This window comes from Diadema antillarum, unplaced genomic scaffold, assembly GCF_040938485.1.
Source record: "Diadema antillarum isolate AM-2024a unplaced genomic scaffold, OU_Dant_1.0 seq00000592_RagTag, whole genome shotgun sequence".
In the NCBI taxonomy this organism is placed as follows: Eukaryota; Metazoa; Echinodermata; class Echinoidea; order Diadematoida; family Diadematidae; genus Diadema; species Diadema antillarum.
Window position 1 is genome coordinate 1,076 of NW_027271523.1, and position 72,089 is coordinate 73,164.

Consider the following 72,089-nt stretch of genomic DNA (forward strand, 5'->3'; position numbering starts at 1 on the left):
TTAATTGAAATATCTGCTTTGGAAAAATTTCACCGAGACCCTTTTATACTACGGAAATCATATATATATGCCTCTGAAACAAATTTACAGTCTCCGGGAAACTCTCAAGTAGCAGATTCTTTACGCACGTGGTATACCTACAGAGAATATGCTACAATAGATTTATTTAATTGTAAATTTTCGGAGATGGGCGCTTGTCAGTCACTCTGGTTTAATAGATTTATCCGATCAAAATCTAAAAAGTATTTTTATTATGATACTTGGTTTGATAAGAATGTTTTGACAATCTCTGATTCATTGAACCCTCCCCTTCCTGGCCATAAATTGTTTGAAGAATTGATTCTGGATTTTAATATCCCTCGATCGGATAGGAAAAAATTCAATTTTTTAATGAAACAAAACCCAGGGGAATGGTTAAGTGATACATATTTACATAAAGTGGATGTTCAAGATATTTTAATCACAAAGTTGATTGCTACAAGAAAAGTACCGTCTCACGCTTATAAATTAATGAATGTTCAAAATCATCCTGATTAAAGATATGATTATTGGAAAAACAAAATAACAGTCCCTGTGGACAACATATGGGAAGATATACACAAGAATGATTTTATTTGTACAATTGACACTACGCTACGTTCGTTTTATTTTAAAATATTTCATAAATCCATAGCTTTGAATTGATTTTTGCATAAAATCAATCGGAAAGATTCAGAAAACTGTGTTTTTTTTGTGATAGAGAAGAAGAAATCATGGTCCACCTATTTTGTGAGTGTGACAAGGTCTCTTCCATTTGGAAAGCCTTGTTAGATTTATTATTGCAACGTTATGATGCCAGTTTCATTTTCACAAATTAAAAAAAAAAACTCTTTGGCGTTCCTAAAGACAAATTTGTAACATATCTTATTTCATTGGTGAAATATTTCATATATCTTTGCAAATCTAAAAATGAGTTACCTAATGTGACTGCCTTTAAATCATTTGTTAACAAACAAAAGGAAATAGAATATTACTTGGCTAAGAAGAACAATAAGCTCCCTAAGCATTTTAGAAACTTGATATTCAGTTTATGATTATGTAGAAGCTAGTTTGTCTTCCTCTCAGTATGTTTTTTTTTTTTTGTATTGCCTTAAAAAGTTTAATTGATATATTATGTACAGTGCATCGTATGAAATACAGATTATACATGTACGGTACCATGCCACCGTGATTTTCCAGTGGGAGTAACATTATAGTTTTGGCATTGACAAGGTCTACATTAGATACAAATTCTGGGCCCATAAATTATGTTTTCTTTCCCCCTTGGGTCACTGGGGTCAGGACGCTCTCTACAATTTAATGTTTGTTTCTGTTTAAACAGATGAGTTCAGAGTTCGAGAAATAGGGTTGGTTTTAACGTGTGATATTAGTACATGATGTGTTTAAGCACGTGTAGTGTGTCCTGTTTTCATTGACCCTTGATGGATTGATTTTTTTTCCCTTCTATTTCTAGATAAGGGCTGCAAGTACAGTGTCAGTTTGAAGAACCCCTTTTTGTGATGACATATTTGTTTAAGTTTATGTATGTAGTCTATTTATTGCGTCGGTGGCTTGGTACACGTGCATTACTTACTCGATATTTTAGGTTATTTTCAACGTCTTGTCACCTTTTTTTCTTTTTTTGTGTGTGTTTTATTCACACTTTTTCTAATCATTTGTAAATGATTTGATTATGTTTGTGTTATGATTTTACAAAACATACAACTAAAAAAAAAGTTCAGTGCTAGTGCTAGTGCTAGCCCCAAGACCTCCAACACCGACGGTCAGATTAACGAGGCGATACCGATAAGAATTATCGATCACCAGCACTACATAATATGTAGGTGTTGGATCACAGCACCGCGAGCTCCGCGGGAATTGCGCGAAGAAAAAAGTGGTGGCGCATAGTTAAAGTCTTTTTATGGTGGCGCATAGTTAAAGTCAAATATAAAAAGATTTAGCCAAAACTGCTTAGTTTTAGACACGTAACGAGGGAGACTGATTAAAATACCACAAATTTTGTCACTTCTTTAAAACGCAATTATCTTTATTTTGCTCCCAGGCTCAGATTTCTACGGCCATGACTGGTGTGTTCGTGTTCTTTACGTGGGCGACCATTACATTAGCATAGACTTTGCGCGTAAAACGTGCATCTCTTATGGAAGTGAATACGGGTATCGCACGGCAACGCTAACACCAGCACCGAACTTGAAATGAGGAAAATGATAATCCCTAGGGGCTGGTGTTAGTCAATAGGGAAAAAGCACGTAAATCGCTATCAAACACAGACGGCGGAGCTCGGTTCAGCAGACGACATTCAACACCTAGCCCAGCACCAGCAACCGGAAATACGTCATAATATTTGTAGAGCCCACCGGAGGTGACGGGAGACTAATGTAGGGATCGCCTCTGGCGTCCGTCCGTCGTCTGTCCGTAACGCTATAATAACTTGAATAACTCTGTACTCTAGGTTTCAATTTGAATCAAACTTGGAGGAAAGAGTGGTCATACAAGGTTTTACCTTTTGCCAAGTATGAAGGTCACCTCAAAGTTAAAGGTCACAGGCAGGGGTCAATGAACCCTTAGGGCCCAATGTAAGTTTTTAGGGCGCGTTTTGATTATGGGCCATGACTTTTGATCCGTGAGTGTATTTGTGACCAAACTTGGATGGTAGATGTACCTTGGGGAGTTGGTGGTCACCACAAGGTTAAAGATCACAGGCAGGGGTCAATGAACTTTTAGGGCCTAATGTTAAGTTTTTAGGGCGCGTTTCGATTGATCCCTAAGTCTATTTGTGACCAACCTTGGTTGGTAGATGTACCTTTATAGGGAGTTGATGGTCACCACAAGGTCAAAGGTCACAGACCGGGGTTAATGATCTTTTAGGGACCAATGTTAAGTTTTTAGGGCGCGTTTTGATTATGGGTCATAACTTTTCATCCATAAGTCAATTTGCGACCAAACTTGGATGGTAGATGTACCTTGGGGAGTTGGTGGTCACCACAAGGTTAAAGATCACAGGCAGGGGTCAATGAACTTTTAGGGCCCAATGTTAAGATTTTAGGGCGCGTTTCGATTATGGGTCATAACTTTTGAATAGGTTTGTGACTAAACTTGGGTGGTAGATGGCCCTTGAGGAGTTGATAGTCACCACAAGGTCAAAGGTCACAGGCACGGGTCAATGAACTTTTAGGGCCCAATGTTAAGTTTTTAGGGCGCATTTCGATTATGGACCACAACTTTTGATCCGTAACTCTATTTGTGACCAAACTTGGATGGTAGATGTACCTTTTGGGAGTTTGGTCACCATAAGGTCAAAGGTCACAGACCGGGGTCAATGAACTTTTAGGGTCCAATATTAAAGGACAAGTTCACCATAATAAACATAAGGTTTGAGAGAAAGTAGCAATATTAGTAGAACACATCATTGAAAGTTTGAGGAAAATCAGACAATCCGTTCAAAAGTTATGAATTTTTGAAGTTTTTGTGCAGTAACCGCTGGATGAGAAGACTACTACAGTGTACGATGTCACATGCGTACAACAATATAAGGAAAATATAAAGAGAATTTCACAAAATTCCATCTTTTGAAAAAAGTACACATTCCCCTGACTCGTTACCGACAAATGTTATGGGTAATATTATTCCCCCTGCCTTTAGAAAGAGGCAAGTCAAGTGCTCTTTTATTATGCGAAAAAAGTGAAAATATGTTGAATTTTCTTATACATTTTCTTTATACTGTTGTACGCAAATGACTCACAAGGTGTAGTAGTCTCCTCATCCAGCGGTTCCAACACAAAAATTTTAAAAATTCATAACTTTTGCATCGATTGTCCAATTTTCCTCAAACTTTCACTGATGTGTTCTACTAATATTGTTGCATTCTCTCAACCCTTATGTTTATGAAGGTGAACTTGTCCTTTAAGTTTTTAGGGCACATTTCGATTATGGGTCATAACTTTTGATCCACAAGTCCGTGTGTGACTAAACTTGGGTGGTAGATGTCCCTCGGGGAGTTGATGGTCACCACAAGGTCAAAGTTCACAGACAGGGGTCAATGAACTTTTAGGGCCTAATGTTAAGTTTTTAGGGCGCGTTTCGATTATGGACCATAACTTTTGATCCGTAAGTCTATTTGTGACCAACCTTGGTTGGTAGATGTACCTTTATAGGGAGTTGATGGTCACCACAAGGTCAAAGGTCACAGACCGGGGTTAATGATCTTTTAGGGACCAATGTTAAGTTTTTAGGGCGCGTTTTGATTATGGGTCATAACTTTTCATCCATAAGTCAATTTGCGACCAAACTTGGATGGTAGATGTACCTTTTGGGAGTTTGGTCACCATAAGGTAAAAGGTCACAGACCGGGGTCAATGAACTTTTAGGGTCTAATATTAAGTTTTTAGGGCACATTTCGATTATGGGTCATAACTTTTGATCCACAAGTCCGTGTGTGACTAAACTTGGGTGGTAGATGTCCCTCGGGGAGTTGATGGTCACCACAAGGTCAAAGTTCACAGACAGGGGTCAATGAACTTTTTGGGGCCCAATGTTAAGTTTTTTAGGGCGCGTTTCAATTATGGACCATAACTTTTGATCCGTAAGTCTATTTGTGACCAACCTTGGCTGGTAGATGTACCCTTATAGGGAGTTGATGGTCACCAAAAGGTCAAAGGTCACAGACCGGGGTTAATGATCTTTTAGGGACCAATGTTAAGTTTTTAGGGCGCGTTTTGATTATGGGTCATAACTTTTCATCCATAAGTATATTTGTGACCAAACTTGGATGGTAGCTGTACCTTGGGGAGTTGATGGTCACCACAAGGTAAAAGGTCACAGACAGGGGTCAATGAACTTTTAGGGCCCAATGTTAAGTTTTTTGGGCGCGTTTTGATTATGGGTCATAACTTCATCCATAAGTATATTTGTGACCAAACTTGGATGGTAGCTGTACCTTGGGGAGTTGATGGTCACCACAAGGTCAAAGATCACTGTGCATTTGATTATGACTCCTAACCTTTGATCCATAGGTCCATTTGTGAACACACAAAAAAGGTGTACGTTTGTGGGCGGTACACATTACGGCACTTGCCATGTTGAGGTTAACTCTCAACACCGACGTGATTTCAAGTTCGGTTTTATCGCCGGTGCTAGTGCTGAGTTGAGCACTAGCACCGAACTTGAAATCACCCATTGATACCCTGATTCAAGCTGCTACAAACAACACAATTGTGGTGAATGGCAAAGATATGAAAAGGGATAAAGCTGTGTATGCATGGTGCTGATGAAATGGATGTTTTGATTTAGTTTTTTAAAATAGAAATGAAAAGTGTGTTTAACATATAAAAATATGGTGATGTATTCTGTTACTTGTAATGAAAATGTATGTTGTTCCTTAATTTTGAGCTTGTTGTTTAAGGAGATAGCCATTTTAAACTTGTGTAGTAATGGATGAGTTCATTACTTCATGGAATGATTTTGTTTTGTTTTTAATACAAAAGAGAAATCACACTTTTTGTTCAAAGGCTGTACAGTAGGCCTACTGGTTGAGGTGGGGATTCATGTTTTTTTTACATTCTTAAGTGAGTTAAAATGGTTATCAATTCTCTTTGGCACCTATTTTTTCCCAACACACATCATAATTCTAAAAGTATGAATTAACTGTCTGAGGAATATACTTTGTTATCCTTCATCAGTGGTGGATCCAGGGGGGGGGGGCGCAACGGGCGCATGCCCCCTCTTTAAGTTTGGTTAAAACCAAAGAAATAACAATAAAAAAATGTGTGGGGGAGGGCTGAGTGCACCCCCTTTAATTTTGCAAAGGCGCCTCCCCTTTACAGAATTTCTGGATCCGCCCCTGTAGGCCTACATGTCACACATAATGGCTCGGAATTTGACATTCTTCCCCATGATATTCAATCTGTGTCACTCTAAAGGTTTTTTACACTTGTGTTTCTTAACCCTGGACTTTCTCTGACCCAGGACTATCGTTGGTCCCGTACCAATTTTTTCAGCTTTTTACACTCGCCAATTAGTCCCGCACTATTTCTTGTCCGGGGCTAAGGAGAAAACTGACCTTTTTACACTCGTATTTATTAGCCCCGGACTTTCCAAACCACATGAATATTCATAATTACGCTGTGTACTGTACATGTACACGCACGCACCGGCAGCACTTGTTTACCTCGTTTCTGATTGGTCAGTGAGGGTCGGACTTCGTCTCCGTCGCTTAGCCCAGGATTATTTTTTCGTTCTGTTCAATCTCACTTGCTTGGCACCGCAATTGCGGTGCTAACCCTGCTATTTTGCAGGGCCAGATAGTACCGAACTATCGGTGGGGCTAGCCCACTTTGGCAAAAACGAGTGTAAACAGAAAGTGGCCTAAGGATAGTCCCGTACCAACGGTGGGGCTAAGTCCCCCCCCCCCCCCATTAGCCCCACCGTTGGTACGGGACTAAGTAAAAATTTACAAGTGTAAAAAGCCCTTTATAGGTGATGCATGTTAACAAGTGCCAGTAGTACAGTTTGGTGCATTTTAAATGACACAATCTGTCATAGTTTGGTCCTACATTCAGATACAATAATCCAATAGGAGGGTCCCAATTGAGTCCAGGATTGCATCTCGATCTGACACGGCAATTATCATGATCAGAATCCCTGAATTGAAACTGTTTGGCACATGAGTTTGGGCTAAATATTTGTACAAAGTGAAAAGGTTATAAAATAAAGATTAGGATTAGCGTTAGGTTTAGGGTCTAGAGTTTGGGTTAGGGTTAGGGTAAGGTTCAAGGGTTAGGGTTAGGGTCAGGGGGAGGGTTGGGGTAATTGCCCATTGGGTAATTGCCCATTGGGTAATTGCCCTAGACCTCCATGAATTTATAAAATGCTCTGTTTGGAAAGGTCCATTTTTTCTGTCACAATTAAAATCAAGAGCAAAAGACAATAAGCATTTATCACAGAGGGTGAGAAACACACACACACACACACACACACACACACACACAAAACCTGTAGCCATGCTCAATTGCACTCATTGGTATCTTTACGTGATTTCCATTACTTTCATCGCTAACTGAAACACCAGAATACCAATTTGTCATTAACTTGGCAATTACAGTGTAGGTCGTATAGTGAGAGCTTATGTGTAAGACTTTCCCAATAGAATTTTTGTTGTCGTGGTTCGTGATTATTAAACCTGCTTAATTGAGCTCTCAGAAAAGCAATTCACTAATGAAGTGCTGATTTAAAGCTAATGAGCCGTCTGAATATGCCATTCTTTCCTGCAATCATGTCATTTAGCTTTTGGAAATGATGATTAAAAAATGTTGAAGACCGCCATCAAAACAGTTGCTTGATTTTGATAATGGCCTTATTAAAACAAAATCTACTCCTGTCTTTGAGTAAATAAGGTTAGATACAGGGGTGGATCCATGAATTCCATAAAAGGGGGGGGGGTGCACAAAATATTTTTGGTGCCACTTCGGGTTTCATCAGTTGACACTTTCTTTTCATCTCTTTTGTTTTACCAAAAAATAAAGGGGGGCACACACCCAGTGCGCCCCCTCTGGATTCGCCACTGTAAATGTGCTATTAAAAAAAATACATATTTAGCATGGATGGTATAATTTTTGTCGAGATGGGTATTCAGATTTTTTTTCAGACTTTTTGTGAGATAATTAGAAACCACTTTTAAACATCATAATATGAAATATTGAGCATACAATTTCATGAGGAATCAAAAGTTTTATTTCATTAAAATCAATTTTGAAATGGCCAAGATATAGACATAAGTAATGTTCAACAAAGTGGTCCTAATAAAAGGTGGGACCCACCTTTTATTACCACCAATTTTTTCTAAATAAACTGAAATATTAGGGAAAGAATTATTATTTATGTTATACAATTTTCAATTATATCATACAGTGTGATGTATGTGCGGTATTTAATATCATTGGGGCTGGTGCAGGGTTAACAAAATTATTAAGACAAAGTTTGCACCAACTGCAAAGTTCTTCTATACTTGTATGGTTGATGTAAAGCTGAAATGGTTGTCCGATTACTTGTTTGCATTGCTTAATGACAACAGGCCTCATCCTTCCTGTCGTATGTCATGTTTCAGTTTCCGAAGCTTAAGAACAAGCCTCAGTCACCACCATGGAAGTGGGTGCATCCGAGCCAGGAGTGCTAACGTGGCCCTGGAAGACCGACGCAAAGACGGTCTCTGAGGTGGTCGATGAAGTCTGGCGCGAGATCGACGACCAGTGTCGACTCTTCAAGTTGTCAAAGTCGAAGACCCCGCTGGCCCTGACGGGATGGAAGGTCGTCCGGCTTTTTGTGTCATCGACTTTCAATGACTTCCAGAACGAGAGAGAGATCTTGGTGAAGAAGGTATAACATCATGGCTTAACCCTTTGGGTGCTCTGGGTGCAGACTGGTGAAGAATACTGCGTAGATTGTCTACACTGTGGAAAGCCCATAGCGCAGAAATGGTTTATGCCGAATTCTCTGTGTTCGATCCGTTAGCTCTCCTTCTAACTCTGTGAAGGCAGATTTTTGTAATGTCAACTTTATAGGGCACATGCGATTTGTTTGTTTGTTTGTTTGTTTGTTTGTTTGTTTATTTGTGTGATTACTTGTTGACAAGACTGATTGAAATGCCAGTTAAATAGCTTCTCATGAAGACAAAATGAGAATAAGAAGTAGATAGATCAAAATAAATGAGCAAATAAGGCATTGTCAATGTGGAATGTTTTACAGTATACAAGCTTTCCGTCATTTCTCATTGCGTGATACAATTCTGAAAGAAAAATGTGCAAACTTTGTTTACTTTCCAGAGGAAGCTGTGCTATGATGTGATAATTATACTGTATGCTAATTGCCAGCAAAATGAATGATCAATGGAATACAAAACAATGCAAGAACACAATACAATGACTGTTCAATACACTCTTTCCATGAGGCTGAGAGCACTTATAAAATTACAAAAATGGTATAGTATTTATAAGCAGAATTCAGAATGATAAATAAATACCATTCTACCAACCTTCAGTCCACCACTGGATGAGCTACACAACGGGTCCACATCAAGGCAATCAATACAGTGTACATATACAAGGTGTTATCTGATAACTGCTTGGTACATACATGTATTATAATGTGTATACTCATAGTCTGTATCCAGTGGTATGCATATGGACTGTATAATATATGTATGCGCGTGTGTAATATACTTCTATAGACAAGCAGCAAAAACATCTCGAGACTGAATCAAAACCACAGAGTAGTGGTCAAAAGTCAACTTTTGGATGAACAAAGACATTTCATGTTGACTTCTTGAACAAATACGATTATAATGTACTTTGTGAGGTTTCAAGAAGTTGTGTGCTCTTGAAAGATTTGATACTTAAATGGCCATGCTAATGATGTATGGTTTCTATTCCATTATTTTTGCTCAGTCGCTTGGCCCAGTAAAGTTTCTATTTCTTTTCGGGATGAACAGTTTAGTTTCTGTTCTGCCACATTAACCCATGAAAGACTACAGTCTCAAGCAGTTGGGTACATTATAGATGTCTATACATGTAGGATATATGTGTTATAGCAAAATCATCTTGTCTTCAAAGGATTCACATCTACCACATGACACAATGATTCTTTCAAAGCCACTTTTTGTTCAACTAATCATTCTTGTACCATTTTTTTTTTTGGGGGGGGGTCATTTCTTATTGCAACTGATGACAAATTGCTCAAAATCAAGGTAAATGAGCACCGATTGTTCAGTATTTGAGTAGCAGCCATAAATTGTTTTTTTTTTTTCATTTTCCACCTTTGGTTGTTGGCCTAATTACAAATAGTTGGGTGTTTGTGTGTTTTTATGCGTGTGTGTGCACTTTCACTTCATTCATTGCCTTCCGTTATCCAAGCACAGCACAAGCTTCAGTCACGGGACCGTTCTTCCCCAGGTCCGTGCGGATAAAATACAACAGAAATGTAACAGAAATGGAAACAAAACTCATATATAAAAACAACGCCTTTGGTTGTTTGTGTGTTTATATGTGTGTGTGTGTGTGTGCACTTTCATTTCATTCATTTCCTTCCGTTATCCAAGCACGGCACAAGCTTCAGTCACGGGACCGTTCTTCCCCAGGTCCGTGCAGATAAGATACAACAGAAATGTAGCAGAAATGAAAAACAAAAACAACAACAACAAAAAAAAAAAACCCAAACAAACAGAATCAAAGCAAACAAAGTATCAGTGTGGTATGTCTATATGAGTGTGTGATTTTGTGTGAATTTTATACAGGTGTCTCTGTTTGTCGATGAGATGATTTGAACTCTGCTCATAAAGTTTTTGTAGTTACATGATGTAGAATGAGAAGCGTTTATGCATACTTTAGTTTATCACTTTTTATCTATTTAACAATATAGGAATGGCACCATTCTAGTCCTAACCTCAGATTTTTTTTTTGTTTTATCTTTGATCCTAATTTTGCCTTGCTGATCAGTGATCCAGGTGATCTAACTTTGTGCAAACCTTTAGCGAAAGCAGACAGACCTCTCCCTTCCTTTTTCCTTTCTTCTATCCTATCTCCATGCAAGTCATCCCTCCATCCTATTTTTCCCATTTATATTACTTACTAGGGCTGCATGCAAATCAAGTTATATAAGCTGTAGCCCTTTTGTATTATCTATAGTATTGCTGACACGTTTTGCTGTACATTGTAAAGGCAATGTAGAAAAATACTTTGCAATCAAATATGCTTTAATATGAATATCTATGTTACTAACAGTGTATGTATACAGTATGTCCAAAAACAAATTATTACGGAACCCTCCGCAATGATATCTTTAAAAATAGTGAATCAATGTAAATACAAATCCAGGGTATGAAACTATAACTCATTGCCCACATCTTACAGAAAACCCCATTCGATTTGCTTCAGTGGTCAAGGAGAAATGAGGAATTTTAGGGGCGTTCTACAAAATAAAGCTAAGATGTTATATTTTAAGACCCTGAAGTAGCACTTAGACAGGTCGATCATATTGGGTGTTATCAATTCGAAAATCTGATTGTGTCTTCTTCTTTTTTTTGGGGGGGGGGGATATACTGCAGTATGTGCCAAAAAATGCAATCAGATTTTTGCATTGATAACACCCAATATGATTACTTTCATTAAATGCTACTTAGGGTCTTCAAATATAACATTTTAGCTCTGTTTTGCAGAAATCCCCATTCAATTTGGTTAAGCGGTCACAGAGAAATGTGGATTGTTGTAAAGCATGAAATGAGTCTGATTCTTCCAAGTTAGCACATTGATGATCTTGCGTGTGAATACAAGAGACAGAACTTGGAGGGAAGAGATTCCCGACATCCTCTACAAAATTCTGTATTTCGCTTTGACCACTGAAGCAAATCGAATGGGGTTTTCTGTAAGATGTGGGCAATGAGTTATAGTTTAATACCCTGAATTTGTATTTAGATTGATTCAATATTTGTAAAGATATCATCGCGGAGAGTCCCGTTGTAATTTTTTGGGGGACATACGGTACATGTATGTGCATGTACAGTGGTATTACAGGAACCAATAAATCAAATCAAATCAAATCAAACTAGGAAAGCACACCTTTGCACGGCACCTTGCCCAAGCAGAGCACATGATTTAGTGAGTGTATTAAACCTCCAGGTTAATTCGTTTACCTTATATGCCAAAAGATGAAAAATCCTTCAAAAATCCATAAATGTTCCAGGATCACTACCACAATTGAATGAGGTGTTCCTTGTGTCAATATCAGCTTTTTATGCAAGTTTCATTTTTGATAATCTGTACTCAACTTTTTGAGTTATTTTGCAAACACCCAAATCAACGCCGATGATCACTTAAACCTCATCCTTCCTTGGTAGAGGTAATTAATTGTTGTTGCTGATGTATCTGACAGGTGTTACCAGAGCTGAAGGAGTGGTGTGAGAAGAGGAGTATCCATCTGATAGAGTGTGATCTCCGCTGGGGCGTGCCTCGGGACTCCACCACCCGAACGGTCCTCTGCACATGTATGGAGGAGATTGACCGGTGTCATGAAGACACGGAGGGCGAGGCGTTCTTCCTGAACATGCTGGGAGAGAGGTTGGTCAAGAAACAGTCTCTATTTACACCAGTTATAATCATTACATTGTATTTGTAACAATATACCAATATTCAGGTGTGAGTTTCTTCAATTTGTCTTCCTCTACAAATAAGCCAGTTCGGAGATCATGGGTACAAATGACCTTTCATTTTTCTCAGTCGGTTAGACACTTCACTCAATTCAAAGCGACATAATGAAGCACCTTGCCCAACATAGCAATTTATGGAACTCGTATTCTAACAAAGAATGAACCTGTGTAGATGAAGTGACCAGAATAGTTCGTCAATCAACACTTTGGGAAGCATCCATGTCATTGTGCTGTCTTGAATACATTAACAAACTTTTTCTGTTAACATTGCCAAATACCAGGCTTGCTGTCAGGTGGATGTACTGGCAGGCACCATTTATAAGGATATCATGAATAATCTAAAACCCCAGTCACACAGCGCTTTACGGCTTAATCACGGCCAAAACACGTCAAAAGTGGTCTCCCGTGAAGCAGACGATGTTGTTCGCGTTGATGTCGAGCTTAAGACGAGCTACGGTCGATTTATAGACGTGGCAGAACGCGGAGAAAATTGGAACGGCGTCGGACGCGGTAAAAAGTTTTGAACTGCTCAAAATTTATTCCGCGGACAACCACGGGCGGCACACGTGGTAAAGACGTGCAACACACGTGAAACACACGTGATAATCCGTGTTCCGGCAGTGATTAAAACTGGGGGAGACGCGGTAAGACGCGAAAGTTTAGCCGTCTGTCACGGGCAGAGCACCGTCATCTGACGCGTGTTACGCGTTGATATCACGGAAAATAGCGTGTGTTTAGCGGCTTATCACTGACAAATGGATTTTCCGCGTACACACACGTGGCTGGACGTGGTTAGCCGTGCTTAGGCAGTGCTTAAGCAGTGGAACAGCCGCCAACTGCCATACCCCGTACAAATCACGGCCCAACCAAAATTAACCAAAAAATTGCCACTTACGACCACGTCCACCAGATTTTCATGATTTTTTGTACGTGATTTAGACGTGGAGTGCTTTGTGACCGGGGCTTACGACCCCGTTTGTGCAGGGCTGGGCCGTGGTCGGGCCACGGCCGAGCCATCCTTCATTTCACTGTAAACGCCCAAAAAGCCAAATGCGCGGGGCCAAAATTGGCCGCGCATTTGGCCACGCTCTGGAGGTGCGGCCGAGCCCGGCCTTTTCTCAGTGCAAATGCAAACTGGGCCAAATGCGGGGCCAATTTTAGTCTGGCTTCCAGACCCTCTTCCTGTACTATTTCGCTATTCAGGATATTAACCCCCTCAACGTCGAAAACTATATAGTTTGAGGTGGTTTTGTCCTGCAAAGAATTTTTCGTTCGGCAAAGGCCCTTAGGAATTGCCCGAACGGCGACATCGTCGCCACGGAATCCAGTTGGCAAAGGGTCTGAAAACCAGACTATACCAAATTGCGTTTGTTTACAAGCAGAACGCCACTACGACAAAATATTGAAAGGTTTGACTTAAAAGCCCGGGCGGAGCCCGGCAGTATAAACGTACAAAATTGCGGGGCTCGGCCCCGCAATTGAGGCCGGGCTCGGCCGCGGCTCGGCCCAGCCCCGCACTGTAAACGGGGTCATAGTATTACAGATGCTTATCTCAGTGAATTTAAAAACCAACTTGTCTCTCGGTACAAATGACCTTTTTCTGCACATGCTCAATCTGGAACCCAGAACTGGCTTATTGAATTTGTTAAGATCGCAACTGCTGATCTGTAAATTAACAAACTGAACCTTCACTCCTCTGAATAATATCTTTCTTTCAATATATTGTTGCACAGCTTGAGGTAACCTGCCATGCACAAACTTCCCTATGATTTTAAAGACAGACAAACTTCCACAGAAAGGTCCTCTTTGTACTCTGGTGATAGGAGAGATTATGTAATCCCAATTCATTTGCAGCTAGTTTCAACACTTTTGGGAGAATTAGCTTATAAAGCATACTACACGAAGTCACAAATAGAATTCATAAATTCCATACAGGGCGTATAAAAAAAAGTTACACTTTTGAAAAAAATTGTCTAAATTACATTTCAAAATATATAGAAGATTTTTCTAAATATTTATGGATGCCCCAAAGTCTCATTTATTAAGTGTAGTCAACAAAACAAATTTTTGTTCACGCTTGGCTGAACACTGACGCTCTTTGTCCAGAGTGTGAAAAATGACTTGCGCTAAAATGAAAGAAGATGGAAATTCAGCCAGCAGTCCAAATAAGTGCTCCCATTCAAACAAATTGCTCTTTTGCTTAAGGCTTTGATTATGTTATGATAGTGTGAGATTTTTTTGTCAGCTTTATCGTAGTTTTAATGATTCAATTTCTAAATTAATAGGTGAGAATTAGAGTATGTAATTATTTCAAGCTCTTTAAAGCACAGTTTCAACAAAACACGGACACCACATGCCAGTTATTCATTAATATGGTGGTGGTACAAAATTAATCAACATTCAAATAATTCATCCCATTAATCAATCAATTGATTGACCAATTGATCAGTCAATCAGTTAATCAATCAATCCACCCATCAATAAATGAGTAAAGGGGCTGGTGGTGGAAACAAAAAAGGGAAGAGAGGAGTGGCCATTTTGGATGAACAAAATACCAAAAACCTAAACAAAAAAACAAAAAAACCCGAGCCTTTAAGCCACGGGGGGGGGGGGGGGGGGGGGGGTGATATGCCCGATGTAGATCTGCCAATTTAAACATGCATACAATTGCAAGTGACTGATTTATTGATATATTGATTGATCAAATGAATGATTCATTGATTGATTGCTTGCTTGCTTGCTTGGTTGATTGCTTGCTTGCTTGCTTGATTGATTGATTGATTGATTGATTGATTGATTGATTGATTGATTGATTGATTGATTGATTGATTAGATTAATTGGATTGATTGATTGATTGATTGATTGATTGATTGACTGACTGATTGATTGTTGATTGATTGATTGATTGACTGAAGGATCTGAGGATGCATTGATTTTGTACTTTTTTTCTTGACTGAGTGACTGGCATGTGGGTTCGATAGAATGTGTGTGCATAATTTGTGATAACTGTGCTTAAAAGATCTTGATGTTGTTATTTAACCTCCCATAACAGAATGGAATCATTTAAAACGTGACAGAAAATTGCCAGAGAATTCCTAAACTATCATAACATAATCAAAACTGTGAGCAAAAGAGCAATTTGTTTGAATGAGAACACTTATTTGGACTACTGGCTGAATTTTACATCTTCTTTCAATTTGGCACAAGCCATTTTTCATACTCTGGACAAAGAGCGTCAGTGTTCAGCCAAGCGTGAACAAAAATGTGTTTTGTTGATTGCACTTGATAGATGAGACTATTGGGTATCCATAAATATGAAAAAAATCTTCCAAATATTTTGAAATGTAATTTAGACCATTTTGTTTTGATACACCCTGTATAGGGAAGCCGAAGTCATGTCCAATTTTCAAATTTTCATATTCTTCGATAACATATGGTTTTATTTTGATATCAAACTTGGCAACTATAGCTAGAATGACAGTTTATTTGTATGAATGGGCACCGTTCTGATATTCTTTCTTTTTTTGGTATGAATTAATGCATGGTCAAATTCTATGGTATCACCAACAGTGTGATGGTGGATTATACAAAGCCACCGAAGGCCCCCCCCCCCCCCCAAAAAAAAAAGTTTCTTCTTGGGTATGGTCTGCAAGAATATGTAAAAGGTGAACTTTTCAATACTGCTGGACTCCATGGGTCTCTTGTTATTTTTGAGCTGGTTTCTTTGGAGTGCAATATTCATGAAAATTGTTCTGGAATGTCTGTTGCCAGAAACTTATTGTCAGTGAATACATCACCTTACTCCCTAATCTGTGTGTCACAATGGCCTTTCTGTTGGACTGTGGCACATTGCTATTCCTAAATTGACTAACTAGGCCTTATCTTCAACTAGATCAAGTTTGCACGGATTAGTTTACTTTTAAGTGAAGAGTCTGGCACATCAAGGAAGAATTAATGTGTGCTGTGAGTCGTTATCGTGCTGCACTGTGACATTGAGACCAGCTAGTCTGCATATATCACTCTTGGCAATCTGACCAGGGCTGCACATTAAGCCATTTTCCCTACTGGTCCAAAAATTACATTTAGATGTGTTGGTCCTGTGCTTTTATTTCCAACTGGCCAGGAATATATTATTTTTGGTATTTCACCTGTCATGTCGGTCCAGTACATTCAGCAATTCCTGAAAAGCTGCTGGTCCGACAGTGATCTTTACTGGTATGGGACCATCTGACCAGTGCCAGTGTTCTGCATTGTGATATCTTACCCCACTCAGGTACGGCTGGATTCCTAGTGAGGATGATGTACCGGAGGACATCGCCCGGAAGTATGACTGGGTGGGGAACTCCTCCATCACCCACATGGAGATCCTCCACGGGGCCTACCGCTTCTGCAACCGCAACGCCGCCTTCTTCCTCAGAAAGGTGAAGGGCATGCCGGAAGATGTCAGGTTAAAGTTTGCTGACCCCACGGAACTTGGCCGAGCCCAGATAAAGGTAAGTTATCAGGTACTACAACTGGATGTGGACCCCCCCCCCCCCCCCCCCCCCCATATCATGTCTATTACACACATCAGTGTGATGCAGGTGCTGTTTATGGTCCATGCCCTTGGAGATAGAACATTGTCTGGCCTGTGTACTGTAAATCAGTTAGGAAAGATTGTAGTGTGTTGTGCAAATTTGATGTAGCCAAAGTCAAGATAGTGTTGACTCCATAGCTGTTGTATTCCTTATATTTATATTTGTATTTTTCTCTGCCACTGATATAATTTGGTCTTTTACTTTTCAAGAATCTATTTGTGCTCTCATTTTGCAATTTGCAGTCTTGTGTGTAAGAGACATAGAGTCGTTTCCAACACTTTAACACATGTCAATCCAAGGCTTGCTTCCGTGGATAGGATGTGCAATTCCTGTTTATTCTTGCTGATATGGGAAATGAAAAGAAAAAAAAAGAAAGAAAAAAATCTAATTTTTATTCCTATTTGTAAAAGAAGAACAACATATATGGTTTCCCACGTAGACAACAAATGATTTTCCACTCATAATACCTTATGAAGCCATTCCAAACATCTGACAATCACATCGTCTCCAAGTTTTATTTTGATGACTCAAGCTTTGTAAATTGGATATTGAAATCAGTTGTTTTCTCATCATTTTTCTGCAACAGCATGTCTGTTCAAACAACACAGCAAGATTTTGTTTGGAATAGGAGCAACCCAGGAGCACTATATTAAAGTATCAACTAACCCCTTGAGGATGGGCTGATTTTGCTACAACACGCATTTCCCATAGACACTTGCCCGAGTATACTCGGGACTCATCCTCAACGGGTTGATAGAAGACTGACATACACTGAACGATTATTGTTTACCTACAGTATACACACAAGCACAGTTACATTGTAGGGATAGATCTCAGATTGATATTAAAGCCATAAGTTACCATTTGCAGATGAAACAAAAACCCAACATTAGTGCTTTAGAATAGTTCCAAAATGTGAGTTTGGAATATAACAACTACAGTAAAAAATTGAATCCATGTAATCAATGTTAAAGGGGATGGCTAGTAACTGATCAGTGGGAACCAGTGAGAATGCTGGGGATGATTGTTCCAATTCTTGTGGGATTCATTTAAGAGTACATTATATATCCAATGTTGTGTGAAAATCATCTTCAGAACGGTCTTATATTCAAGTAATGTGCAGTTTAATGCCCCGTCACTGTACAGGTATGCTAACCTGGAAACATTAACTTAACTGACATTACTTGAATATGAGACCATTCTTAAAGGGTGTGTACAGTTCTGGTCGAGGTGAGGATTTAGCTTTTAACGTTTTGCGAGATATTCAGAAACCACTCTATGAGATGTCAAAGAGCATGCAATTCTAAAGGGTATGAAAAGTTTATTTGATGAAAATCGGTTTTGAAATGGCTGAGATATCCAAACACATGTCAAGGTGAAACAAAGAGATCCTAAGAAAGTTGTGGCCTGTCGCCTTTTATTATTATCACTTTTTTGGATATCTACGCCATTTCAAAACCAATTTTCATCAAATAAACATTGAATCCTTCTTAAGATTACATGCTCTTTCATATTTCATAAGAGGTTTCTCATTACCTCACTTAGGAATGTTCAAACATGAATCCCCACCTCAACCAGTACTGTACAACCCCTTTAAGGAAACAATTTTCACACAACAATAGATACATGTAGATGTACTCTTAAATGAATCCCACAAGAATTGGAACAATCACCCCCAGCATTCCCACTGATTCCCTCTGATCAGTTACTAGCCATCCCCTTTAAGTATTGTTAAATAGACAAAATGTAAACTATAGTTATAATGAAAATGTTGCTATGCTAAACCGTCTACGACTATGGTCTAATGAGAAAAATAGTGATACTTGTATTTCCTTATATTTCAGGCTTTATTGCAATAGATTTATATGGGAGGATGTTTTTTGATACACCAGACCTACGCATATGCATCAAATGTGATATCTTACGTTTCTTTAAATCACTGCTCCCAAAGGTCAATAGGACCTTCAAATACATTCTCACAAAAGTGATGGAAAATGCCACTTACAGTCGTTGATCTGTATAGATAGAATCCTCAGCACTCTTCTGTCATTCTTTGTCTTTTTTAGTTCATTCATCAACCAGTATTCTCATCTAATGAGAAGAATTACCCCCTCAGCAATACACTGTAGCTTGAGCCGATCCTCAAAGTGGTTCTTTATTGGACATCAAGTGTAAGGTTGACCTCTCTTCATTGGTATGATCCTATTTTTGTCGCTTTGTGCAGAAACTGAGGTCTAAGATTCAGAGCCGGTTTCCAGACCAAGCCCACGTCTACTCCTGTCAGTACGACCCTTCAGACACAAGCTCAGTGAGTTTTACCCAGTTTAAATCAAGTAGTCATGGTAATAACAGCATACTTCTGTATATCTGACTTACTTTTAAGGGACAACATTTGAAGAGTTTGTTCGCAAAAACCGATAAGTCCATTTTTGAAGATTTTGAAGTACGGTCTATGTCATAAAGTACAAAATAATACCTTTTGAATGATATATTGGTCACTACATATAAAGGTACATTTTTGAAGTTATGGTCAAAAGAAGCAAAAATTTTCTTATTATTCTCTTTATTTTTCCTGACCTTTAATCTCAAATATCTCCATATGGCAAAGATGGACTTATCGGTTTTTGCGAACAAACTCTTCATTTTTACAGCGTCTGTTTCTAACAGTGGTTAAAAGTTAGGATTTTTAGATGAATGAGAACAAGTGGGACTTGAGTGGGAAAAGGCAGAAAATCACAATTGCTGAGATTCCTTTATTCCTTAGTCAAATTTAGTTCTAGATATTGTAAAAGGTGTTATTTTTTTGCATACAGTTATTTTTGTGGATGAAGATGTCACAGACATTTTTTTTTTGTGAGACGTGGTTTTCATGATTTCATGCCGAGGCTATCGTAAGTTCACACCACTTTACAGTACATAGTGATGTTTCTGCGTGTTACTGTAATTAAATTTGCAGCCCTACAGTGCTTCAGGAAATTAAAAAAGAAATAAACCCTCGCAAAAATAACAGCTTTTACAGGAAGTGTCAATTTACAGCTGCACTTTTCCTGTTTAAATTTTGGAGACCAAGGGAGAAGATGAGATGATTAGATTGAGAAGGAAAGAAGCTGTGCTAAGATGAACCATTTTGAAAATGATGTCGCTGACATTCAACCTTTGTACATGTATCTCTTTTGTAGAAAATGATCTTAAGGATATTTGTGATAAAGTGAATATTTTTGAGAAAGATGAAATATCAGTGTGATTTTATCATGGTATAATAATGGTAATCTCAGCAACCAAGATGAAAGTGTGAGGGGTCAATAGGTCAGAGAGTGATTTTTTTTTCATTTTTCAGGTGAAGTTGATTGGACTGGAGAAATTTGGTCAGGAAGTTCTAGAGTTCTTCAAGTTTGCCATCGACAGAAAGTATCCTACACACACTGCTGAGCTGACTCCAGAAGAGCAAGGTAGATTTAGGGGTAATTTGGGGTAATCAGGTAGGAACGGATACTTTTACTTTAACTGTGTAATTTTCAATGAAATCCCACGTGGCTGCAATATGGTGGAAATATCAAAATTAGGTGTAGATGTGAGTTTTTCAGGGACTTTGACAGTGGAAAATAGAAGCAAAGAAGAACAGATCTACCCTGAAAAGACAGGTTTCTTGTGCACAACAATTTATAACCTGAGACAGGTGCTATCACTCACAAACAATTCCCGTAACTAAATAATGACTTGTGGTTCTCAAACATTACCCTATCTTTTTATGGTGTCTCCAACCTCAGGAAATGATAATTGGTTTGTCTGTCTACTGTATCTGTTTAATTTTTATATTCCAGGTCACTTGAAATGAAGTGGACTCTCAGAATTAAAGAAAAAAAAATGATATAGAACAGAAAATTCCCCGACAATTGACTACACAGAAAGTACCACATGAGTTGATATATTGCAGACAATCATTTCCTTGGAATAGTTTGTCAGAGAATTTAATGACGGAAATTTTATTATACCCCCGCCACACTTAGTGTGAAGGGGGTATATAGGAATCACCGTGATGTTGGTCGGGCGGACGGTCGGGCGGGCGGTCGGTCGGTCTGTTGCAAAATCTTGCGTCGTGAACTCCTACAGTTTTGAAGCAATTTAAATGAAACTTACGGTAAATGATGATATTGAGGTATAGATGTGCAAGACATGTTTTTTTGTGTTTGTCGGACAATACGTTGCCATGGTAACCACACTTTTACTAAAAACTTGTGGAGGGAACTACTTCCATAGTATTTAAGCAATCAATTTCGAAATTGGTATCTATGATGATCTATAGGTGTAGTTATGCAAGACACTCTTTGTGTTTGTACTTGACAAAGCGTTGCCATGGCAACCGCATGTTTTCTTCGAAATCCTGTGGAGTCAACAATTTCCACAGTTTGAAGCAATTGAAATCAAATTTGGTAGGCATTATGGCCTTGAGGCATAGATGTGGAACACATAATTTTTGTGTTTGTCAGACAAAGCGTTGCCATGGTAACCATAAGTTTACCAAAACCTTGTGGATTGAATAACTTCCACATCATTCAAGCAATTAAGGTCAAATTTAGTATTTATGGTGATCGGGAGGTGTAGTCATGCAAGACACCAATGTGTTTATATAAGAAAAATGTGTTGCAATGGTAACCATTCATTTTTGTATAGCATTGAATCATTTAATCTATGAAGGTGAAATTTGGTGTGCATGATGCTCTGTAAGTGTACTTTTGCAAAATGTCCTTTGTATTTGTATCGGACAATGTGTTGCCATGGTAACCGCATATTATTTTTTAAAATCCTGTGGAGTGAACTTCTTCCACAGTTTACAAGCAATTGAAACCAAATTTGGTAGGCATTATGGCCCTGAGGTATAGATGTGGAACACATAATTTTTGTGTTTGTCACACAAACCGTTGCCATGGTAACCACAATTTTACCAAAACCTTGCAGATCGAATAACTTCTCCATCATTCAAGCAATTGAAGTCAAATTTAGTATGTATCATGATCTAGAAGTGTAGTTTTGCAAGACACCAATGTGTTAGTATAAGGAAATGTGTTGCCATGGTAACCACTCATTTTTGTATCAAAATAAACCATTCAAGCTATGAAGGTCAAATATGGTGTGTATGATGGTCTTTAAGTGTAGTTATGCAAAATGTCCCTTGTGTTTGTATCAGACAATGCATTGCCATGGTAACCACACTTTTTACCCAAACTTTTGTGGAACTCAGTGTCAAATCTGTAATTGTACGTAAATTAAACTAAAATTATTCTGTTTCCAATTCGACAAGTGCACAAACTTGGTATTAACGTCCTTGCCCTCATGACATCACATACTATAAAGCAACACTAGGGGCGGAGGTATTAATCACCTTCGGTGATAATTCTAGTTTTGTTGTGAATTAGTTAACTTTCACATATTGTATGAATTCCTCCTGCCTGAAAATTTGAAAGGCAAGCATACCTTGATAAAGTTTTATAGCATTCATTTCTGGAAATTGCCTTATTTTATTCTAAACCCTTGTTATATTTCAGCAAGAAAATCAGAGAAAGCTGTACTTCATTTTACAATTTTGCACCAAGTTTGCTATACCCTTTTTAATTCTTTTTGTATTTCTATTTTTTTTTTTTCAGAAAATGAGAGACAGCAGCTTTATCTTGGTTACAAGGGTCAGCTTATCTTTGGACGTGAGCGAGAGATCTCTTTCCTAAATAATTTTGTGTCTGGAAAAGGAGACTATGAGAATAAAGTTCTTGGAGATGAATGGAATGCTTCCTGCTATGCACAGAGAGGAATTCTTGAGAAAGACTCAGGTATCTCTCCATTGCCTCCGTCAAAAAGGTTATGTTTTCGTTGATGTTTGTTTGTTTGTTTGTTTGTTTGTTTGTTTGTTTGTCTGCGTGCAAAATAACTCACTGAAAGTTGTGAATGAATTTAGATGAAACTTGCCAAAAAAGTTGATAATGGCACGAGGAACAGATGATCAAATTTTGATAGGGATTCAGGAATTTGTATGAAGTTTTGAATAATTTTTCTTCTTTTGGCAGATAGCGTCAATGAACTTGTCAAACAGTGTGTGCGTGAGGTTTGCATACACGAACCATAGCGCGAGTGTACTGAACCACACTGTAACTGAAACAGTTGGTCAACAAAGCCAAATATGCGGAATTCAGCCATCATTGGTTTCAGTTTTGGACATTATGTGCTATGAAATTATATAAGATTTCTCATAAAACTCAATTGTGGTGGGTATTGAAAATAAATAAAAAAAGGAAAAAAAAGCCCTGCACTTCCCATAGAGATAAAATGTCTTTGTTTTCATCAACACTGCATTTCCTTTGATAAATGCTGAACAGAGACCAAAACATCAAATCAAAGGTATCATGGATCATATGAATTAACTTGATCATGTTTTTCACAGGTGGGACAGATGTTATTCACTCATTTAGGTAAAACATCAGCTTTGATCATGTTCCTGAGTAAAAGCATGCATTCTGAACACAAAGCAAGGCCAATTTTTCTTTTTAAGTTCATTTCTTTGAACTTGACAGGATATATTGTTTACAACAAACAAATTCAACCTGCTTTGTGATTTCATGTTTTCCTTTCAACTGAATTGAAATTTCATTGATTTTTATCACTTATGCATTCATCAGACAAGTGCAAAAAGTTGTTTTTCACAACTATCACTCATTTGTTTGTGGTGTTTTTTATTCTTTCATATTCAGAGGAAGAAAGTGAAAAAGAAACTATTAAGGGTGGATCCGAAGAGAAGAGCTTCCATCCTCCCGTTGCCGTGATAGCCAAGTCCGGTGAGGGTAAATCATCTCTGATGGCGCGGTTCATCATCGAGGCAAAGCAGGTGGGATCGTCTGTCATCTGTCAGTCAGAGAGGCCTGAAAAATATATATGCTGTAACCATGGCAACATGCGTAGCATACCTGCCAACTGTTCCTTGTCAATTAAAAATTCTTCAATTTACTTCTCATGAGTGGCAACACTGTATGCAATCTTTTATTTTCACATTTTACGACACATGTTTTCATCATTTGGAAGATTGATGAAAATGTATTATTATTGTGGATTCACTTCGATTTGTTCCCATTTTTTTAACCCTATAAAGCCCAAGGGGGGCGCATTGTGCCCCCCATATGTGCCCCCACCATATTTTCGTTTGCCACTCCCACACCCTTTCCTCGATTTCAACCAATTTTGGTGACTTTTCCTAGAATCTTATTGCAAACATTTTGATATATAATCTAACTATGTCCGATATTGCTGGTTGCCATGGCAACCGTAAACTGACAACCATGTTCGTCAGATTTTGCGTGATTTTCTGTTCCAATTTCAGTTAACAGTGTAATAATGGATGAAATGGGGGTTTTCTTGGCTGTAATTTGCTGAAGGACCAAAATGTGAAGTAATAATGGTTGTGAATTTCCCTGAAATGCTCTTCTTATTATTTCCTGTATATCTATACGACATAGGCATCAAACAATAGATATAATAGAAATAATCAAAAATACAGCATTTTTCAAAGACTACCCTTTTATTTTGGGTCATTTTCACACAACCTGTAATATCATTTGTTTATCATATCATCAATCTGCAAACTCAAAATGTCAATATTTTGGAAATATGAAATGTGGTACCAATTATTGTACCCATTCCAAGCAATACATCATAGGTTTCATATATTTCTTTATGTTGTAATGAATAGCGCCCCCACATGTTGACCGTGAGAAATTTCAACGATTACAAAGAGTGAAGGTTGACTTGCTTTTCCTTTATGGTAATTATGAAAATGATTGACATAAAATAGAAACAGATATACATGGGATAAAGAAATAAAAAGAAAAAAACTTGATTTAGCATATTTCCTATGTATTTCTTTATATTTTGGTAAATAGCGCCCTCAGTGGATAACCTTGAGAAAGTTGCTCTACCCATGTGCCAAATATGACGGTCATACATCATATAATAAAGAAGTTATATAGGGGGCCCCTATATATGTGCCCCCCCCCCCCCCCCCCCCCCTTGGGCCTGGAAGGGGTCAAAATAGCTTGGGCTTTATAGGGTTAAGCTTCGAGCTTGGCAAGTAACTTTGATAGAGATGCTGAAATTAAAATTGCTATTAAGACAGTCTCCCGACAATCACTATTAACTGAACTCATCATCTGCCCGCTATCTGCATTCCAAGCTTCTTGCTTTAAGACTTTTATTTTGTTTTGGGTATTTTTGCTGTTGTTGATACTTTCAATGTGTTAGAAAGGTATTCACAGCAGGCTGAAATACCTGTGCTGTTCATTCAGCAAAGTATCAAAGTCCTAGTTTGCTGATCATTAGATGAGAGATCGATATCAGTCGTAATTTGAATTCTCTACTAGATAACATGGGTTGTGGTTTGAGATCTTAGCTAGTAGTCACATTCCTAAGGTGTGTAAATTTGCCTTGGTAGCATGTCAATCCATCCATTTTGTCAATCAGAGTCAATCTCAAAGTTCAAAGGTCAAGTGTGTATCTGTAAACAGTGGCTGCATGTCGTCTCCTCATAGGCTGGTTTGAACGTCTTCTACCACATGATTGGCTGCAGCGGGGACAGTCGTAGCCTATCAAAGCTCCTCGCTAGGCTCTGCCAGCACATGGCCCCCGCCGAAGGTGAGCTGTGACATTATTTTGACCCCCTCTTCTCGCCGCTGCTCATTTGCATATTTGGGTAACATCATACTGTAAAACGAGAAATTCTCATGTGCATTTTGATTTCGCAAATTTCGCGAAATCAAAATGCACACGAAAGTTTTTGTCTACAATACAGGCATTGAATGCCAGTGGTAGCGCCAAGATTCGCGAAATTAAAATGCACGCGAAAGTTTTTGCCTAAAATACAGGCATTGAATTCCAGTGGCAATTCGTGAAAATTGTAAAATTCACGTATTTTACTTTGTTACTACATTGTATTGATGTTGCATTATTTTGTGTATGAAAATGTTGTTGGAAATGAAATAAAATGAAATGAAATTTCATGCCACGAAAGAAGCTATCGGCTCCAATTCGTGAAAATTTCAGGCCGCGAATATATCATGTTTTACAGTATTTGATGAAAATATGGGAATTCGGTGTGTGGTTATGATAAAACATATGCCATTCTATCTGTCTGATTTTACTGCATTCAATAAAACCCACCTGTAAATATGGCTGAAATTGCACTTCAAGATATACAGCACTGTAAAACTGAATAAATTCTCGCGAGTAATTTTTAGGGCTCGGACAAGTAAGATGAATTGTGTGTGTTTTTGATTATGTGGAATCAAGACATATATGTTACATAAAACAAGCAAAAATATTCCTGTAATTTTATGTTTGCACTAGTTTCTTGTTGCACGAAATATGCAAAAATTTCAACACTTCAAAGCTTTCCACTTTTACAGTATATCTTTGTGTGAAAATTCATATTGATATACAGATGTATGCTTGTAACTTTTCCAACTGTCTGAGGGCGGACAAGCCTAGGAAGGGTTGCGGAAGCAAATTCTGCCATTTCGGCATCCTGTCCGCGTCAGACGCGGAATAAGTGTGTGAATCGGCTTGTCCTGGGACATTCCTAGGAATGTCCGCGGGCTGACTGCGGATATTCCTAGGAATCAATCCGGAACAGCGCGAAATACCTCGGAATATGCAAATCGTAGCCGAGCAGCGCGGAAACATCTAGGATTACGCCAGGAATGAACGCGGACAATCAGGATGCCTTCCGGACATGCGGACAAACTGCGGACAATACCAGGAAATGGAAAGGTATAAATTGTGACCCTGCACCTCAAAACAAACAAAAAGTCGCCAGACATGAAATTTTAAGTTAAGACCATATTCTGAAAGAGCAGACTTTAAGCTTTAAAATGATGTATAACTCAAATCAAATGGACTCTCCTAACCTATCTAAATATTGGAAAGAAAGCACAAACTCAGGAAAAGTGTGAACTGAGAAAAGAGGCTCTGAAGTACAGTGTCTATTCAAGCGCTTAATCTTTACCAAACCGTGCTGGCTGTGCGATGAATGGGACAAAAAACAGGAAGTAAACCACCAGAGTAACAACAATGAAGGGATTATCAAATTAAACTGAAATTAATCATGCCTCATTAACACATTCTGTCCATAATTAATGCCAACTTTCAAAGCAGTAGCACTATCTTTTCAAAAGTTATTAGAGTTAAAAGTGAAGAGTGTGGACAAGGTTTTTCAGAAATGAAAAAGGGATTCTAAAGACACACCTAATCACACTATTCTACCAAAAATGTTCGAGATAAACTGCAAAAAAAAAAAAAACACACTTTCCTGCCCGTTTTATGATACCAAATTTTAGCATAATGTAGAAGAAGACCCGCTCTTTCAGAAAATATGAAAAAGTCAAGTTCGGCTAGGTTGACCCATTTCACTTATTTTCAGTCCTCACGCAAAATCAGTGTGTGCGACTTTATGTTCGTTTTGAGGTGCACGGTCACAATTTTCCTCATTTGACTGCTAGCCGTCATTGATGCTCCTTGTGCTTCCGTAGTAGCTGCTGATATCATATTGATATGATTGGTCAGTATTATTTCACAAATGTGACCATCAAAAGTCGAAGAATAGTATTGCCTGCATGGCGGCTGACGACTCATTTTTGTTTTTATTTGTCTCATCTGGGAGAACAATCTTTTCTCTACCCACAGTCGCATGGAAACCTAACCGAAACTGAGATATTCGCAGACTTTTTGTACCATATATATATATATATATATATATATATAAATATATATGTATATATATATATATATATATATATTCTTTATTCCCTTCTTTTTTTAGACATGTGCTTTATCCATCGTGAGGTACCTGTTTTGTCTGATACTTCTGCAGAGCATGCCAAAATGATCCTAATCTTTAAATTTGTTTTTCTTTCCCTCATTTTTAATGAGTTGTGCATCTCTACATATCTCTTATTTTGATCACTTTTGAACAGTTTGCAATGATTCAAGTCCGAGAAGTTATTTTTTTTATGCTGAGAGCTTACTGTTGTCAATGAACTGTAAAAATGGGGAAATATTTTAAACCTACTTTTATTTTATTTTTTGAGGGGGGGGGGGTCAGCTGGGCTGTCAAATTGGACGATCCAGTTTATTTGCAACTAAAACAAAAAGAGAAGATAAAATAGGTAATAACAACTACGAAAGTCATTCATGTAAAAAATATTTTTATTTTCTGAAATGATTTGTGATGCTTAGAGTGTACTTAAAAATTTACACTCAGCAAAAAAAGAAAGAAAGAAAGAAATTAAACACTTTTTCGAGTTCATAACTATCATAGAAGATCTTGGTGAAAATCAATGTGATATAAATACAATTTTATTAAGGGTAATTTAATTGGTTATTAACCTAGTAGGTCAATATAAAAACAAACCTTACGCATGGGTGGAAAAATTCGTTTGTGTCCTCCTATTACGCGTATAGGCACAAAAGCAAACATTGCAAAAATTGACGTATTGCCTTTCATTTGCAAATGCCCTTTAAGATAACAATGATTACAAAAGACCAGTGTAACACAATGAAAGACATGAATGAAATATCAAAAAGAACATTTCGTTCTCTTTATCTCCTTATAACCTCAAACAAAATCAAAGTGGGAAGCTAAAGGGGAAATTGATTATTTTCTTTTGACAACTCAAACTTCAAATGGCATAGAGAGTAAAGGCACAAATATGATTAAATGAAGACAATACAGTTCTTTCATTCATTCAGTTTAGTTATGTAAGAATAGATGAGACAAATTCAAGAACCAAATATAATTTGAAGTTTTCCTAATTTGAGAAATCAATTCAAAACCCTATCATTTATGTCAATATTGCTTTTTCTCATTTCACTTGAATTTTAATTTGACAGAAAATTCTTCATTTTCCTCCATAATCTTTAGCTTTCATTGTTATTTTGGGCTTCAAAGATATTACATTGTTATGAGACCATAGGTATATTTTTGCAATTGAATTCGTGCTTTTTATTGTGATGAATTTGTCTTCTGTTCTAATATATGATAGAAGAGCAATTACGTATGAATGACAACTTGTTCATGTTTATATAATACACTAACATTTAGCCAAAAATTCTATGAGAAATGTAAACTTGAAAAAGTGCTTACATGCTTTTTTCTGAGTGTATTTTGACTTTTGTGATTTTTTTCAGCTGGGCTGTCACATGGGACAACCTATAGTTTGTTTCCGCAAATAGAATAAGAAAACAACATAAAAGAAAATGTACCGTAGTAGGTAATGGCAACCATGAAAGTCACTCAGATGAAAAATAATTTCTGAAACGATCAAATCAACATAAACTTACTAGGAGGTGAGAGGGGCTGATTCCTCCTCTTTCTGGTTGCCATTGGCACAGTCTCTGCTGCCTTCTTCTTTGCCTTCTGGGACCGGGAACTCTTAAGATTTACCTGTTCTTCATCACCAGACGAAATGTGTGGCTGTGACGGGGATATTTGCATCGGGCCTCGCCTCCCTTCTTGCTCTTTTTGCGTTTCATTGGCATTACGCTTGCGGAAAGTATCGACACTTTCGCGTCTGGATCACAAAATGTCCGCATCGGTTCCGGACACTTGCATATATAGATCCGCATCGGCTCCGCGCAGTCCTAAAACATTCCTGGTGTCTTCCGCTTTCATTTGGTAAGCTCACACGCGGGATTCTTTCAGGAGCGTGTGCGGAAGGAGCGGAAGGGTTCGGGACAGGCGGGATGTCCTCAGGACATCGTCAGGACAAGTTGCCGAAGGTGTCAGGAAGTTCATTTCCGCGCCCAAATTTTGGTCTCGATCAAAATTTGGACGCGGAAATGTTTCTCTCTCCCGAAGGTGCCTAAACGCCCGGACATGTTTAGGACAGTGAGCGGACACCTTCAGGAACGTGCGGACAGGTTGCCGAAGGAGTGCGGAATACCAAATTTGCATTCCGGGTCTTGTCCGCGTCTTGTCCGCGCCCCAGAGGACGCCTGGTCTAAGAATATTCATAGTTTTGCTCAACATTATTGATTGATCAACAGCTGTCACGGAAACTCTCTAGATCTGTAGATGTCCTCAGCCTGGGCTACTTGATACGCATTTTTGGAACTGTGGCAGTGCTAATGAATGTGTGTGTCAAGATATGATTCTTCGTACAGATGTGCACGTATTGGGCTATGCTAGAACGTTATTTACATGCACATACATCACAGCTATCTGTAAATGCCCTAACCGAGTATACACACTGTGCGATTTTCCATAATGATTATCTTTGCCCATTCAATTCAATTCAAAGTTTATTTCATTTTTCGACAAAACATATGTTCCACTTCTTTTGATAACAGAGAATAAGGTAAATAGAACATAGTGAAATGAAAAGACTGTACAACAATTGAGAACCTATAGCAATCATACATTGTATATAGTAAAAAAGGAACAGAAGTGATCAAAGTGAAGTACTTGTATACCGTTGCTTAAAGTGCGAAAAATGGAGGGACCCACTAAAAAGACAGAGCTTGTAGTATGTGGGGCCCCTCTGGAAAAGAACATCGATGGAAAGATAAATTGAATCATCGCAGATACAAAAAATAACAAAGTGGAAGAAGTCTGGAAGCCCGCTGAAAATTAGATTACCATATAAATACACTTTCATACACGCGAAAAAACATGAACAGGACTAGACAACAAGACAACTACTGAAGAAAAGGTTGTACAGGATAAAACGGGATGGACAAGACTGACAAACTGAAGACAAAATAGCAGACAAGAATGCACAACAGAAACAGAAACAGAACACAGAAACAGCGATCTTCGGCAGAAGCATGCCAAGAGAAACAGAAAATAGTTGTGGGGGAAAAGTAATATTTTGACGCCTGAAAATTACAATGAACCAGTCGATGTAGTAGCTGCTTTACCATAAAATGACAAAGTGTGCAGATGAAAGTTACATAAAGATCCTATATGCATTATGTATCCAGAGCTTATAAGAGTTGCTGTGTTTGTATAATGTCGAGTGTAATCACGCCTGATATGGTCAATAGAAGAGGGAAAAGCAAAAGTTACCACAATGGAGAAAACTTCAATTTCAATTTCAATTTCAATTTTATTTCCATTTCCATTGAATAAAAAGGGAAAATTATAAACAATACATTTACAGAACATATTTGTAACAATTTCAAAGAAAACGTACAAGTGGTCACGAGTAACAACAGAAATTCCTTTCTAAGGTATACATATACATAATACAAAGATTAGAATGGAAATGGAGGGTCCCACTAAAAAGCAAAGCTTGTAGGGTATGGGACCCTCGTAAAATACGTACACAAAATCAAAGAAACCAATGTCAACTGACATGAAATTAACTTAGGAAGGAAAATAGAAAGAAAAAAAAAGGAAAAAGAAGAAAAAAGGGGGAAATGAGACTATGGTACAACACACGCCATCGTGGACACGAGCGTACTGTACTTCATGATGTAAATGCAATGATAAAACGATAAAACGCTCCCTGGTTTGATATTGCGATTGATTGGGTGCATATACCGGTATGAATGCATAGGAACGGATATAAAAAAGAGAAAGAGACTCACTGTTGTCTGGTACAATAAAAGAAATATCTGAGGGAAACTTATGTTAAACAGATTATTTTCTTCAAAAGATGATTTCTGTGTGATATCTGAATACTTGTAAAAAAGATAACTTGATTGAGACAATAAAACCGAACCTAATTTGGTTGTATATCATAAGATTTCAATAGAAAGAATTTTAATTTGTTCTTAAAAGAATTCAAAGTTTGTGCTGTTACTATGTCGTTGGGAAGTGAGTTCCAATACTTTGGCCCCTCGTAGATGAAGGTTTGCTGAGCCAGCAAAGTCCTAAAAAATGGCAAATGAAAATCATTAGATTGCCTTGTAGGATAATTATGAACGGATTGATTTTTTGAAAATATTGATTCAAATATATATGGAAGATTATTTTTATTGTAATTATACATAAATTGTCCTAAATTAAACAAATACAAATCTTTAATTTTGAATATTTTATTTTCAAAAAATAACGGATCAGTATGAGACAAATATGCAGTGTGACATATAATACGCAGTTACTTCTTTTGTAGCAGAAGTAATTTATCCAAAAGAGTTTGATATGTATTTCCCCATACAAGAATACCGTAATTTAGATAAGGCAATATTAGGGATGAATATAATGTAAGCAGGGACGACAAAGGAAGACAAAATTTAATCTTGTCGATTGTACCAATATTTCGTGAAATAATCTTACATATATTATCAATATGAAATTTCCATATATCAATATATCAACATATCAATTATGGTCATAAATTTCCATGGAAACCACTGTCTTTCATCTAAAAATTGGAAATGGCCACTATGATGTAAAAAGTGATGTGGAAATTCTCCCACATTTCATGTGACACAATGTATAGATTGATAATAGAGCATTCAAATTTGTTTGCTTGTTATTTGTAAAGGTATTTCACGTTTTGATACTGCAGAATTAAACACATGAGAAAATCATCTTCCCAGCGAAGCATTAAAAAATACTGGCACTTAAAACTTATGTTACCATACAAGGGCATTTTGATATGTGTGTTACAGGTGTCCTTTTATGCTTTGTTGTAGTAAAACTTTCAATAACACTTCACTATCACTTTGTGTTTAGATGAAAGATTGCCAGGTCTTCATGATAAACCTGCAAAAGAAGTGATCCCGCTATTCAAATCTCTTCTTAACACCATTGTGAAAGATGGCAAACAGCTTCTTATTGTCATCGATGACCTAATGCAGGTGAGAAAAAGAAAATTATTTCTGTGAAACGATACTAGTGAAGGTCAAAGTCAAAAGTTGTTGTACTTTTGAAGAAGTAATTTTTTGTCAGTATACTTCATCTAATGATGTCCATTGTGTAAGTTTGTAGAGAATGTAGAAATAAAGTGACAATCATTTGCATAAATGTGGTCAGTGGGATAAGGCCAAAGGTGACTTTACTCAGATTAAAGCTGTTACATTTGAGCCACTATTTCAACTACGAATATCTCTTGGTAACATAAGTTGATAAGAAAAATAGAAAGGAGTAAATGATTAATTGCCTGAAAAGAGAGGGATGAAAGTTTAATTGCCAAGGTGAATAGTCACCAAAGTTTGGCTAAAATGTGTTATGCTGGCTATAAGTGTTACTCTGCAGAAGTCAAATGATAGGTGCTACTTGGTGTAATGGACAAAAGTGGATTTGATGATATTTTCGTCAAGCAGAAAGGATTAGAGTTCAATCTTAAGTTAGTGACCAAAATCAGGGAGTTTCATCTAAATGGGTATGAAGAATCATGTTGCTTTTGCAAATGTAGTGATTATGTGAGAAGCGAGTCACCCCAGTCGACAGTGCAAACAGTTTAATTTCTCTAGCTTTATCTCTACTGAAAACATAGTCGTAATTATAGACAGTCACATTATTTTACCTTTTGAATGTTGGCACTGCCACTGTGTTGGTCAGAAGTGATTACTCCAAGAAATATAGGATTTTTGTAAAAAATGCAATGAAACACTGAAAACTGTTTTTCTGTGCTAATAATATTTCTTGATGATATCCTGATGATGCACAACAGTTAGAGGTTGCAGACACGAAGTGGTCGGACTGGATCCCAGCAGAACTTGAGGGCGCTGTTTACATGGTCTTCACTCTTGTGGAAGGTTCTCGCACTATGTCTGACATCAATAAGGCTGTGCCGTCCATGCAGTACCTGACACTAAACCACCTTGACTGTTCCTCACGGGTGGACATCGTTGAGAATTACTTCGCTCAGTACAACAAGGTTAGAAGCAGCTAGAGTTTAGTATGATGAACATGTCTGTATTGAATCTGTATCTAGTCTGTATTCTATCTTTATCTCATGCATATTCAATCTGTATTGAGTCTGTTATAGATTATTCAGTCTGTATTCACTCTGTGTACTTTTCTCGGTTCAATTCTAGTGGCACAATTTGATGTGCATGTCTGTATTTTGTGTCTGTATCTAGTCTGTGTTCAATCTGTATTGAGTCTGTGTTCAGTCTGTATTCAATTTGCATTGAATCTGTATTCAGTTTGTATTAAATTTGTATCAAATCTGTTACATTTAGTCTGTATTGAGTCTGTGTTATGTCTGTATTTAGTTTGTATTCAGTCTGTATTGAGTCTGTATTCAGTTTGTATTCAGCTTGTATTCAGTCTTTATTGTGTCTGTACTCTGCCAGGTATAAATATCCATTCGGTGATGAGGAGGTTGCATGATCATACATATTACAACAGACCTTTTTGCAAATGTCTCCCCATCCCCCCCCCCCCACATCACAGATTTTCTTTAGTTGCCCTTGCATTCCTCTTCTAGAATGAGCAAACATAGGCTTGCCAGGCAAGTTGTTGAAGATATTATCTGGATATCTAATTGTGGGCTAGTAGCTTTTGTATGTTCTGCAGTATGTCTTTGTACGTCGGTCTTGTTCAAATCAATATGACTTTATAGTGTTAGATATAGGATTTCACGAAAGCAGTCATTCCAATCCAATGAATCCATCACATAGAGGAAGCATTCTTCTATCGCTGCCTTCGGTTTGGAATTCAGTCGTGACATATATTTTGTTTTCATTTTTATGATTTTGCAGAAACTTGACAGTCAGCAGCTAGACCTGTTGACGCGTTCCAACGGAGCGGAGAACGCCCTCTGGCTGGCCCTAGCCTGCGAGGAGCTGCGAATTTTTGGCAAGTTTGAGACCCTGACGGATCGGATTCAGAGTCTGCCGGACACTCTGGAGGGCCTGGTGTGTGACATTCTGGACCGTCTCACCAAGGAGGATGAAACAGGTCTAGTGGACAAGGTGACCATCATCTTCAAAAGTTTTATTTCTTTGTTTCATTTTCCAGTTGAGAAGATGGCTGGATAGCCCATATTTCAACTGCAGTAGCTGGTCTTCCATGGGGTCCAGTTGGAATTGACTGTGAGAGCCAGACGCCCATTCTTCTAGGCAATCTTCCGACAGACTTTTATGCCCTTCCTGCGAGAGTCTTAAAGTTTCAAGCACCAAACTTGATGTTTTATTACTGCTTGATGATGAAAAATGATGTACTAGGTTCTGTGGAGTCCGTTCGAGACACACTTTTGAATGTCATACGAAGCTAATACCTTAGAATGAAGAATGAAATTATTCTACAGTCTTGTCAGTTTTTGTTAAAACTAACGATTTTTGCAATGAGATGTTTTTATTGCAATTGATTAACAAATTGCAATTTATCAATGTAAATTCAAGCTGATTACTCAGTGTTTAAGTAATAACCATGATGGATAAAAGATTCATGGACATCCCGCCAGTGGGTACAATGCATATTTACCCTGAGTTTCTTTATCATGATGGTTACTCAAACACTGAATAGATATAGTGTTTATTTATGTCAATGAAGATTTTAAAAGTATTTAAAAATCCCATATTCCATCAGGCCCTGTGTCTCTTGGAATGTTCCATTCGTGGACTGACGGAGCAGGAAATGCAGTGTCTTCTGGGAGATTTTGACAGCCAGACACCCATTCCCATGCTGCACTGGGCGATAGTGCGGAGGACGCTGAAGCCCTTTCTAAGACGAATCAGTGGAGTGTGCGAGATAGAGTGCTTGACTTTCTTTCATCACGCCATCGGAGAGGTGAACTCTTAACTTCACTTCCTGTTCTGAGTTAACTTAATGAGAAGAGTGTAATCCATCAAACAGAAGGGTGAAGTTTCATACCGTATGTCCCCCCAAAAAATTACAACGGGACTCTCCTCAATGATAACTCTAAAAAACAGTGAATCAATCCAAATACAATTTCAGGGTATGAAACTATAACTTATTACCCACATCTTACAGAAAACCCCATCCAATTTGTTTCGATGGTCAAAGAGAAATATTCAATATTCAATATTCAAAGGTTTTATTTTCACTTCTTTCAACAGAATGTACAAAAAAATACAGATTCGACATACGTTTGAAGGAATGATACATAGATAGCAAAGGATAACATTTGTCAATAATCATTACAAATTTAGGCATTTTTCATACAGACATATTTATACATTCTGCCAAAAAAAGTGGAGATACCCACTCAAAAGACTATGCTTGTACAACGTGGGCACCTCACAGGAAGAAAAAAAAAGGGTGAAAACTTAACTACAAGTGTGCGGGATGAAAAAAGAAGTGGAAAAGGGGAAAGGGAAGAAGCATAAATACAAGTAAAGAGACAAGACAACTAAGAACAAAAAGCCTAGATCAATCGGTACATTCAAGATCAAACCAACAGAGACTATTAGCCATATTAGAAGTGTAGAGCGTTAAAAGCGACGAGAAAGTGATAATACAATTGTATGGAATTGCTGATAGCAGAACACATTATCTGTTCTGTGAAGGCACGTAAGTTTGCAATAGGAAAAACAGGGGATGCGATGCGGAATTCCGCGAAAGACGCGACCTAACAAGCCTATGAAAAATCAATAGCATCCTGGTGCTTACAAAACCTACTTACTGAAAAAGATAAACAAACAAAATTAATTTCTTTCTGTTACATTATAAGACTTAAGAAGGAATGATTTCAATCTTTTTTGAATGAAAACAAAGAAGGAGCATTTTTTATGTCTGGACTAAGGGAGTTCCAGAATCTTGGGCCTGTATATATAAATGTCTGCTGAGCTAAAACCGTTCTAAGCAGGGGCAAATGAAATTAATTAGACTGTCTTGTTGGGTAACTATGGTATGTCAGGTTACGAGGAAACATAGAATCAAATATAAGCGGAAGACAGTTATTATTATAACTATACATAAATTGTCCTAAATGAAATAAAAACAAATCCTTAATTTTCAGACTCTTATTTTCAGAAAACAAAGAAGCTGTATGAGAGCAAGGAGCGGCATTACAAATGATTCGAAGTGCCTTCTTTTGTAACAATAAAACCCTATCTAATAATGTTTGATGCGTGTTTCCCCATGCCAAGATTCCGTAATTTAAATAAGGTAGTATCAAAGACGAATACAGTATGAATAATGAATGTTGGGGAAGAAACAATTTGAACCTGTTAATGACGCCTATATTGCGTGAAATAATTTTACAAACATAATCCATATGAAATTGCCAAGAAAGTTTATTATCTACTGTGATTCCAAGAAATTTTGTATATGAAACACTTTCTAAAACAGTATCATCAAAATAAATATCCATATTCAAATTATCTAAAGTGTTACTAAAAAACATATACTTGGTTTTATTGATATTCAGGGACAGCTTATTAGCTCGTATCCAATCTCGTAAATTTTGTAACTCCGCATTTACTGTGTGAACAAGAATATTTGGATCTTCATGTGAATAAAACACATTTGAGTCATCGGCGAAAAGTATGAATGATAACACTTGGGAGGAAGCACATAAATCATTAATATAAACAATAAACAACAACGGCCCCAATATACTACCTTGTGGCACGCCACACATTAATTCTCTCATATCAGAGTTATAATTGTTTATTGAAACATATTGTTTACGATCAGTTAGATAACTCCTGAACCACTCCAAGGCCTTCCCACGTATACCATAGTGGGACAACTTATAAAGCAATATATTATGATTAATAGTGTCGAAGGCCTTGGAGAAGTCCAGGAAGATACCGATCAAATGAGAGTGATTATCTAAAGCATGTGCTACTTTATATCAATAAGATTCAAAAATGCATGAGAGGTGCTATGCTTTTCTCGAAAACCAAACTGGGAGTTTGTCAGAACACAATGCGTCTTCAAAAAATTCATTGTTCTTTTATATATGATTTTCTCTAAGATTTTTGATATACAAGATAATAAAGAAATAGGTCTATAATTACTAATATCCAGGTTGTCACCATTCTTAAATATAGGAATAACTTTTGCTATTTTCATTTGTTCCGGAAACTGACCGTTTGACATTGACAAATTGAAAATATACACCAAAGGATCCACAATAGAATATATTGCTCCTTTTAAAATCATATTGCTTATATCATCATAACCTGCACTTTTTTTTATTTTTCAAACCAGAAACAATATCAATAACCTCATACCTAGTGGTAGGAGTAAAAAAATATAGAATGTGTATTATACTGATTCAAAAAATCAGTAAAATGTTTATCAGTATTGGGAATTTCTTGAGCAATATCTTCTCTAATAGTTGTAAAATATTTATTGAAAATATTTACAATATCTTGAGAATTATCAATAATCTTGTCATCAAATCGAATTTTTGATATACCAGAGATTTCGGTAGATGTATTCATGGCTTGTTTTAACACATTCCACGTACTTTTTATATCATATCTATATCTCTGCAATTGCTTATGATAATATTTTTTCTTTTCTATACGTAATATTTTTATGAGGGTATTTTTATATGAAGTGTATTTCAAACGTGCTTGTTCAGTTCTTTTCATCTTAAATGAATAAAACAATTTATTTTTTCTGTTAATAGATCGCAAAATGGACTTTGTAATCCAGGGAAGCCTTGGTGTTGTTTTATAATTCCCCCGCTTGTATTTTCTTTTGGGAATACATATATCCAAATGATTATTCAAAACATCAAAAAAATTATTCAAAGACAAATTAATGTCATCTGTATCAAACACACATTCCCAATTAGCATTATCTAAAGAAGCACAAAAAGAAAACAAGTTTTCTTGAGTTACTCTACGCCTTTCCTGACGAGATGAATTAACATTAATATGATTATACTTAAAATGCGTCATAACAGGAAAATGATCAGTCATATCAGACAAAATTATAGAAGAATCTGGGAGAGTTAAAACATTACAAAAAATATCAATCAAAGTAGCCGAATGACTAGAAACACGAGTTGGTTTGGAAATAAGGGGCAAAAAAGAAGAGGATAAGAATGTATCAAGGAATTCACTCGGTATATTGTCTGTTGTATGTTTTAACAAATCAATATTAAAATCACCGAGTATAAAGGACTCTGAGTTAGCAAATAAAGGATCTGTGAGCAACTCGGTGAGATATGATAAAAAATCTTTGTTATTAGAATTTGGGGGTCTATAAATAATACCTATCACAATATTTTTACTACCAGGAACATTAATTTGAACAAAAAGGGACTCCACAATGTCATTCATTTTACTCAACTTTTCACAAACAATACATTCAAAACTGCTTATAACATATAAGGCAACCCCACCACCAGAACGATCGGGTCTGTTATTCACAAAAACATTAAATCCTTCAAGCGAGAAAGATCGTTTGGGGCATGAAGATAACCACGTTTCAGTTAGTCCTACCACTGTAAATAAAGGGTTATTTGGGTTATCCAATAATAACTGTAATTCATCAAAATGCTTACTTAAACTTCTTATATTCAAATGTATCAACGAAAATGTGTCTTTACATAAACTCTTACGAATTTCTTTAAATTGATTCATAGTTACATAACTACATAATGGGGCTTGGGTTAAATCATCAAAATCATACTGCATTTCTTCAGCTGTTGAGTTCATATTATCGGCAACTAACTTATCATAAAAAGATGTATGCGAATTAGAAACATCATCTAGGAAATCAAATTCTGGTGTAGTAGGTCTAAATAGATCAAAAAACTCATCATCCAATACGGAACGAAAAGGCGCATTTATCCCCTCAGCCATTTTGAATGAGAAATTCTCTGACAATTGAGCGCGCAAGTGATGCTAACAGGAAGAAACCAGCATAGGCATAACAGCAAAGTCGACGCGGCAGATACCGCACCGGATTCTGCGCAAAGTGAAATGGTAGGCTGGCGCCATGTGTGAGGGAAAAAAAATGAGGAGTTTTGTAGAGTATGTCAGGAATCCCATCCTGTCCATTGTGTTCACACATTCCAAGAGCATCCAATTGCTTAAATTGGAAGAATAAGACCCATGACATGCGTTACAATGATCTACGTATCTCTGTGACCCCTCAACCAAATTGAATAGGGTTTTCTGCATAATATAGCTAAAATGTTATGTTTTAAGACCTTGACGTAACATTTAGATGGTTAAATCATATTGGAAGTTATCGATGCAAAAATCCGATTGTAATTTTTTTGACATAAGAGTACTGTAGAGCGTGTTTCTACTGAATGCTAAAAATTCAGGTTGATGCAAGGTGATGCATTGTCAACATTTTTACATTTTTGATTCGGGGTGATGCAAGGGACGATTTTCAGGAGGAACAAAGCAGGTAACAAAATTTGCAGTGTGCAAAGTTGCAAAGTCTTGTATTCTCATTGACAAATTTTGTGCGTTGTTCAAACATTATACGACTTGGTCTGTGACACTGTATTCTGCGTAACTTTCAGTTCACCGCAATTTGCAAGTTCCCGCAGCGCATATCACCAAATTATTTTATTGCTGACTAGAAACAATCAAGGTAGTAGTAAAATGTGAGGTGGTGCAGATGACAAAACTTTGTAGTGATACAAGGTGATATAACATGACCAGTAAAAGCACACACCTAGATATTAGACAGGAAATGATTATGCTGAAAATATGTCATATTGTCATGAAGCAGTGATATTAGTGACAGTCAGACATACATACCAAATGATGATGTCATCACCTCACAATTCTGTAATAAATCGTGCTTTCATTTTGGGCTCTGTTCTTTTTAAAGGGAAGCAGTCCTGAGATTTTCACTGTACTGATAATTAAGAAGAGTAAAAAATATAAACTTTCACCAATTTATACGCTTGGACATCAAAAATTGTCTCCGTACGCGATTTTTGAAAAATAATTCCTGCAAGCGATCGTGAAAGAGCCGGCAAAAAGATGCTACGTAGTGCATGCCCTACTCACCAAGTTGACAGCCGTGCCTCTAAAAACCAATTTAACAGTTCAAATGATTAGTTGCAATTTTATCATATAATGTGAAAGTTTGTGGTTTTATAATTTCAAACAAAATATTTCAAGCTTAGATATATATAATTTACGAAAAATTAATATTGTAAACATAAATTTATATGTATTTTTAAACCAAATATACCATGAACTTGACATCAAATAGGCACGGTCGTTTTCTAGCTTCCGTCCGTGTTGCATACTTCTTAGCGTAGAAACCACTCTCGCGCGCAAATCCTTACCATACCAATATACATACACAGTACACTCGACTCCGTCCAGTCGATTTTGGCATTCAAACCGACGATAACCTGTGCACGAGAGAGTCGAATTCTTCAAAGAAAATATTGTTTGTATCTCAATATTTCTGTAAGTAGTCAGATAATCGCCTTTCCTCGAAAAAAAAAAAATATGACGTGAGCCGGGAAGGGTAAACACAGGGGGTCGTAGGGATATGATTTCGCTCCACTTTGCCGTGCATGTCCAGTCGGCACTGGCAGCAGCTAGCTCAGTGGCACTGTACTGCAGTCCAACCCCGGCTGCAGGCCCACGGTAAATTAAGCATAGCTAGCCACTTTCCTTACCTCTCTACGCTTTTTTCCCTCGGTTCTCTTCGAAGTCGATGCTCGAGGTGTTTCTGTTTTATAACTCATGTGAGCAAATGGTCAGGATTGCATCTGGTTTCAGGAGTTTTCTCGGTTTATAACCGAGGGCCACAGCCTGCCGGTCCACGTAAAAACATCGCTTCGCAAATTGTCCACGCACAGGTAGGTCACAACACGATTTCGAGATTTTGTAGGCCCTAAGTTTCTTATGTTCGGCATCGTTGTACCGATATTTCCCAGCCATACAGCTCACCTTTCACGATACTTTTGTTGGTCTGGGGCGGAAAAAAGGATTTTCCTGGGAAATTTTCTGCACGATTCGAGCAAAACTACTGATGTAAGATAGCCTGACCAGACGACGCTGAATGCGGTCGCCCCTGTAGTGTACTAGCATTTCATTTCATTTTTCATTTTCATTTTATTTCAACACGGTAATAAAAAGGAAACTTGCTCAGCCATCGGCTGTTATTCTGCAAGTCCGTGCATGTATACATTATAACAGAACGAAACATAGATTCAGTAACAGCGTAATATATAGCGATGATTGAAATAAGAACAAAAAAAAGAAAAAAATCACGAAGAAAAGGAAAAGTATATCTACATATAACAGCATATGAATAAAAAAATACAGACATTGACAAGAGATTGATATAAAACAAATGTCAATAGTACTCATTGCGTAACATAATAGGAAACGTTATGATAATTGATATGATGTAATATGATATATAATGCAGTGGATATCAAACTAGAACTGCTGCTGTTTCAAATAAGACCTGAAATTATTAAAACTCATAATCTTGATATTATCTGGGAGATCATTCCACACTTTACATCCCCTGTACTGTAAACTCCTACGTTTGAAATTAGTTGAAAATCTACATAACTCAAATTTTAACATATTACATCTGAAAAAATAATTTGTATATTTAAATGAAAACAACTCACACAAACTTTGGGGGTAAACCCCATGAGCAATTTTATACATTGCGTGTAACATTCTATATTTCTGTCTTATTTTAATAGTAGAAATACTTAACTGATCATATATCAATTGTGTTGAAAACCTCCAATTAACCTTCAGAACGGTACGCAGTGCCCGATTTTGTAATCTTTGCAATTTATAAATCATCATTTTACTGCAATTTGACCACACTACATCACAGTAGTCAAATCTTCCTTGTACAATACTCTTATAATATATCAATGCTGTCTGTTGTGTTATATAAGGTCGTATCCGTTTCAATAAATATATTCTACTTATTATTTCCTTTGATATTTTTCCAATATGCTGTTCCCAATTTAGATGTTCATCAATAATAACGCCAAGATATGTAATATGTGTTACTCGTTTAATTTCATATGATTCAATATGCACGTTAAAATGCTTTACACTTTTTAGTCGTTTTTTGGTACCAAGCAATAAACATTCACATTTATTTACATTAAGTACAAGTTTATTCTCTTTAAGCCAGTGATTTACTGCTTCCAAATCCTTGTTGAGAGTATCGGCCACAGATTCAGCATTCTTTTGTGCAGTGTATATACAGGTGTCGTCAGCATACAGAGACACCTTACATTCATTAAGGCATTCCGCCAGGTCATTGACATATATAACAAACAACAGAGGACCTAAGGTGCTCCCTTGTGGAACGCCACACTCAATAACTCTCATGGGGGATTTTACACCATTCACAACAGTATACTGAACGCGATTGAACAAATAGTGTTCTACCCATTTCAGTGCATTACCGGTGACACCCAGTCTTTTCAGTTTGGATAACAATACCTTGTGGTCAACAGTGTCGAAAGCCTTTTTCAGGTCCAATGTTACTACCCCAACTAGATTGCCTCTATCGAGCTTGTCTAGCCATTCCTCTGTTACTTTTAACAGTGCAGTGGAAGTCGAATTATTAGGGCGAAAACCAGACTGTTGGTCGCAGAGAAGATGATGACTGGTCAAATAATCATATAGTTGAGTAAATATTATCTTTTCAAAAATCTTGGCAAAAACAGGTAAAATACTGATTGGTCTATAATTTCCAATCACCATTTTATTCCCACCTTTAAAGACAGGTGTAATTTTAGAAACTTTCAGTTCATCTGGAACAGAGGCTTGTTTAATTGACATATTCAGTATATGTGTAAGAGGTTTAACAATTAAATGAGCAACCGGTTTGATGAGCGACATTGGGATATCATCGTTTCCACAAGCTTTTTTCACTGACATCTTCATAATTACTTCAAGAGTTTCATGCTCTTCTATGTCTTTAAATGATGATAAACATGACTCATTACAATGATCGGACAGGTCGTTGTCAAGATCAACATAATCAACGCCGTTCTTAGTGATACTATTCTGAAGTGTTATTCCAATTTCCGCGAAGTAATCGTTGAAGTTTTCAGCCAGGCCTGTGTAGAATCGTTCTACAAATATGTACACTCTGTACGTACTATAGAACATGCATGAGCGGCGACAGGTAGGGCTGCAGCTGCGCTTGAGACTGGAAAAGTGCGAAGGGCAAACCGCGTACGGGGTGCGTACGCGTATCTACCGTAGATCTATCATCTAGTTGTACCGTCCACACGTGCGAATATAATACACAATACATACACACACACAAACACACACACACACACACACACACACACACACACACAACGTAGAAACAATGTCAAATACGAGTCGGAGTAGCCACCGACGTCTTCATGCATCCGGGTAAACTAGGGAGCGTACGGATAACGAGCAGAACACGGCTGGGAAGAGTTGTGCATCGACGACGTATGACTCTCCGCCAAGACTTGCTCATTAGCATATTCACCATGCAGAGTCACACTTTTTCAACCAAAATGTACGAGCTTATTTGGTGATTTTAAAGTTTGTTTTTGGTGAAAGTAGTTCATTGGAGGTACCAACAACAACATATTTGTTTAAATTTCGTGAGGACTGTGTCCCTTTAAGTGATTTAGAAACTATAAAAAGCCAACACTCTAGAAGGCTATTATTGCTAGGAAATACTACCCTTAGTTAAATAAGATATCACGGATGTACTGCAAAAGAGGGATATTTTTGCACAAGTTATTATTATTTTTTTGTACTTGGCCAGGTAAGATGAATCTCACGTGGTTGATTGGGATTGATGTGTAAACAAATAGGAAACTTGTGGTGCAATAACATTATTACTGCTGTCTAATTGGCATATCTGAATGTGATTCACATCAAACAAAATAAAATACAAAACTCGAATGTGAAAGACACGACAACAACACCAACAAGACATCCAGCTTAAAGGGTGGAACGTCCATAGATTTGCAATGTATTATGAAGATGTATACCCTTAAAGGACAAGTTCACCTTCATAAACATAAAGTTTGAGAAAATGCAACATTATTAGTACAACACATCAGTGAAAGTTTGAGGAAAATTGGACAATCGATGCAAAAGTTATGAATTTTTAAAATTTTTGTGTTGGAACCGCTGGATGAGGAGACTACTACAGCTTGTGAGTCATATGCGTACAACAGTATAAAGAAAATGTAAAAGAACATTCAACGTATTTTCACTTTTTTCGCATAATAAAAGAGCACTTGACTTGCCTCTTTCTAAAGGCAGGGGGAATAATATTACCCATAACATGTGTCGGTAACGAGTCAGGGGAATGTGTACTTTTTTCAAAAGATGGAATTTGTGAAATTCTCTTTATATTTTCCTTATATTGTTGTACGCATGTGACATCTAAGTTATTCATACACTGCCGTAGTCTTCTCATCCAGCGGGTACTGCATAAAAACTTCAAAAATTCTTAACTTTTGAACGGATTGTCTGATTTTCCTCTAACTTTCAATGATGTGTTCTACTATATTGCTACATTCTCTCAATCCTTATGTTTATGAAGGTGAACTTGTCCTTTAAGCAGTGCGCCCATATGAATCTCTGGAGATAGATATCCCCGGCTTTGAGACGGCAAAACAACATAAGATTATCTGCATCAAACAATTGCCAGTAAATCGAGTTTGAAGTTTCGCAAAGCTACAGCTTTTATTTCTGTTTTTGTTAAACACTTCATATCTTACCCTAGAAGGACCAACAGGGGCAGCAATATAGTGAATGCAAATTGAATCCACTAGACCCTTTATTTTTGGAATAATTTTTGCATTTAATCAAAACATACATTTGTTACCAAATGCCGTCTCAACGTCGTTACCATGCTATTGTCATTGCTACAGCAAAACAACGTAAGTCTTGATCACTGGCAAGTGTATAATGTCCAACAACGTCAATCTGTGACCCGCGACAGCAAAAGGATCCGAAAGTCGCGGAGGACAATTTTCTTAAAATGACATAATATTATTCCCTTACTCTTCCACTTTTATTGCAAATGTAACATGACTCATGAAAGTAATCCATTGCGGAGATATCGATGATTAATTAGCGCATATCGATTGTTTTATGAAATCAGCGTTTCGAGAAAACCACCTTGAAAGTTTTCCTTCCGATGCTATCATGATCAAGGGGGCAAGACAGTCCTCACTGCTTGACAACAGAAAGTATGCTCTTAGCAACATCCACGATGTTCATTCAAGCTTAGCGCCAGCGGTCTACGCACGATCAATCGGTAACCAGGATGCCACGCACTTGCAATAAGATCACTCCCTTATTGCTAGGGGCAGAGTCTATATGCGGCGCTAAATCCAAATCTTTGGACACGTTCCTGTTCCGTTGAAAGTCGGAAAATCATGGCCAAGAAAAACGCTATTTTCTTACCTTTCCTTTGACCATTTATCTTCGAAATTTCGGCAGATGATAGATGATACATTAGACTACAAAATTCTGCAATAAACAGAAAACCGATAGTTTTTGACCGATTTTGATGATCTGACTTTAAACTCGATTTTCTCGGCTCAGCCATCGGCGAGTTTAGGAACCTTTTGTTGTTAGCGGGTCGCTTATGCATGTGCTCCTTCAGCCGTGTGCGGCGCGCAGCCTACTACTGCGTAAACATGTAGATGGCAAAACAATGTATTGCACGTAGATTTGTTGTTTTGCCAATTTAGTCCATGCCCGACGTCAACGTGTTTTGAGCATGAAAAAGCGTAATGCCACTTTTATTGTTTTGCCAACAAATTTGAACAATTCCCACTGGGAGAGGGCGTCATATCTCAGTAACGGAACGGGTTCTGATTTCAAGATTTGTTCTAGAGTTAGATTATACTAAAATAAGCTGAAATATGTAACTAGGCCTAAGTCAATTTTCATGAATTTTCGACATACAGTGTACTACATCGTTTTGCCATCTCACGTTTGTCCCCACATTCTCCTGCCACAAGGTCGTCAGACGGCACTGGTTGTCAGCACCAGGGAGAGCTGAGGAGATCCACCTGTTAATGGCCGACTTCTACCAGCACTGGTCGAATGAGGGTGGGTTGTCTGCTGCCAAGAACACAGCGTATCATCTCACCAAGGCCAAGCAATTTGGCCGTCTTGTCACATTCATCAGAGATGACCCAGACACCAAGTTTTTTGGTCCTGGTCGGTCATATTACCTTAAGGTAAGGCCAAGTAAAAAAAGAAAGCAGTTTCTCGTCCGGGTTTTTTGAGCAAGGCGATGAGGGAGGTCCTTACTATTTGATATCTTACTATTTTTTCGAGGATTGTCAAAATGAAAGTAATATGTGTTTCTCGTCCGGTAATTCTGAGAAAGGTAATGAGAGAGGGCTTTACTATTTTCTATATCCAATTTATGAAATGAAATATCACTCTGTTAGCTGTGTTATGAGAGACCAGGTCCAAAGTGTATGTCTTGCCTGCACTCTGTGCATTTTTAAACCATTATGTACCATACTTGAAATGAAACTTCATGCATGCAGAAATACATTTGGATGGATGTAAAAATGATACTGATATGGCATTATAGCATTAAACATTTAAAGATGTTTCTTCATATTCTAAAAAAACATTTGATAATCACTCATCATTTGGATGATGAATGATTGTATACCACACTATGACAGGTGATACGACTCACGGCCGTGTCCGTGAAATTACATCGTAAAGAAAAGTATCCCGCAGAAATACGAGACAAAGCAGAATCCGTGGAAAAGTTATTTATTTTGTAGATACACCCATTTAATAATTCTACATTTGCTGGAAAAGCGCATTCATTTTCTCTTCAAAATGAATAGAACAATACATCGCCGGCAGATGCAACGTTACAGAGCAGAGTGTACGGGCCTCTACACATTGTGTTCACGCGTGCGTACAGACAGCTGACAGACCAGGGGATGGGCCCTATGGACCCTGACAGCTACAGACACGCATACGCGGCCGGCCGGCACGGCCACTGCACTGGCACCGTACCTTCCGACACTGCACACACATGCACATAGTCACAATGACATGAAAATCTATACAAACTCGATACAATCCTCACAAGCATTTGTACAGTACAATTCATCCGCCTAAAATATGAGAAACGGGGAAAAATACCAACAATGCGCGAAATATGCGTGGAATATGATATCAGCGATTGTTCGCAAAACTGTTGCCGCTATCGCGTTCACGACGTACCGAGTACACTGTACGTATCACAGCCCACACTCGCCCGCGCGCGCCTAACCAACTACAGTTCGACTGCTTTTATCGGTCATTCCTTCTTGCCGAGCTCGCAGTGTGAAATGCATGCGTTATTACATACGCACTGCGGAAGCTACAGCTATACTACAGCTAAGTAGAGGACGCAAGGCGTAATGAGAAATGAGACATCACGATTGGTAGGTGAATTGTCGAAAAATAGTAAATATCAAAAAAGTCGATGCGGCAACTGAAAATCGATGCGGGCGGGGAGCGGGCTGGGACGAGAATTATGAATTTCTTGGTATTTTCAGCGCCATTTTGAAAATAGTAAATAGTAAAAAAATCGATGCGGCGGCCAAAATCGATGCGCGCGAGGACGAGAAACTGGTTTCTTTTTTTACTTGGCCTAATAGAGTTTGACTGTTTGACATAATCTGATCTCCGTCCTTAAAGGACAAGTTCACCTTCATAAACATAAGGATTGAGAGAATGCAACAATATTAGTAGAACACATCAGTGAAAGTTTGAGGAAAATTGGACAATCGATGCAAAAGTTATGAATTTTTTTAAATTTTTGTGTTGGAACCGCTGGATGAGGAGACTACTACAGCTCGTGAGTCATATGCATACAACAGTATAAAGAAAATGTAAAAGAAAATTCAACATATTTTCACTTTTTTCGCATAATAAAAGAGCACTTGACCTGCCTCTTTCTAAAGGCAGGGGGAATGATATTACCCATAACATTTGTCGGTAACGAGTCAGGGGAATGTGTACTTTTTTCAAAAGATGGAATTTTGTGAAATTCTCTTTATATTTTCCTTATATTGTTGTACGCATGTGACATCTAAGTTATTCATACACTGCAGTAGTCTTCTCATCCAGCGGGTACTGTAAAAAAACTTCAAAAATTCATAACTTTTGAACGGATTGTCTGATTTTCCTCAAACTTTCAATAATGTGTTCTACTAATATTGCTACATTCTCTCAATCCTTTTGTTTATGAAGGTGAACTTGTCCTTTAAGCTTGTTCCACATCTTACATCAAAAATAAAATGAAAATATAGAAATCAATTTGCATCTAGTTCCAGAAGTTGAAAACCCCCTCTAAAGCATCCCAAAGTCACCTGTTAACCCGTTGAGGACGACTTGATTTTACAACAAAACCCATTTCTCATAGGCACCTCCCCAAGTGCACTCGGGACTCGTCCTCAACAGGTTAAACTCCGCTTGACTGGGAATATTTGAACAAGCAATAGCATGTATTTATATTTCATCGAGAGACAGAGTTTGGCAGTTGCTTCAACCATTTCTTTCTTTAACCCACGAGTGACTGTATGAGCTGTTTTTTTTTTTTTTCGTGTACAGATATTTGGGGGGGGGGGATATTGCAAGATGCTATCATACATGTATATATAAATAGCACTAATACCTGTCAGTTCGAGATATTTTAGTGCATTATGTAATTCACGGTCCAACTGTGATTCAGCTTATAATAAAGCAATGATAACAGCCTTTAGCTTATAATAAAGCAGTGATAACAACTTATACAGTAACTAAAAAACAATATTCATAAAATGTCATCTTAGCCGAGAGGACAAGGTGTGGGTGCTTGTCATCTCGTGATCTAGCGCCTACATTCTCACCCCACTTGCAATGTTAACTGAAAGAAAATAGATGTAGCAAATCTTTTTAGCTTGGAAGTTTGGCCCTCCCCCCTCTTCCAGCATACTACGCATCACAAAACCCACAAAATATTGCCAGACATGGATCTTTAGTTGAGGGCAGATTCTGAAAGAGCAGATTCGAAGCTTTAAAATGGTGTATAACTCAATTCAAATGGACTCTCCTAGCCTATCTAGATATTGGAAAGAAAGCACACACTCTGGAAAAGTGTTAACTGAAAAAATGAAAATGAAATTAATGCCAAACCATGGTAGGTGTGTGAAATGGGACAAAAAAAAGAAGATGTAAATCACTGGGGTAAAAACAATAAAGGGATTATTAGATTAAGCTTTATCAACACATTCTGTCCATGATTAATGCCACTTTTAAGTTATGAGAGTTAAAAGTGAAGAGTGTGCAAATGATTTCCAAAAAATGGAAGGGGCATCTAAGACATAATGTACCTGATCTCACTAACTTTACAGAAAAAAAAAATGTAGTAGAAAAACTGCTGAAAATACACTTTCCCATTCATTCTGTGATCGCAAACTTAGGGGATAGAAGAACAACTGTTTCAGAAAATAATCATGAAAAATTCAAGATTGACTTGGTTGACCCATTTCACCTATTTTGAGTCCTCACATGAAATCAAGATGTGCGACTTTTTTTTTTTTTTTTGATGCACGGTCACAAATAATACCATCTTCCAGTACCAGGGGATGCGAGCTGTTCTTAAAGTTACCAATGACTTAACCCTAAAAAGACTGGGGGGGGGGGGGCTAAAAGGCCCCCCCTCGACATTTCGCGCGATTACTCAGCAACACGCAATGCTCTCGCCGCGATGCTCTATGACTTTTTTCTTTCGAGTTTCCCGCACATTTTGACACCAAATTTGTGACGCCCGGGGGTACGGTTGTGAAGTTACATAACTTTTTGTACATGCACGTGAGACCGAAAATGGCTCAAAAATGTGATTTTGTGTACAAAGTCAATACAAATTGAGTTTTATCACATGGTTCATATAAATATGCTTATTTTTACTCTCAATGGCTAAAATCAATTTGTTTTAGTAGTATTATGCTTCAAAAAGGGTCTGCCACAAATTTTGCTGAAAAAAACAACAAAAACAAAAGGTCGAAAAAACATAGAAATACATAAGAAATTCATAAAACAATAAAATAAATAAGAAATTAATTTTGATACCGAATTTTTTTTCAAGTACATTTGCTAAGAATGCTACAAAGAATATCTAGACCAAAAATGAGCACTTTTGGAGCTTTATTTACTGATTTAGATAAAAAAGTCTGATTTCTCGCATAAATTTGCATAATTAATCAAAATAAAATAAAAGAAGACTATTTTGGAAAATTTAAATATACGATCTTGTAGATTACATCGCACACTACCATTGTGCAAATTTCCGCGGCGATCGCGCGATCCACGGCCGAGATCTTAAGGGGGGGCCCTTTAGGCCCCCCCCCCCCCAGTCTTTCGAGCTACCAAAATAGCCCAGTCTTTTTAGGGTTAAGACGACTAGTGATCAGTTCTGATGTGCTATACTCATCAGAATTTCCATAATTCAGCACAAGAACTGATCGTCAGTTGTTCTTAAGTCGTTCGTAACTTTACAAACACATTTATGAAACACCTCCTAGGTTTTATAATCTACTTCTCATCCACACCCTGTTTGTTTTCTTCTTCCTCTCCCACCGATCCCACACTCCCAGATGTTGTTTACCACTGTGACGTAGGCGCACGTGGGTATTTGATTGCAAAAACTAATGATGTGCTAACATATGCATCCATTTGTAACTCATGAATGAATTAAGATAATATGCTACCTTGAATTTATAAAAAAAAAAATGTCTGTAATGTTTTTAGAGTTTCATATTTGTGACTGCCCAGCTCAAAATCCAGAAGAAGTGACCCCTAATTCATTTTGACTTTTCTACATAATTTGAAAAAAAAAATATCTCCAAGCTTTAAAATGATATACAACCTGCTAGAGTGAACCATCCTAAATACCTGTTAACTCTTTATGTGCCACGTTCTCATACCGGACTCAGTCAACGCCATGCCAACTTTGCATATTCCGCTCAAACGCACAAATCCGCCCAAACTGATCATAAAATTGCCAAATGCCTCAGTACAATGAAAGCGTTTCTCGCGATTTCCTTCCTCTTGTCTATAGCTTGCATCGTATGTGGTGATTCCCATTTCCATTCCAGTCAAAGTTTTTAAGAAAGTACAGTACCTTTTTTGTTCTCTGAGTCTACACTGGCAATAAATATGTGTCAGTTTATTGTCCCCGCCGAACGAGTTCGAGCAGGGGACTATGAAACGGGCTCCGTACGTGTGTGTGTCCGTGTGTGTGTGTGTGTGTGTGTGTCCATGTGTATGTGTGTGCGTCCGTGTGTGATCAAAATGTTCAATATGCTACTTCTCTGTCATTTATGAGCCAATTTTGATTCTGTTTGCTTTATATGATAGCACTACATGGGAGCTTTGAAATTTCTACACAGAATTTCAGTTGTGACCTTTGACCTTGACCTTTGACCTATATTGTACATTTTGCTACAAAATGCTACTCCTTCGCCATTTCTAACCCGATTTCGATTCCGTTTGCTTTATGTCATGGCACTAGGTGAGGGCTTCAAAACTTCTACACAGAATTTTGACCCTTGACTTCTTTGAACTTTGACCTTGATTTTTGACCTATATTGTACATTTTGCTACAAAATGCTACTCCTTCGCCATTTCTAACCCGATTTCGATTCCGTTTGCTTTATGTGATGGCACTAGATGAGGGCTTCAAAACTTCTACACAGAATTTTGACCTTTGACTTCTTTGACCTTTGACCTTGATTTTTTACCTATAATCATTGTACATTGGCTACAAAATGCTACTCCTTCGCCATTTCTAACCCGATTTCGATTCCGTTTGCTTTATGTGATGGCACTACGTGTAGATGAGGGCTTCAAAACTTCTACACAGAATTTTGACCTTTGACTTCTTTAACCGTTGACCTTGTTTTTTACCTATTATTGTACATTTTGCTACAAAATGCTACTTCCGGCTGGGACATATATTACGCATCGCGTAATTTCTACTTTTCCTTGTTCTATTTAATATCAAATATGTTTCTCTTCATAACAGTTATGGTCTATTTTCTTCTTTGCTATGTTTCTTCATCATCATTATATTGTGTATTATTTCTCACTGACACATTTTTCTACATCAAAGCCTGCTCGGTGCCGTGCCATGATCCTCACACACGGCCCATTTCACACTCAACTCTTCATCTGCTACTTCTGCTCCATGAATCGCAATGGGTTTAGCGCCAACCAAGCCTGGCCCAACGGAGATTCCTGCCCCATCTGTGGACAATATGTGTCTCCTTTTTTCAGAACAGTGGAAAATCTTGGTAATTGCAAACCTTCTTTCCTGGTTCTTGGCTGAAGAAAATGTCTTTATCAAAATGCTGCAAAATCACAATCTGCAAATTGAAGCCTAAATCCTCATTAACATGAAAAATAGTAGTGCATGTATATTATGTAAAACAGTTTCATGCATATGAAGTTTCAGTCGTATTGGCATGCATCCTTTGTCAGGTAACAGTAACAGATGGAAATAGCAAATGTGAATAAGATGATATTCTCCTTTTTATGTGAGTAGAATTAGAGGATTCTGTCACAGTAGCAGATGAAGTAGAAGTTGAAGAAAAATATACATGTATTTCATCTTTATTCAAGCACATGATTCTCAAGTGACTACTGCTTATTTGTCAACTCTACCGTGGGTGCGTTCAAGCGCTCTCCTATAAACGCGAACTGTACCGTACTGTACTTGGGTCAGAGGAGCGCTTGAACGCTCCTAAAGTGTACCGCACCGTACTGTACCATGCCAAAAGTGGACCACTTCCCCATGTGCTCCAAAAGAGTACCGAAAGTATACCAAAAGTTCGCATCTGAGAATGCGCGTATCACGTGCGTACGTCATAATGCAAAGATATCATTCTCTTTGTTCGTAACATCTGAAAGTAGTTCAATTCTCGCTATCGCCAATGACGTAAATAGTACCCGGATGTTGATTTAAGCGTCATTTACGGTGCATTATGGGATAGTCCGGTAGCAAAGTCACTTCCGTTCGTACGCGCGTGATAAGTGACTAATGCTATTTACACACACAACCGACTGTATTCTACGTGTACTTCCTGTTTTCTCGACTTGAATTACAGCTTTAATATGATTTGAAATTTCTCCATTCTTAAGAAATTGCTGTTAATACGACTATTGGTTGTTGCTGCGAAGCTGCCATGTGTTGTTCGCACGACAATAAATGAAAAAAAAAAATCTGTAGAAATAGGACCCTTACTGGCATGCGAGACGTGACGTGGCCGCGTGGGTGAAGTTTGCGGGTGACTCCACAGCGCAGTACGTGCACGCGCGACTTACTAGTAGTGGTAGTATATATATAGGCTTAGGCCTAGTGCCTACGTACATTGTACGTACAGTGTACTTACTTGGAAGAAGTTGCTTCGGAGACAGGATAAGTTCGAGATCACTGTTCGTTCCCGATTGTTTTCGCGACATTTCGACAGAGAACAAATAAAAAAAAAGATGGGCATTCAATGACGATATCCAGGTGGGTGAATATTTTCCAGCATATTTTCAGAGTATGCAGAGATGACTGATCCGTGATGTGCACATCGATCGCATGATCAAGCAGTACGCTGTACCGGTATGTGTTAGCTTATGCGCTGCGTGCAGTGGGTTGGTATACAAATGATGCACAGGATAGAGTGAGTTAGTGTAGGCGTATAGTGCACTCGAGGGTATTTACAATTGTGAAACATGCACTACATTGTAAATACCCGAGAGTGAGCTACGCCTCCACTAACGCCACGAAATAATCCTGTGCATCATTTGTTTTATAAAATGGGTCGAAAATTCGAAAACTAACAGCATTTGTCAGCGTTTTTCACGTACCTTTGTGGGTCAAGACGTCCGAGGATGTTCGTCCCAAACATTTACGCACGTCGCACTCGGAAATCCCGCACATGTAAGTACTGTACGTATAAGCGTATACGTACGCCACATGATTGTTGTGCACAAGAAAGGCCGGCTGGCAGCCCGAACGAGAAGTTGTTTACAGGTTTGACAGCGCGTATGGTAGCGCGCGACGCACTTGTAACAACTGATTAAGTGCGCACTGCTAGTGTAAACATTGCGACGTCAGTGACTTTACGCTTTTTTGCAAGGCCGTGCATGATAGTAAAAATTAATGCACGCACACGTGACTCATTTCAGCGCTTCCAATTGGCTACATTCTTGAACCCATTTTATAATGCATGCTAATGCAAGGCCAGCCGCCGGCGGGGACTACAGTGTACGAGTATAACAGGCCTGGCCACGCGCTGGCTCAGGCGGTACAGCCGCTTACTGTATTAGTATCCGTGGTCGGCGCGGCGCTATAGGTAAGGTACACGTACGCGCACGCTAGCGTTGTGCAAATTATGCCCCGCGCCGGAAGTGCCCTTGCTACCAAGTGCACTAAATCTTGACGAAAAAGCCACATCCGGGTACTTTTTACGTCATTGGCGATAGCGAGAATTGCTCCAGGTGAATGACCCTTTTGCTGCAAAATGCTTGACCTCTTCTAAAAATAACTCATAAGGTACGCTTTCTTATCAGAGTGCTCGAACGCTCCAAAGCTAGCACAGTACGGTGTTTTACAATACGCTTTAGTTCAGTTTGCGTTGGTTCGCTTAGGAGGGCTCGAACGCACCCTTTATTCGCAGTCAGACTTGCAAAAGATCCAGAAGATTAAGTTCGCCATCTTTAAGATCTCAAAGTTTAGCCAGTGTGACCGCAAACTTCCTGCAAAACTATTCGCAAAACTTCTCGCGAAGCCTCCCACTCCAACTAGGGGTATCTATCACCCCCGCCAAACTTCTTGATTTGTTTCGGGCGATGTCTCCCAAGTGGAAGGCCATTGTCGTGTACACATGTGCATTGTTACGTCACTATCACTAGCCATGGGACGGCACACTCTTTCTTCTTTCTTGTGCGTGTGTACCAATGACCCAAACTTCTTGATCCAAGTTTGACTGCCAGTATGACCGCACGACAAAAGATCTCGAAGACTTCATGATCTTAAACTTCTCGATCTTTTGCCAGTCTGACCGCGCCTTTTGAGAAGGGTAATCATTTTAGACAACCTTCATGGAAGACCCAGTGGCATTAGGATACCACGGGGCAGAAAGGCTACCCAGACTTGGGTATCGTCAGCTGAGAAACAGAGGGTGCTAGGTAATATCGCATTCTGAGATTTGAGTGTAGATAAAAACAAAACAATCAATATTCGTGAATTAAAGGGCTACTCAATCAAAAGTTGGAAGATTTATAAGTATTGTTCCAAATATCAGGTAAAATAGTGCCCATGTGGTTCTGATTTTGTACATTTTACTGAATATGAAATTAATTGTGTCCCCCGAACAGAGTTCGGAGGATACTATAGATTTGGCCTCGTTGCGCCGCGTCCGCCGCAGAGATTTTCTTGTGAGCGCTCTACTGGCTGCAGTTCTTCTTCGGTCATCTTCAAATTTGGCATGAATATATTATGGGAATTAGACGAAGAAGCCTATTGTTTTTGGTGATGGCATCCTCACTTGTTCCTTCTTTATACATGAAAAGGTAAATTTAACAGGTTCTGCTTGTGTGTGCGAAGCTGGCCTTGTTTCTCGACCAATTTTTTTTTTTTCAAATTTGGTATGTAAATATATCATAGTAAAATCTATACACCTATACCTATTGATAATTCCGCCCTCACTGTTCCACCTTTTACAGGGTCAAAGGTCACCCTGATCATGTCAAAATATGCAGAAGTTCTTATTTAGGCAATAACTTGATTGTTACTCAATGGATTTTATTCAGACTTGCTAAGGAGATGTATGGGTGGTCATTCTACATCAAGGACACAACAGTTTGTGGTGACGGCGCCCTCAGTGTTCCGACTTGGATGCCAATGGACATTTCTTTTGTGTGCTCTATCAGCCACATTTCTTATCAGATTTTCTTCAAATTTGGCAAAAGATGCATTATAATGAAATGAAGATGCCTATATTGTTTTTGGTGGTGCCGCCCTCGCTTGTTCCGTCTTTATACATGAAAAGGTAAATTTAACAGGGTCTGCTTGTGTGTGCGACGCTGGCCTTGTTTCTCGACCATTTTTTTTTTTCAAATTTGGTATGTAAATGCATCATAGTCAAATCTATACACCTACACTATTGATTATGCTGCCCTCACTGTTCCACCTTTTACAGGGTCAAAGGTCACCCTGATTATGTCAAAATTTGCAAAAATGCATGCTTATTTAGGCAATAACTTGATTGTTGCTGGATTTTACTCAGACTTGCTAAAGAGGTGAATGGGTGGTCATTCCTACATGAAGGATACAACAGTTTGTGGTGACGGCGGCGCCCTCAGTGTTCCGACTTGGAGGCCATGCCACATTTCTTGTACTAGGTGTTTCAAAAAACATTTTCTACTTTTGATCGTTAATAGCTCAAAAACTATTCATCCGATAAAACTGTCATTGATGTAGATAATAGCTGAATAGTGTACAATTTGGTTGAAGGTAATTTGAATGTGAAAGCATAAATCAGTTTCATTAAATCTAAGATTGATTTTGAAGTAAGGTTTCAAATTTTGGTCAATTTTTAACCCTCTGTACAAAAATTGAACCTTGCACAGGAACCAATGATGTGTATGTGAGTGTGTGCTGACAATGGCCCTTGACAATGGACATGCCTGAACCACCTGTTGACTAGGCGTCAGTCTCGCGCTCCCAGGCACATGAATACTTAATCAATAATTCATGTTGATTGCCCTGGGCACTGCTAGTCTGGATTCATGCACGGTAATGGGTAAACTGCATGCACATGGAAAAAGGAAGCTCACGTTTCCATGTGCTTGCAAACACCACATTCCATTCCAGCTGGCAATCATTTTCAATTTTTGCTTCACATATCACTAAATTTGGGATATAAATACGCATAAATGATCTAAAGTTCCTCATTTTAATGCAACTGTCTACTAATTAAATAGTCTGACAAATTTTTGGCTTTTTGATAAAAAGAAATCATTTTTGGTTAAGAGTTCAGCAGCATTCATCATTGGGGCGATATGTTTCACAGTAGATTTATTTAAGGCTCCATTTACACAAGTGTATACTCTAATTGATTTTCTTTGCTTCCTGTCACCATGATTACGATAGAACAGAAGGTATTCATTGTAATTTCGTTTTTCAGAAGTAGGGAGAGCACTGTCAAGACCCAACGACAGTATCGGCAGGCGTTTGACTTTAAACAGATACTGCCAGAGGCTGAATAAAGACTAGCTGTGATAGTGGAATTTCTCATGAATGAATAATGAAGCATTCAAACCCTAACCATTGTTTAGGACCAATTGTCATGGTGTTAACCACACACTCCCATACACACCCATTGACCCCTGTGCAAAGTGAAATTTTGTACACAGGGTTGAAAATAGAGCAAAATCTGGAACCTAACTGTGGAATTAATCATGGATTTCATGAAACTGATTTATACTTTCATATTCAAACCACCTCCAACCAAATTGTACACTATTCAGCTATTACTCATATCAATGACAGTGATATCTGATAGTTTATGAATTATTAAGAATCAAAAGTGGGAAATGTTTTTTGAAACACCTAGGTGTTTCAAAAAACATTTTCCACTTTTGATTATTAATAGTTCAAAAACTATTCATCCGATAAAACTGTCATTGATATGAGTAATAGCTGGATAGTGTACAATTTGGTTGAAGATAATTTGCACGTGAAAGCATAAATCAGTTTCATTAAATCTAAGATTGATTTTGAAGTAAGGTTTCAGATTTTGGTCAAATTTTAACCCTCTGTACAAAAATTGAACTTTGCACAGGAACCAATGATGTGTATGTGAGTGTGTGCTCACAATGGCCCTGAACAATGGACATGCCTGAAGCACCTGTTGACTAGGCGTCAGTCTCGCGCTCCCTGGCACATGAATGCTTAATCAATAATTCATGTGGATTGCCCTGGGCACTGCTAGTCTGAATTCATGCACGGTAAAGTGCTTGCAAACACCACATTTCGTTCCAGCTGGCAATCGTTTTCAAATTTTGCTTCACATATCACTAAATTTGGGATATAAATAAGAATAAATTATCTAAAGTTCCTCATTTTAATACAACTGTCTATAACTGATTAGATAGTCTGACAAATTTTTCGCTTTTTCGATAAAAAGAGATCATTTTTGGTAAAGAGTTCAGCAGCATTTATCATTGGGGCAATTTGTTTCACAGTAGATTAATTTAAGGCTCCATATACACAAGTGTATACTCTTTGCTTCCTGTCACCACGTTTACGATAGAACAGAAGGTTTTCATTGTAATTTCGTTTTTCAGAAGTAGGGAGAGCACTGTCACGACTCAACGACAGTATCGGCAGGCGTTTGACTTTACACAGATACTGCCAGGGGCTGAATAAAGACTAGTTGTGATAGTGGAATTTCTCATGAATAAATAATGAAGCATTCAAACCCTGGCTATTGTTCAGGACCATTGTCAGGGTGTTAACCACACACTCCCATACACACCCATTGACCCCTGTGCAAAGTGAAATTTTGTACAGAGGGTTGAAAATAGGGCAAACTCTGGAACCTAACTGTGAAATTAATCATGGATTTCATGAAACTGATTTATGCTTTCATATTTAAACCACGTTCAACCAAATTGTACACTATTCAGCTATCACTCATATCAATGACAATGCTATCTGATATATAGTTTTTTAATTATTAAGAATGAAAAGTGGGAAATGTTTTTTGAAACACCTAGTATATGCTCTGTAAGCGACATTTTATTCAAACTTGCTATGGAGGTTTATGAGGAGTTATTCTAGGTAACAAAAGTTTTCATTGCCAGTGCTCACATTGTTCAAACTTTTATAGAATGATGTCATATTCCTTTTATGTGCTATATATATTAGCCTCATTTATCGTCGGATTTTATTTCATCCTGCGACAGTTGCCATATTATACAACATTCTGGCCTAAAAAGTATATTCAGATAGGGTATGGGAGACGGGTTCGTGGGATACATGTGCTCGATTGCGAGTGCTCTAGTTAAAGGCACATGGACCTGGTGGTTTAGTCGAATGCGTATGCGGGCGCAACTTTCCTACAGAGACCTATGCTATCGACTCCTCTTTAGCTCTTATGCTTTCACCCATTTCCATGAGTCTGAAGAAGTCCAATCCACTGTAGTCAGTGGTCCAATCACAGTTCAGCTAATGATTTGTTTGGAGGGCATGACAGCTTTAGCAAACTTCTTTTGTAACGTCATACTAAGAAGCACCTAAAGCACGCACCCTGGCATTACAACTAGCCTGTGTGATGCGCAGAGAAGACAACGAAGGCAATGTTATCTAGCTACACTTACGCGCTTTACCCTTGATGACAGCTCAACTTCGGCAAACTTTGTAGCAATGCTGACGGTGATCGGCAGTATCGTCCAACAGCGACCCGCACCCACCAGGTCTGTGCGCCTTTAAGATTGACACCATGATGTGCAGGAGATCAAGGTCTACAACACACACACACACACACACACACACACACACACACACACACACAAACTGCAAGACAGCCCTCCTGGTTCTGGCAGCCAACAATACATTCGAGACTGCATGATATACCCCACAAATCGTACACAGCTTTACCACTGATCTCCCGGTAAAGTTTACACTCAGCTGCAGAGTCTTGACTGGAGTCAACCGTTACCATTGAGTATATGCTTCAGTATGTATTCGCTAACAGGTGCTTTTTGTGGTTTTAGAATGTGCCCCAGTTAGCAATGAATTAAAAGGACTGTACAGTACTGGTTGAGGTGGGGAATCATGTTTTAAACATTCCTAAGTGAGATAATGAGAACCCTTTTTATGAAATATGAAAGAGCATGTAATATTTTAAGAAGGATTCAACGTTTATTTGATGAAAATTGGTTTTCAAATGGCTGAGGTATCCATAAAAAATAATAAAAGGCGACAGGCCACGCCTTTTATTAGGATCTCTTTGTTTCACCTTGTTTTGGGATATCTCGGCCATTTCAAAACCGATTTTCATCATATAAACTCTTAACACCCCTTAGAATTGCATGCTCTTGCCATCTCATCTCGCAAAACGTTAAAAGCTGAATCCTCACCTCAACCAGAACGGTACACACCCTTTAATCCAGCCACCCATGAATTCACACGCCGCCGGGTCTTAAATGTTATAGTGAATGTCAAAGACAATAATATTCATAATTCAAGGCATTATGGTTTCTGTAAATCACTTCATTACCAATCTCACCCCCCCTTTTTTTTCCCTTTTGCAGCATATCGATGCCAGCAACATCCGTTGAAAGGACCTCGGATGCCTCACGTGAAAACATGTATGCTGTGTAATACTATGATCATGATGACCTGGCAAGAGCATCCAGTGTACTTGTGTGGATTTTGCCACACTGGAGGTGTTCCTTTCTGCTGCTACCTCAACACAGACTCTTAAACTCTTTCTGTGCCATGGACTTTGAACAGTGTGTACACTGTCATGGGGGGGGGGGGGGGGGTCTCAGCGCACACCTAGCTTTAACCCTTCAACACCCAGCGATATCTTCCGGTAGCAACATCAGCTCAGTGAAGGATGAAGTAACCGGTAATAGCATACTTGGGGTGGAATCATAGAGCAAATTGCACAGGTTGATATGGGGCTGATGTTAGCATGGCAAAGTAGCCCGTACAATGTATATATTTTCACACATGTTCAACCTACACTCATGCATCCTTTTTTTCACTGGTAGTTATTCATTTCCATTCAAATCCTATAAGGACAGCAATCTAAACTGTTTTAGATTTCTGTAGATAATAACAAATTATTTGCATAACTTGGACACAACAAAAATAGAAAAGAAAACAGACATACACACATAAACTCAAACACACACACACACACACACACACACACTCACACATTGTACATAAACACAAGAACACCTGTTGATGGTTTAGTGACTTTTCTTCAGAGGTGAAGGTATCGAGTGTTTAGGTTCTGAAGGCTTAACCCTATTTTGACTGGGCTATTTGAGAATAAGTTTTTACTGGGGGTCAATTTGACCCCCTCCTTAAGATCTCGGCCGCCGATCGCGCGATCGCCGCAAAATTTTAGAATTGATTGATATCAATTGTTAAAAGTTGAAATAATCTAATAATCAATTAAAAAGAAACAACAACAACACACAATTTACATTGGATTTGCACAGGAAGTCGTGAATTTGAGTTGTTTTCGGGTTGACATGCATATGCAAAACATTGCGTAACTTCAGAACGGTGTACCCAGAAAATTATAATTTTGGTCTCAAAATATGCCTTAATAATAAATCTTTGCGCGTTCGGAATCGTGGCACCCCCCCCCCCCCCCCCACTCAGTTAAGAAAGGGTTAAACCTGTTTATGAGTGCACAGGATGTTGCACGATCTTAACCCTTTGACTCTTGGCAGTGTAAAGGGGTGACAAGACATAGCCAAGTTCCTTGCCAACACTCACATATATATATATATATATATATATATATATATATATATATATATATATATTTCCAATTTGTGAATCAACTCGTGTCAGTCTCAGATATGAATTATGAAATATTGATTTTGAGATACTCTTTTGTCAGTAGTAATGTGATTGTCAGTATCACAGAGAGGTAGAGAATTTATTTTTTTTTATAATCATGTAGATTTAAATTTATATTTGGGGCATGAAAAAAATGTTTTCTGGTGAAGAATATACGAATATCATGACAATTAAATCAGAGCAGCAGAGCAAGTGTCAAAGAGATGTTTATAGAATTTGGATTTAATTATCATCATCTGGATTTCACTTTATGTTCTAGTATGTAAAACTGCTATCTGAAGACGGTAGAAAGAAGAGATGCAGGAATGAACAGTAATACCCATATCTCACTAGAAGACACATCAAAGCAGCCCCTATCGCCTATGCAAATTATCACTTTTGCAGCATTACGTAGCAGGAACCAACCATCAACAAAAGAAAGTGATGCACCAGACCAGGGAGGTGGGTAGGGAGAAAGGCGTATAAAATTCCTTTTTTCCACTTACACTCAGTATGAATCTACGCTGTTTATTAAATTTGATTGTTTGTTATATATGCTGTGCCATTGCAAGTCAATGCAAGTAGATTAATTTGCAATCTTTTCAAATAATTGTATCTTCGTAAAATTGGCTTTTCGTAGGATAGGATTTGTAGTTTGCTTGTAAGCGGGTCTCTTATGTTATATACACATTTTACCCTTTTAATTGAATGGCTAACTATAGTGCAATTTCATATCAGGTTCTAACTGGTGTGTTCTAGAATGCTAAGATGTAAGGGTGAAACCATATTCTGCATATCCATGTCGGTTTGACACTGACATCTGCCTGAAGAAATTCAATCCTGAAACCTATTTTACACCCTGATCGCTTGAGATCGTATCATGAGCCCGGTGTTAATGTATCACTGTTGCTCCGATGGTATCACTAATGTAGCGAGGTCTTGATAAGCGGACAAATATTGCAATACAATCGGTTCAATCGCAGAAGCAGCGCATCTCGTCGGCCTTGAAATGTGGCCATCATGTGGCTATCGCCTACAGCGCAGGTTGAGCGTATAGAGGAACTGAAGTGTATTCGCCTCGGAGGCCAAAAATGGAGACGGTTGGCGATGGCGCCACGCTTCTGTTAAATCGTCACGGATCGCCATGGTTGCCTTCCTAGTGAGATGGGGGCCTGAGACAGGATTCACAGTTCAATTTCCATGCCATACAACATTGTCTGTATATCTCACCTAATAATATACAATGTACCATCTTCTGTTGGTGTGCCATGTTGGACATCGCAATGTCGATCTATGTCAGCCTGTAAATGTTCTTTGTGTAGGATGTGATGATCTTGGATATTATATGCAACTGAGTAAGTGAGAAGTACAAAAGTAAAAAATGGTATCGTTGTTTAGTCACAAACTGAAATATGTCAAAATTAGATATTAAACTATGCATATACTATGCAAGATTACAGCTGTAATTCTTGCTATTAATAAATGCTGTCACATTCTAATTTTGACCAAGTGACTTGAAAAGGTTGATGATAAGATATTTGACATCACAGACTTGAAAATACTACCATTATAGGCCTATATTTCTTTATATGCAATGCATACGTGATGTAATGTTTTCATAATTATGACTGATAACTTGTTAACAGATTTATCATTTTTATGATTTGTTATTGCTGATTGCTATCATTATTATAGTCAGTTGGAGTAACAATAGCAGCAGCATACTTTCACGAGGAAGTTTCATATGTATGATTTATGATTGTATAATGTCATAGTATAGTGAGAAGATGTTCAAAATTTTGCCAATTCTGTAAGAATTTAGCTAAGCTCACAGACTTTTGTCACAGTATGCATCAAGCAATGCAAAGAAGTAGAGCATGTTGTTACTTAAAAGTATATCTAATCATTTCATGAGTCAAAGAAAACTTCCACTTTCCAACTGTCTAAATAGAAGATGTTGTAATGGTAGCAAAATCTTAATTTGAATGAAGCAAAAAACAAAAACAAAAACAAACAAAACGTGGTTTTAGTCTCTTGCCAGCATAGACTAGGTCTAGCAGTTAGAACTGGAAAAATAACAACAACCATGTATATGTAATATCATGTTATTTGTGTAATCACCATGTATTGCTGTATAAGTCACAGAACTTGAGGCTATCATATTTTCATCATAGAGTATAGAGTGTATTTTTATGAGGAGACCAGTGGCCTTACATTACATCATTCTGAATTTGAGAAACAGAATTTTCAAAATTTGACCAAAAATTTGACTGACATTTTTGAATGTTTTTTTTTTTATGCCTCCACCACGAAGTGGTGCCGGAGGCATTATGTTTTCGGGTTGTCCATCCGTCCATCCGTCCTTCCGTCCGTAATGAATTTTGTGGACAGCGTAACTAAAAAACCTTTTGAGGTATCCTAATGAAACTTGGCATGTATGTGCATTAGGGGGTGAAGTTGCGCCTATCAACTTTTGGGTGCACATGTTCAAGGTCAAAGGGCAAAAGGTCAAGGTCAAAATTTTTTTCACTATTTCCACCATATCTATGCAATGCCTGAAGATATTTTCTTAAAACTTAGTGTATACATGTATTACCCAATTAAGCTTCTCTTGTGAAAGTTTGGGGTCATGAGGTAAAAGGTAAAAGGTCAAAAGGTCAAGTAACAATATTAAAACTTACCTTTTTTTCCGTAACTTGGAAATTGTTCAAGGTATCTTCATGGAACATAGTATATATATATATACTGACTGGCAGTGATTATCTAGAGAATCTATGGGGTCAAAGGTCAGGGGTCAAATGTCAAGGGCAACATTTCAACATTTTACTATTTCCCTCATATTCATGCAATGCCAGCAGGATTATTTTTTTTAAACACTTGGTGTAGGCCCTATGCATGTATAACCTAATATAGATTCTCTGGAAACTTTTTTTTTTCTTTTTTGCCTCAAAGGTCAAAAGGTCAAAGATCAAGGGAAAGTGCTGAACTAACTTTTTCCTCCATATCTCAGAAGTGGCTCAAGTTATCTTGAAACTTTCTACATATTTATGCTTATTCTGCCTGACAGTGATTATTCTATGAATTTTAGGGTCAAAGGCCAGATGAAAATGGTAACAATGTACATTTCAATACAGAAATTGCACTTTTTCTCCATACCTTGAAAATTACTCTATGCATAAACTTATGAATGGGCAAAGTCAAGTTAAAGTCCTTAAATCCCCAAATACATGCTCTCCTTTTCATCCAATTAAAGGTCAAGGAAGGTGAACATTCAACACATTTGTGACAAACTTGTCATTTTAATATTTTGTGAAAATGTAATCACACATTGTCCACATGTACTATAGACCTTTAAGGAGAATCATGCATTATGGCGGAGGCATACCAGTCGCCTTAGCGACATTTCTAGTTTTCATTTTAAATACAGTTAAGTCACTTTTCAAATGTCTTTCATTTAAAGCTGTATACATTGTACCTGCAACAGCTTCAGGAGTGTTGATCACATCTCAGTGAATTTGTGCCACTGAATATTTTTAGATATAGAATAAAGAATTCATTGGAACTGATGTAACCTGTACAATTGTATTGTTTGTCACATCACAGTTTGTAATGCCATGTATTGGAGTATACTTGTGTTGGTTATGCCTATCTGATGCATGTGTGTTTGTGTGTGTGTGTGTGTGTGTGTGTGTGTACACATGACGTGTGTGTGTGTGTGTACACATGACGTGTGTATGGACAGTGTATCCCACAATTGAAGGAGAATGAACATTAATTTATATTGTGGATTGAGTGAATGCAGAAATCTTAATCGGTAGAACACATCACTGAAGTTTGAGGAAAATCAAACTATTTGTATAGTTGTATCCCAATTGCTGGATAAGAAGACTATGCACAATAGTTGCATACAAACGACAGATGACGACAGAACTGTATAAAGAAACTGAATGATTTTTTTTTTCTATTTCATAAAAAGTACTGATTCGTTTGACTTTTACTGACATATGCTGAGGGCAATGTAACTATTCCCCTGCCTTTTGAAAGAGTATATTAATTATAGGCCAAGTGCTTTTTCATCATGGTAGAAAAAATAATAGATATGTTGAATTCTCTTCATATTTCCTTATATATTTTTTTTTCCGTGTGTGACATCACAAATCGAAGTTAAAGAATGGGTCAAATTGAAGACTTCTTATCCAGTGATAGCTGTACCAAAAGTTAAAGAATTAGTCAATTTTGAATGGGTCAGATTTTCCTCAGTGTATGAGTATATCTGTATGTGTGTGTGATGTTCATGTGTTTGTGTGTCTACACGTGTGTATGCATTGATAACTATGATTATCATTTTGAAGTAATGTATTTTGAACAACAGCCCTTCCATTTGCGTTTCGATGAGAAGCTTATGTATTAGTTATGTTTATATTATTGTAATTTGTTAATGTGGAAACTTTGCATATACATTCAGCAAAATACAATGGGACTGTTTCAAGTCGGTATATAAAACAAGCAAAAACATGCATCAAATCTCACCATTTACAACATCGAAAAGCAATTTCAATTCTTACCGTGAAAGGGGGGACGACCCCCTCCACCTCGCTAGCTCCGCTTCCTCGGACTCGGTCACGTTTATGACCACAGTTTAAGAATCGATACAAGAAGTTTATTTAAATGATATAATTATATATAGGTACATTGTTCAATAACAATTTACACCAAAATGCAATGGTACCTGAAACAAGTGGGTCTGTTTCAAGTTGATAAAACAAGCAAAAACCTGCATCAAATTGCACCATTTACAACATCAAAATGAAAAAATGGTCTCACCGTGGGAGGGAGGGGGGGGGGGGGGGGAAACCCCTCCCAACACCCTCCCCCCCCCCTCTCTCTCTCTCTCTCTCCGCTTGCTCTTGCTTGGTTGCGTTCATGATTTTCGTTTAAATATCAAAACAAGAAGTTTATTTGGATGATACTATACGATAGGCAAATTGTTCAATAAAAATCTACATCAAAATATACTATATTAAACAAGTGGAACTGTTTCAAGTCGATAAAACAAGCAAAAACATGCATCAAATTGCACCATTTACAACATCAATATGCAAAAATTTCTCACCGTGGGAGGGGGACACCCCCTCCCACACCCTCCCCTTGCTCACTCCTCTCGTTCTTGCTTGCATAGTCGCGTTCATGACATCAGTGTAAGAATTAATACAAGAAGTTTATTTAAATGATACCATACTATAGGCAAATTGTTCATTAACAATTTACATCACAATGTACTGCTACCTTAAACAAGTGGGACTGTTTCAAGTCGATAAAACGCTCAAAAACCTGCATCCTATTGCACCATTTACAACATCAAAATGCAAAAAGTTTCACCGTGGGAGGGGAACACCTCCTCCCACACCCTCCCCCTCGCTCACTCCGCTCGCTCTTGTTTCGTCGGGTTCATGATATTCAGTGTAACTATCATAACAGGAAGTTTATTTTGATGATAGTATTTTATAGCCAAATTGATCAATACTAATTGACATCAACGTATAATGCTACCTTAAACAAGTTGAACTAGCTGTTTCAAGTCGATAAAGCAAGCAAAAACATGCATCAAATTGCACCATTTACAACATCAAAATGCAAAAAGTTCTCACCGTGGCGACCCCTCCCCCCCCCCCCCCCCCCCCGCGGCTCGCTCTGTTCGCTCGGGTTCGGTCGCTTCGCTCCATCCCATACTAATAGCCCCCCCCCCCAAAAAAAAAAAAAAAAAAAATAAATAAATAAATAAATAAAATAAAAATAAATAAATAAATGAAATAAAAAAATAAAAAAAATTAAATAAATAAAAATAAAAAAAATAAAAAATAGTAATAATAATAGTAATAAAATCCTAGCGACGCCGGTGCCCTTTCCCTGCTTGGTTCCCTAAAAAAAAAAAAAAAAACAAAAACAAAAACAAAAAACAAAAACAAAAAAAACCTTAAAGTCTGGGGATTGAGAGCTTCCTGAATTCCAAATGTCTGTCCAAAAAATATCGTTACATTTAGTGTCAAAACGCACACCCTTGAAGAAAAAAAAAGCTGGTGTCTCCCCTGGACAGTGATGTCCCAGTATACCCCAGCACCCCCAAAAGTTTGAAATGGCGCTAACATCAAAGGTGTGCACATTTTTGGGAAATATCTTAATGCAAATTATTGAAACTCATAAGGCCTAAATAATCTAATAGTAATTAAAGTGCCTGTTGAAGCAACACAATTAATTCAGAAAGCACTTCACACTGAATGAAAAAAAAAAACTAGAAAAATAGTGTCCGAAAACAATAGTTCAAAATTAAACTTTCCGGAAGAGTTGTTGCAGAGCTGTTACCATGTGCTTGTTCTCTGATGTCAAATGCCTAATAGGGAATATTACTTGAAAGCTGATGAGTTAAAAACTTTTTGAAATATTATTGTATGGGACGTGTGCCACTTCTACCGCGCCCGAGGTCACCCCACTCTCCCCTATAGACAGAGATTATATATGAACGAAATGTGTCAGATATGACTTGAACAGGCTCAAATCAGTGTGTAGCAAGTTCAGTAGCCACCATGTCGATAGAATTTTGTGAAAAAAAAGTTTGTGACGTTGTTAAATAACACAGATACAATCGTGATGTGAAGATAATGGTGCATGCACTTGAAAGCTCGCTGGCCTGACGAGTAGGGCGAGATGGGATATGGTGACCTCACTGTGAAAGCAACTACCTTGGTTAATAATATTCAGCACATGCTCAATAATGTTGTTTCCATTGTGTTTTATTATACTATATAGCCGCGCAGACTCACTTTATACTGATGTGATCAGTATATATATGTAAGTGGACCACTTTCTGAATCTATCAATCTGTGCCTGTGTCACTGTGAGTGTGATGAATGAAGTGTAAGTAATCTGCATGTACCAGGGGCCATAATGATACTTACCATCAACATGGTCAAGCACAATGGAAAAAAATATGATAACATTGTGTATTAAAAACTTCCAAGGCACGTTGCTGGCACAAAATATCTCATCCTTGTTCTGGGTATATCTCTGTTTGTTTGTTTTTTTGTTTGTCTGTTTGTTTGTTTATATCATGTGTTCCCCCCCCCCCCCCCGAGATCCCGATCAATGTTGTAATGAATGTACTCACCCCCCCCCCCCAAAAAAAAAGGCCTCATGTGAATAAATGATAGGTAGGAGTAAGTTAAGGATGTTATTGGTCTGAAGACTGGTTCTGTAGTTCATGTTGGGCTAGTGTTTACTTGAAGTTGACTGATTGTGTTGTAACAATGAGCACCCCCTCCCCCCATTTTTGTTTTTCTCTTTTGGGCAATTCCATAAATTCGGACGTACATTTTGGACACATTATTAAGCTGCATAGGCAAAAAGATTGAGAATTAGAAACTTTTCTCTGGCGATGCTATGACAAGTGTTACGTAGAAAACAAGCAGCTATGAAAGAAGTATGTCAACACCTTAGTGATCTTAAATTAAATGATTAAAAAATAGCATAATATGTTCGGACGTGCACAGAAAAAGCAAATTTTCTGACTTCATAAGTTCAGTCACAAAGTTCTGTGAAGTAAGCAATATTTTTCCAAAAAATTAACATTACATCAGATAAAGGACATAATTATTATGAAATGATGTAGAAATGTAAAAAAGAATCAGCAATTTAAACTACTACCTTGGAAATTATTATGTTTGTTTTTTTGTTTCGGACGTATACTGTACGCAACCGGCGTTTCTGACGTCCACTATGTGCGCCCTTTACATTTATAACAAATGCAAAAAGAAATTTCTTGCATAACTATCATTCGTCCTAGGCCCTTTTCAGATGATAGCACTTCTCTATCATGTCAGCATGTATCAGTGTAAATGGATAAAACAGCTTCAGAACATGACATAGGGTCTGTGCTTAAACAGCTGCCTAAAAACATATTCAGGCATGAAGTACGTACTTGTAAATTACAGAACCAGAATTCTAATATCAGACTTTGTGATTATAACATAGATTACAGCCTACTAAACTAAATCGCCAGAACGGGAGAAACGCATTTGTGTGTTGTAAACAGTAGGCAACCAATTACTATATTGATAAGGTTGTAAGGTTGTATATAATACATATATAATTATATATATATATATATTTTTTTTTTTTTCACAGAAGGATAAATCAAAGCACAAAATGATACAGTCAACGAAGTCCTGTACCGGATATGTGTGTTTATTCACAAACAGAAAGAAAAATATATAGAATTTGTGGGAAGTGCAGTAGCCAATTACTGTTTGTGACATACTGAGATTTGTTTTTACATGTATACCGTATCATTTAGGTTGACTCCATCCCCCCCCCCCAAAAAAAAAACAAACAAAACAACAACAACAACAACAACTTTCATTAGATTTTGGTGGTACCTGGCCATGGGAGTATGTGACACGATAATTATGTAGATGTGCTGCTTAGATTTTGGGAAAAATCTGCAAAGGGCAGAGGTTTTTTTATCGTAAACCTTTCTTTGCCATGGACTTTGAAGAGCGTCTATAATATTTCCTGTGGCAATCAACACTCAAGGCGCACAAAGGTTTTATTTTGAAAGGTGCGTTCTTGTGTTGTTTGTGTAGCGAAAGCGAGACACAGGTATCGGTAGGTACTATTCCACAATTTTCACCGTTGTCAGTGGGGCAGTGGTTGCGCCGGCGTCAACAATTTGTTGTACTCTCAATAACTTGCCACGTCTTTCAGCTGTGACCACCAAACTCACACCAAAGGCACATAGCCTAAAAATGCAGGTCAAGTACGAATATGAGTGTGACAAGATGAAAAGTCAAGGAGTTAAAGGAAACCAAAACCAAAAGACATGGGTCTAGGGCAATTACCCCCTGGGCAATACCCCGGACCCTTTCCCTGGCCCAAATTTTAATCCCGATCCTGGATCTAATCCTAACCCTAACCCAATGTCCTAAACCTAAACCTAAACCTAACCCTGATCTTTACTCTAACCTTACCATTAACTAGTATTTAGCCGGGGAATAATTATGGATGGATATCGGATAATCGATGCAAAAGTTATGAATTTGTATAGTTTTATTATTGGAACCGCTGGATAAGGAGACTACTAGGGGTTATGGCGTCATGTGTGGACAAGAATATAAGGAAAATATAAAGGAATTTCCACAAAAATTCATGTTTTCATTAACATTACACATTCTATCAACTTGATACTGACGGGTACTGACATATTATGGGATTATTCTCCCTTTTTTTTGAAGGTAAATAGTCAAACAAATGCTCTTTCATGATGCTAGAAAAGTGAACTTTTTGTAGAATTCCCTTTATACAGTGTATTTTCTTTATATTGTTGTCCACACATGACATCATAATCTCTGATAGTCTCCTCATCCAGCGGTTCCAACACCAAAACTTTAAAATGAATTCATAACTTTTGATCGATTGTCCGATTTTCCTCAAACTTTCACTGATGTTCTGCCAATGTTGCTGCTTTCACTCAATCCACATTTCTTTTTTGGTTGTGGTTTTCTTGGATGAACTTAAAGTACTCACAGCATTGTGTTTTACTCTCAATAACTTTCCGCAGATGGTAAAGGTAGGACCACCAAACTCACACCACAGGTACATCGCCTGAGAAATGTCATGCTGTAATATTATTTCTGTTACAGGGATGGAATTTGCCTGAAGTGACCTGTCACAGGTCAAGCCCATGTGCACAACCGAAACTTACACATCTATAACTTAGAATGCCATATTTGGCCACAATTT

At 37.9% G+C, this 72,089-nt stretch overlaps 1 protein-coding gene across 1 annotated transcript; it reads left to right on the top strand.

The window, feature by feature from the left end:
* Nucleotides 1–8,153: 8,153 nt before the first annotated feature.
* On the top strand, nt 8,154–47,642 carry LOC139735693 (TPR repeat-containing protein DDB_G0287407-like). Its single transcript, XM_071646440.1, has 14 exons — nt 8,154–8,406; nt 11,953–12,137; nt 16,501–16,720; nt 19,029–19,112; nt 20,142–20,253; nt 22,447–22,626; nt 23,542–23,675; nt 25,369–25,471; nt 32,517–32,641; nt 33,457–33,663; nt 34,493–34,705; nt 35,322–35,522; nt 46,669–46,890; nt 47,604–47,642. The coding sequence occupies exons 1-14, from the start codon at nt 8,173–8,175 to the stop codon at nt 47,640–47,642; spliced, it is 2,259 nt and encodes a 752-aa protein (XP_071502541.1). The 5' UTR covers nt 8,154–8,172.
* The last annotated feature ends 24,447 nt before the right edge of the window (nt 47,643–72,089 follow it).

Coding starts and splice junctions, on each gene's coding strand:
- LOC139735693 (XM_071646440.1), top strand. CDS start 8,173: ATGGAAGTGGGTGCATCCGAGCCAGGAGTGCTAACGTGGCCCTGGAAG. Junction 8,407..11,952: donor GAGAGATCTTGGTGAAGAAG/GTATAACATCAT, acceptor TGTATCTGACAG/GTGTTACCAGAGCTGAAGGA. Junction 33,664..34,492: donor ACTTCGCTCAGTACAACAAG/GTTAGAAGCAGC, acceptor ATGATTTTGCAG/AAACTTGACAGTCAGCAGCT.